This window comes from Rana temporaria, chromosome 4, assembly GCF_905171775.1.
Source record: "Rana temporaria chromosome 4, aRanTem1.1, whole genome shotgun sequence".
In the NCBI taxonomy this organism is placed as follows: Eukaryota; Metazoa; Chordata; class Amphibia; order Anura; family Ranidae; genus Rana; species Rana temporaria.
The window spans coordinates 290,843,381-290,915,469 of record NC_053492.1 but is presented as its reverse complement, the minus strand read 5'-3'; the positions used below and the strand labels follow the sequence as shown (position 1 = coordinate 290,915,469).

General features: G+C 43.6%; 1 protein-coding gene across 1 annotated transcript; it reads right to left on the bottom strand.

Annotated features, from left to right (window-relative positions):
- Window positions 1–13,915: 13,915 nt before the first annotated feature.
- ARG1 (arginase 1) lies at window positions 13,916–41,417 on the bottom strand. The gene is made up of 8 exons (XM_040350436.1): window positions 41,307–41,417; window positions 32,701–32,773; window positions 28,312–28,486; window positions 26,173–26,332; window positions 24,262–24,356; window positions 22,211–22,315; window positions 19,046–19,182; window positions 13,916–14,785 (listed from the first exon to the last, which is right to left on the bottom strand). The coding sequence occupies exons 1-8, from the start codon at window positions 41,364–41,366 to the stop codon at window positions 14,619–14,621; spliced, it is 972 nt and encodes a 323-aa protein (XP_040206370.1). The 5' UTR covers window positions 41,367–41,417; the 3' UTR covers window positions 13,916–14,618.
- Window positions 41,418–72,089: the final 30,672 nt, after the last annotated feature.

Below are 72,089 nucleotides of genomic sequence, written 5' to 3'. Positions count from 1 at the left end.
TTGCACGCCGTCGCTCCCCGTCCCTGTGGGCATCCCTTTTCACATAAGAGGTTCTTTTTCCGTGTGTGCAAGCGGCAATCCACTCGGATCTTGGGGGGGACACCAGGTATGCTACTTCACCCCCTCTAGTGATAGGAGAGAATACAGACAAGACATCAACTATTGATTAAAAAGAAGCCCACAAAGGAACTTCTTAACTTGCCATTCCCACTGCAGGGTACTACTGGAATTAACACAGTGACCCAATCTTCACCCATCACTGCGGGCTTGGAGTCATGCCAGACCTTCAAGGACGGGGTCCCCTTTAATTTATAGGGTCCACTGCCTTGGACCTTTAGAGCGCTCTGCCAGAGCAACCTGTGGTATAGCAATGTAACCAAGGTGCTGGATCCCAGGGCCCAGCTCTCCTGGGAGAAGCGTTGCAGGCAAAACCTTGCTCTTCGGTATCGAGACTCGGGTACCATCCACTTTTGCCTTTGTTTTTGGCTTTTTGAATGGATCCGATTGTACAGCTCCCTGGCCCTGGGTAGGGCCCTTCTGGAGAGCATGTTAACCGTGACCAACACCTTAGACACTGGCAAACAAACTGAGGTACTCCCCATGTGGGAGTGGTTATATAGAGGGGGACTTCCGGTCTTGATTATGCCAGTGTCCATCACCTGAAGGTGGCCCGTGTAGTAATTACTGGCTCTGTGTCCCATGATGTACTGTAAAGAAAAGATTGCCAAGACCCTGAAACTGAGCTGCAGCACGGTGGCCATGGTTGACCAAAAAAGTTGAGTGCACATGCTCAGCGTCATATCCAGAGATTGTCTTTGGGAAATGTACACATGAGTGCTGTCAGCATTGCTGCAGAAGTGGTCTTTGGGAAATGGCATTGCTGCAGAGGTTGAAGGGGTGGGGGGTCAGCCTGTCAGTGCTCAGACCATACGCGGCACACTGCATCAAATTAGTCTGCATGGCTGTCGTCCCAGAAATAAGCCTCTTCTAAAGATGATGCTCAAGAAAGCCCACTAACAGTTTGCTGAAGACAAGCAGACTAAGGACATGGATTACTGGAACCATGTCCTGTGGTCTGATGAGACCAAGATAAACTTATTTGGTTCATATGGTGTTAGGCGTGTGATGCGGAAACTAGGTGAGGAGTACAAAGACAAGTGTGTCTTGCCTACAGTTAGGCATGGTGGTGGGAGTGTCATGGTCTGGCTAGCTACAGTTCATTGAGGGATTCATGAATGTCAACATGTACTGTGACATACTGAAGCACAGCATGATCTCCTTCCTTCGGAGACTGGGCCACAGGGCAGTATTCCAACATAACGACCCCTAACACACCTCCAAGAAGACCGCTGCCTTTTTAAAGAAGCCGTGAGTAAAGGTGATGGACTGGCCAAGCATGTCCCCAGACCTAAACCTTATTGAGCATCTGTGGGGTGATGTCGTCATGGAGAAGTAGAAGAGGACTCCAGTGACAACCCGTGAAGCTGTGGTGAACTCCATGCCCAAGAGGATTAAGGCAGCGCTGGAAAATTAATGGTGACCACCCAAAATATTGACACTTTGGGCCCAATGTGTACTCACTTTTGTTGCCAGTGGTTTAATCTTAATGGCTGTGTGTTGAGTTATTTTGAGGGGACAGCAAATTTACACTGTTATACAAGCTGTACACTCACTACTTTACATTGTAGCAAAGTGTTATTTCTTCAGTGTTGTCACATGAAAAGATATAATAAAATATTTACATCTATATATAAAATGGCTGTACTTTTTTTCCTTCAAGCGAACAAACTCTACATTGTGTCAATGTGTATGGCAATTGCTCTCTTTTTTTTTTTTCACAAGAATAAGAAACAGCAGTGCACCTTAAAGGTGAAGACAAAACTGCATGTTTTGCAGGTCAACAACACAGTGTGTGGGAGTCTAGGTTAGAGTTTTTCACAGCTGAATATGTGGATCTATGTACCTCCTTGATATTTAACCTTGTTCCTGACATCTGAACCTCCTCTGGACCACTGTCACTAATCTCCAACACTGAACTATATACCGTCATTCCTTTGGGTTGTCCCTCTGTCAATCTTGCATGTGCATTTGAAACCTGGGACTTGGTTCTTGACCATTATGTATTCAGAATCCTTTATATCTTGTCCTTCTTGCTGGAAACGATGCCATTTAACCTTGGTGCCAATCTTGTATATACCATTTCCCTTACAGGAGTCTTGTGGAGTTATAGGGAATCTATGCATACTTAGATTATTCCATGGTCTGATCAATACAACTATAGAGGTCATGACTTTTAACATTGTATATGTGTTTTTACATTGTTTTCTTTTGCTTCATTTGATACAATACATTTTTCTATTTTGATATGTATGGTGAGCTGTGTAGATTCATTAACACATTTTGGAGACGGTTGAGCTATATCAGGTTTTTTATTTCTGAGTTACACACATATGATTTTTGCTGATAACTCCCACCCCACCCTAACCAGTGATGCTTGAACTACAAATTTAATTGTCCCATACTAGCCTTCATCCTACCCACAGAGACAGTCTTTGGCCTACATAGCATACTGTGACTTCTAGTTACCCAACAGCTTGTAAGCCCCCCAATTAATAAACTTGCTACATGTGCTTTTGTATCCATCATGTTCAGAAATAAATTTATTTGACATTTACATGCTTAAAGTGGAGCTCCACCCAAGAGGGGAAGTTCTGCTTTAAGCACTCCTCGTCCCCAAATATGCCACATTTGGCATGTCATTTTTGGGTGCAGGGGGGTGGGGGCAGGTACCTGGTTTTGACAGGTACCTCCTCCCACTTCAGCTCAAGCCGAAGTTCTCCTCTCCCCCTCCCTCCTTGCAATCTTCTGGGACACATCACAGGTCCCAGAAGATTGCCCGACCAATGGGAAGGCACAGCGTGACTCGCACACGTGCCGTGTGCACCCAGCTGTAAAGCCACAAGCTGCCACAGCTGGAAGCCCACACTTGCAATGCCGGCTCCGTAGAGTGGTGAGGTGCATCACTGGACCCTGGGACAGGTGAGTGTGTTTTTAATAAAAAATCAGCAGCTACCCTTTTTGTAGCTGTTGACTATGAGTGGAACTTTGCTTTAAAGAGGAACTACAGTCTGCTCACATAATTTGTAATAAAAACATCTTTGCCATTCTGAAGCTTCTCTCCAACCACTTTGCATATTATTTTATATACAGTTCTGCTCATAAGTTTACACACCACGGCAGAATTTATGATTTTTTTTGGCCATTTTTTACAAACATTTCTTTCACTCATGGTTAGTGTTTGGCTGAAGCCATTTATTATCAATCAACTGTGTTTACTCTTTTTAAATCCTAATGAAAACAGAAACTACCCAAATGACCCTGATCACAAGTTTACATACCCTGGTGATTTTGGCCTGATAACATGCACACAAGTTGACACAAAGGGGTTTGAATGGCTATTAAAGGTAACCATCTCCACCTGTGATCTGTTTGCTTGTAATTAGTGTGTCTAAAAGGTCAATGAGTTTCTGGACCCCTGACAGACCCTTGTATCTTCCATCCAGTGCTGCACTGATATTTCTGGATTCTGAGTCATGGGGAAAGCAAAAGAATTGTCAAAGGATCTGCGGGAAAAAGTAGTTGAACTGTATAAAACAGGAAAGGGATATATAAGATATCCAAGGAATTGAGAATGTAAATCAGGAGTGTTCAAACTCTAATCAAGAAGTGGAAAATGAGGGGTTCTGTTGAAACCAAACCACAGTCAGGTAGACCAACTACAATTTCAGCCACAACTGCCAGGAAAATTGTTCGGGATGCAAAGAAAAACACACAAATAACTTCAGGTGAAATACAGGACTCTCTGAAAACATGTGGTGTGGCTGTTTCAAGATGCAGAAAAAGGACACACTTGAAGAAAGATGGGCTGCATAGTCGAGTCTCCAGAAGAAAGCCATTACTACGCAAATGCTACAAAGTATCCCACTTACAATACACCTTCTGGCACAAATTCATTTGGAGTGATGAGATCAAAATTTAGCATTTTGGCCACAACCATAAACACTACATTTGGAGAGGAGTCAACAAGGCCTATGATGAACGGTACACCATTCCTACTGCAAAACACGGAGGTGGATGATATTTTGGGAATGTGTGGGCTACAAAAGCACATGAAATTTGGTAAAAATTGATGCAAGATGAATTCAGTATGTTATCAAAAATACTGGAGGAAAATTTGCATTGATCAGCCAGGAAGCTGCACATGGGACATGCTTCGACATTCCAACATGACAATGATCCAAAACACAAGGCCACATCGACCTGTCATTGGCTACAGCAGAATAAAGTGAAGGTTCTCCTGACCTCAATATCATTAAGCCACTCTGAGGAGATCTCAAACATGCAGTTTATGCAAGACAGTCCAAGAATTTACAGGAACTGAAGGCTTTTTGCCAAGAGTAATGGGCAGCTTTACCATCTGAGAAGATAAAGAGCCTCATCCACAAATACCACAAAAGAGCAAAACAAAGTTGATTGAAAATAAATGGTTTCAGTCAAACACTAACCATTAGTAAAAGAAAAGTTTTTGTGTTATCTTTCGTATTGTTTGAAAAATGGCCAAGAAATCCTAAATTCTGCCAGGGTATGTAAACTTATGAGCACAACTGTGATTCTGTACTTGCCAAATATGCTGCAGAAATCGCTCTCCACCAAGTCTGGCTGCAGCCATTTTAACTGTGTGCAGCTGAAGTTGCTGCCTGTTCACTTCCTGGATTTACAAAGACACAAACACTTCTGCTTGCCTGCACATTTCTCCTCTCTCTCTCTCGGAATACACATGGATCTCTGAGGTCTCCTGTTATCTCTGCCCTCATGCAGCCCTGCATCTCTTATATGGCTTTCCCCCTCCAGCTCTGCAGTTCTTATATGGCTCACCCCCTCCAGCTCTGCAGCTCTTATATGGCTCACCCCCTCCAGCTCCGCAGCTCTTATATGGCTCGCCCCCTCCAGCTCTGCAGCTCTTATATGGCTTGCCCCCTCCCTTCCTGGCAAACTCTTACAAGAGTGTGAGAGCTGTGCATGTCCTAAGCCTAGGCAAATTCCCAGACAAGAAACAGAAAGTGGGCTGCATAAGATATCTACCGTTAGAAAAAAATAAATGTACTATACAAAGTTAAAACAACAAGGGCAGAAGATTTAATAGATGGAAAGCTGAAAAAAAAGGCTGAAGCTCTGTTTAAGTACTAAAATGTCTGTGGATGCTTTATTAATCTCATTGCAAGTTTGCAAATTATATCAGAAGTGGCCAAACAGGGGGGCGTGGCCTGGAGCGGCATGGGATAGGACGCTAGCTAGCTGAGCTCCGCCAGCCGTTCATCCTATTTACCCTATCCTGCGGATACATCCGTGACTTTTCTCGCCAGAACGGTCCAGCAGACCCCAGACTATCCAGCGGTCATGGCCCCACCTAAAACGAACAAGTCGACAGGCCCGAAAATCGATCAATAGCTCCGTCAGGAGAAGGACCCCCCGGCGCAAGATGGCGGCGCCACGAGGACGGAGGAAGCAGCGGACGGCGCGGACATAGCCAAGGTGCTACTGGCTATCACCTCATGCCGTGAAGCTGTGGCAGCCTGTCAGACTACCCTCACAGCGAAAATAGAGGAGGTGAAGGTGGGCATCTCACTGGTGTGCACCAAGACATGCAGAAACTGCGGGAACGGGTGTCCGAAGCAGAGGTGAGGCTGGGCGCCGTGGAGGACTCCCTCCCCCCTATTCAACAATCCACCGAGGCCATGCAGCTACAGATCGACCAGCTTATGCAAAAGCAAGACGACCTCGAGAACAGAAGCCGCAGATGTAACTTAAGGTTTGTCGGCCTGCCCGAGGGGGTGGAAGGGAGAGATCCACAGGACTTTTTGGAAAAGCTGCTCCGGGACACCTATGGCAGAGAGGCCTTCTCCCCCATGTTCGCGGTGGAGCGCGCTCATCGCATGTCAGGCAGGCCGCCCGGAGCACCCCCCCGCACGTTCATAGCCAAATTCCTCAACTATAGAGACAGAGACGCTATCCTACGGCTGAGCAGGGAGAGGGGAAATATCCCGTATAATAACAAGATGGTGGCGGCCTTTCCTGACTTCTCGGCCGAGGTGCAGCGCAGAAGGAAGAACTTCATGGAGGCCAAGCGGCGCCTACGGGTCAAGAACATAAAATACGCCATGCTGTTCCCGGCCCGTCTGCGCGTGGAGGGTGAGGACAGGGCTCACTTCTTTGAAGACCCGGAGGAGGTGCTGGCCTGGCTGGAGCGCCAAGAAAGAAGCAGATAAGTACCATGTCTCCTCCAGTTATGTTACTGTCCCTGGTGCCCCAGCCCCAATGTTTACTTTGATTCTCCCTGCAGGGGTCCTGGGCCCCGGCCGCCTCCTTACCCTGGGAGTCTCCCCTCATTTCTCCTCCTGCTGCACCCATGTGGGGTGCTTCCATCTGACAGCCCGTGTCCCCCCCGATTTCCCCTAGCCGGATGCTCACCCCCCTCTCTGTGCGGTGTCGAGGGCTCCGGACTGCATCCTGGACATTGCTCTCTGACACCCGGAGCCCCGAGGCACCCAGAACGCCTCTGCAGGGAGTGACCCCCCCCCTCGGGGGGCTACAGTATGCGGGGAACTGAGACTCTTTACCCCTCACATAGACAGATCCTCTCCTGGGGCTGCGGGCTGCTCATTGGTACGTCTGGGGGGGACGAATACCTGGGGGGGTGGCTCCCCCTCTGGGTTTTATTTTCTATTTGATTTCTGCTCGCATTATTCTTTTTTGGGGGGTGTTGTCCTTTTTAATTTTTTTAATTTTTTTGTTCTAACCCTTTTGAATGCTGGACCCTTTTTTATTATTTACTGACCTGACTGATGTATAGTCGCTTTTAATTTGTAATTTCTCCTCCGGCGGAGGGAGGAACGCTACTCAGGGGCTCGCAACGGACAGCGGGCAGAGTCCTACACTGTGCGTATGCACGCAGCGGAATTCCGCCCTACCGGCAGCAACCCACTCTCGAGCCTGGGAGGCCACTGCCACATGGTCGCACCCTGAGCAACCTGGCTGGACGCTATCCGGAACTGTGCTGGTGGTCTCCCTATGTGTATCCTTGGTATTTGTATTTTTTCCCACTATACATAGGGTGCTGCTCTTGCCTCGTTGGCAGTTAAGGGTTCAGGCCCGCACCAGTTGGGGACAGTGCAGGGCAGGGTGGGGGGAGGGAGGGATGCACAGGTTGTGGGTTACTGTTCTTTTTCATCTATTTTCTGTTCTATTTGAGCAAATCGTGTCTGAAGGGTATTTCAAGGAGTCACTATTAGGGTATAGGGCTATGTTTCTGTATGGTCATGGGGGAATGTGGTATGCAACTGCAAATAGTCTGAATCCTGGGGTTCTGTACCGTCCCTGGTTCGTCCCATGGCCACGCTAAAGCTATTGACTTGGAATGTCCGTGGGATGAGGGACCCTATTAAGCGTTCTGCAATATTTGCAATACTTAAAAAATTGAGAGCGGACGTCGTGGTCCTGGTGGAGACGCACGCGGAGGGCTTGGCCCAGCGGGCGCTTGTGCGATCGTGGGTGGGCTGGAGCTTTCACTCAGTTCACACCTCTCATTCCAGGGGTGTCTCTATATTAATAGCCAAAACGGCGCATTTTGAACTCCAGGATTCAGTGATAGATCCACAGGGCAGGTATGTCTTTTTGAAAGCTAAGCTATACGGGGACCTGATCCTCCTTATGGCATTTTACGTCCCACCTCCGTTCCAGTCTACTATACGGATTGCAGGATTTGACTTTATGGCCCTGCACCCTGACGCGCCGGCGGTTTGGCTGGGTGACTTTAACAATGTATTGGACCCCTCCCTGGATAGGATGGGCGGGGATCAGCCACCATCGGTAGAGTCACACCCCACAAGATTCGCAAGATTACTCACTGATTTCAATCTTGCGGATACCTGGAGATATAGCCACCCCATAGACAAGGCATACTCATGTTTCTCGGCCTCGCACCGCTCAATGTCCCGCATAGACCTCATATTGGTGTCCACAGCCCTTCTCCTTAGAGTGAAAGACGCGGGTTTTTCCCCTCGGTCCCTCTCTGACCACTGTCCATGCTGGACGACACTGTCCCTGCCCCGGGCCCGTCCGCCCCCATCGTGGCGGTTGAATCCGTTCTGGCTGACCCTGCTCCCAGAGGATGCGGATCTGGCAGGAGAATGGGAGCGATATTTCGCGGATAACTCCGTCTCCTCGTCTCCCCGGGCTGTTTGGGAAGCCTTCAAGCTACATGCACGCATGACACTCTCGTCCCGTATAAACTCTATTAAGGCCACGTCTGCGGAGGCACTAGATAGGGCTATGGAACTTGCCGCGGTAAAGGAGAGGGAGTACGCAGCCAACCCGTCGGCTGACCTGGCTGCCGAGCTCAGGCTCTGCGCCAGGGCGGCCGATCAGCTACACTATGAGAAATCGAAGCGAAAACTCTTTTTTCTCAGGCAGCGGACGTTTGAACATGGAGAGAGGGCGGGGAAGTTACTAGCCTATTTGGTACACTGTGAAGAGAGACCCCCAGTGGTGATATCCCTGCGCTCTCCAACTGGGGATTTGGTAACTGACCCGGAGAAGGTGACCACTATGTTTCATGACTTTTTCTCTTCCCTATATGACACGGTGGCCCCTGACTCTGACTCCCTGACAGAGGACTTCTTAGCAGACCTACTGATCCCCCGACTGACTGCACAGCAGACCCAAACACTTGAGGAACCACTGACGGCGGAGGAAATTTCCGCCGCTCTGGCTGGTCTCCCGAAGTCCAAGGCACCGGGGTCGGATGGCTTACCAGCCGAGTTCTACTCCACCTACGCTGCAGCATTGGTTCCCAGGCTCCTCGCCCTCTATAATTCCATTCTTGATGGCTCAGAGCTCCCGCCCTCGATGAGGGAAGCCACCATAGTACTAATCCCCAAGCCAGGAAAGGACCCTCATCTGCCGGAGTCGTATCGCCCTATTTCCCTTTTACAAGTAGACATCAAGATTCTAGCCAAAGTGCTATCGGCCCGCCTTAATACCGTGATCCTTTCTCTAGTACATACAGACCAGGCAGGCTTTATGCCCGGCCGGAACACCTCCTTCAACCTCAGGAGGCTGTTCATTAACCTGCAGGCCAATCACGACAACCCAGGGTCCAGAATAATAGTCGCCTTGGATACTGCCAAGGCGTTCGACTCGGTGGAATGGCGGTACCTATGGACATGCCTTGCCAAATTCGGGATAGGTCCCAAATTCATACAATGGGTGAAGCTCCTCTATCAGGCCCCTGTGGCTAGAGTTCTGGCCAACGGGTGGCCCTCGGATCAGTTTCCTCTGCGGCGTGGCACAAGGCAGGGCTGCCCCCTGTCGCCGCTGCTGTATGCTCTGGTGGCAGAACCGTTGGCAATTGCCATACGCACGCACCCAGGGATAACGGGCCTCTGGAGGGGGGGACGTCGAGGAGAGGATAAGCACATATGCGGACGACACACTTCTTTACCTGGACGACTCCACTGACTCTCTCTCCCTGGCACTGGCCCTGATAGAGCGTTTCGGCGCTTTCTCGGGACTCAGGATCAACTGGGACAAGTCCCAAATACTCTCTCTAGATAGCTATCCAATGACCAGGGATGGGGCCCTTCTCCCATTACAGAGAGTGGCCGAGATCAAGTATTTGGGGATCCGGACCACTAGAGACCCGGCGGACTACGTCTCATTGAATGTCACACCACTGTACGATATGCTGAAGTCCAGGACTCAGGTATGGGCCAGACTCCCAGTAGGGGTCACGGGCCGCGTAAATTTAATAAAGATGGTCCTGCTCCCTAAGATTCTCTACATGGTGTGGCATTCACCGGTGTATCTGGTGCTCAGGTGCTTCAGACTACTGGAAACCCTTCTTAAGCCATTTGTGTGGGGCTCCGCGAGACATAAACTTCCCTGGCATAGACTAAAAAACCCGACCGACCTAGCAGGACTGGCGCTACCCGACTTTAATGCGTATTATCTGGCCGCCCAACTGTCACAGCTCTTCCACGTGGACAAGGTAGATAGGACTAGGTTCCTCCGTCTCCTTTGCCCTGCGTGGACTCAGTCAATAGGCGACCCTATGGTAGCAATAGCAGGGGGGGGAAGTCGGTGGGAGGCCGCCACTCACTGCTGCACCATTACAGGAAGGTGTGGAGCGTGGTTTCGGATAGGCTGGGCATCTCGCCCTTACACGGATACACCTCCCTGTGGCACAATTCTGCCCTGCCGGAGCTGGAGCACATTAGAGACACAGAGGTGTGGAGTTCCAGGGGAATCTACTACTTATCTCATGTCACCAGAAACGGAAAACTCAAACCCTTCACCGCGTTGCAGACTGAATATAACTTGCCCGACCACATGCTATTCCGCTACGCCCAACTACTACACGCCTTTCAGGCTCAATTCCCCCAAGATGACTTGGCCCTAGCTGACAATCCCCTCATGGCTGCAGTTAAATGCCCGGACCCCAAAAAACTGATCACTCAATTTCACGCTATTATCACACTCCTGAGTGCAACGGTGTCTGCCTATGCCCTAAAGTCCAGGTGGGAGGGGGAGGTGGGCCCACTGGAAGACGACGAATGGAGCGACGCTCTAGACGCTTGCAAACTTGTATCCCCGAAATTGTCAGATCGCCTTACGCAAACCTTTATCGTGAATAAAGCATACCTTACACCTCTAAGGATCTCCAGGTACAAGAGGGACTCCCCTGCTACATGTCCGATGTGTACTTAGGACACGGGCACCTTCTTCCACTTAATTTGGCAGTGCACTAAGGTCCAGGCCTTCTGGGAACAGGTGGTAAAATTCCTCCATGACAAAATGGGGTCCCCTATCACTCTACAGCCCAAACCATGCCTGCTGGGAATTTTCCCGGATGTCGGCATAAATAAATCCCTTACAGTGTTCCTACATGAGACGCTTTTTATAGCCCGAAAGGTCATAGCACGGGTGTGGATGAGGCCGGAACCCCCAGAACTGTCCCATTGGCTGGCAGAGGTCTACAGTGTACTGCCGTACAAGAAACTGGTCTACTCACATAGGGGCTGTCCGGCCAAGTATGAAAAAATCTGGGGGAAGTGGCTGAACTCCTCTGCAACCTGCACTCAGGAGAGATAAAAAATAAAAAAAACGTTCGGGGAGTCTCCGGTCGTATGGAGGGGAGTGGGAGACTGGGAGGGGCGCGGGTGGCCTGACAGTTAACTCTGCTGCAATGTATCTACATTCCGGGGCAATTGGGTTTAAAATGTTGTTGCGTTCCATGTCACCTATGTTCAGTGTACCTATCGTTGACACAGGTGATACAGGTACTGTATTCTATCTGTAACCACCGGACATGTACTGTACCCGTATGCTATCTGTATGCCCTGTACGTTGTTATTTTGCTCAAATAAAAGCTCTTTGATTCAAAAAAAGAAGTGGCCAAACACCCACAATAAGAAATCACTTTCATTTCATAATGCCTATGCATAAAATACAGGCCTGGCATGACCAAATCCTCACGCATAGGTAGTCATGTACTTAAAAATCAGAACTGGTTCCTAAGTTCTGCTCACTGGTTCTAATGCCGCGTACACACAACCGTTTTTTGCGATGTAAAAAATGTTTTTTTTTTTTAATGTCATTAAAAACGATCGTGTGTGGGCTCCAGAGCATTTTTCACGGCGTAAAAAATGGGCATTAAAAATTTAGAACATGCTCTAAATTTTCACGTAGTTTTTAAAGTCGTAAAAAATGGTCGTGTGTGGGCTTTAACAACGTGAAAAAAACACGCATATTTAGAAGCAAGTCATGAGACGGGAGCGCTCGTTCTGGTAAAACTACCGTTCGTAATGGAGATAGCACGTTCATCAAGGTGTAACAGATTGAAAAGCGCAAATCGTTTCTCACCAAAGTTTTACTAACACAAAATCAGCAAAAGCAGCCCCAAGGATGGCGCCATCCGAATGGAACTTCCCCTTTATAGTGCCGTCGTACGTCACCGCGCTTTGCTAGAGCATTTTTTCACGATTGTGTGTAGGCAAGGCCGACATAACAATAATCGGGTTGAAAAAAACATGTTTTTTTTCTAGACCATTAAAAACGGTCGTGTGTACGCGGCCTAAGTCTTCTCACTCAGTGTAAACATATGTTGGCTACATTTCAAGTGCACATTGGCTCTTAGATTGGACAAATTGGCTTCTGAACACAGGACGAATATCTTATGAGACGAAACGGCGTAGGGTGGTGGCGTGCTGACATCTACAAACCGCATACTGTGTCCCGGAGTGAACGGGTTGTGCTAGCCGGCCGGCTATAATTTCACAAAGCAAATTTTATCTACATTCTTGTAAGTGTGATTTTAATCTACACTGATTACCGGTCCACTGTGGGAGAAGTCTTGGCTCTTGGATATCCTGCCACGCAACCCCCTGGCTGTAGTAAGCCATCTGCTGTCAGAAGATCTCTAGTTGGGATCTTCCCTTCTGGTAAGGGCTTCTGGTAAGGGACAGTGTGATTGAAAGGTGGAGGTGTCCTGTCTATCCATGCACTTTTCTGAGGTTCTTGCATTTTTGATGTCACTATCTGCTTGAATGGGAAAAGGAATTTTTCTACTATCAAATTACCATCAGATGCATATTTTTTTGTTTGAACAGATTTAGCATTCTCCAGTTTTAGTAATAGATATAGCCCTTGCTACCCTACATTGAGGCTGCTTCCATAAACCATTCTGCCGGTATTAACCCTTTTTTTTTCTTTATTACATGCAGACTTGTGGATCCATGTATTCAACCCCATTTATCATTTGCATTTAGTAAAAGCCATTCTAAGTTACCCCACAATAGTAGATACAATTTTAATTTTAATTTTACAGCAGGTTTGAATGTGTTTTGAAGGATATGAAGCAAGACAGAATATTTCTTGCATAAAGTGAACCTGTCATGGCCTGGTCTACATCAGTAGCTGTGCATGAGTGTTTTATATCCATTTGTCTTGATATTTATTCTGACCTTGTGGCACCTCATTGGATTCCAGGCTGGCACTAAGACAATACACTCTAATGCCGCGTACACACAACCGTTTTTCATGAAGAGAAAAATTACATTTTTTAAATTGGTTGTAAAAAACGGTCGTGTGTAGGCTCCAGAGCATTTTTCTCAACGATAAAAATTTAGAACCTACTCTATTTTTTCACGTTGTGAAAAACAGTGTGTACGCTTTAACGAGGAAAAAAAAGTGCATGCTCAGAAGCAAGTCATGAGACCGGGAAATTAGCAAACGCAGCCCAAAGGGTGGCGCCATTCGAATGGAACTTCTCCTTTATAGTGCCGTTGTACGTCACCGCGCTTTGCTCGAGCATTTTTGTTTCCCACGACTGTGTGTATGCAAGGCAGGCTTGAGAGGAATCACGTCAAGAAAAACTTTTTTTCATGATATGAATAACGGTCGTGTGTACACGGCATTAGGTCTGGTTCACACCTATGCATTTTTTAGTGCATTTTCAGTTTTGCAGAAACACACTACAGTTCATTTAACATGGCTTCCTATAGGTCACATTCACATCTTTACATTTTATGGAAAGGGCCACGGACTTTGATGGATCGAAAATGTGTATTGAAAAACGGAATATGCAAACTGCAACCTGCATTAGGTGTGAACCATGCCTAAAAGTGAAGAGCCTCAGTAGTCTGTAGAAGTATTTTGACTTGACAGCTGATTGGCATGGGAGTCACCCTGGGCAAAAAAAAATTAGGGCTCTGAAATCCAAGGGGTCTCCACAGGCGGGCAATAATTAATTTGAAGGTATTACAGATACATGTAGGTATTACAAAGTAGTGATAAGCAATTTTTTCAGGTCAGAACAAAATTTATTTTAGGATAAATTAGACCCAGCTATCACTACTTCTACATTTTATTTAAGTACTCTGAATAGTTAAGTTTTTTGATGCACATTCCTATGTACAAGAACACACTATATCAAAAGTACTTCCTGAACACATAAATATGTGCAAAACGTGTTTCCAAACGTAATATTGCTTAGACATTTAATAGATGCAATTTGAAAGCAGTCAACTGGCAAAGGATATGCTATACATGAATTGCACTGCAGCAGAAGTGTGCAACCCCCCCCATCAGACAAAAATGGAAGCATTGTAAAACCGTTTCATTTATATCAATAAATTATGACTGGTAACATCAAAACAGCAAGCTATTCCTCTCTCTAAAATATATATAAGATAAATCTACATTAACAAGCATACAAAAACAAGTCACAGAGATCAAAGACCTCAAATTCTAAATGCTTACATTTTAAAGAAAAGAAGTTAATATAACTTAAATATTATTTGTGCTATGATTCCCTATCTTGTGCAGTTATATTTTGTCAACATGAGAATGAAAGAAATTCTCAACTCTACTGTATAATGTAACAAACTTGCTGAGAAATGATAATATATGCATTTTGATATGAGCATTCTGTCCATTAAAATATACTGTTTTAATAATTAAAATTGAAGTATGCAAGGTGGACATAGCAGAGGACTTGGCATTCAAATCAGATCAGGAACATGCATGGAGGATGCATGAAAGCCTTCTCGTGCCTTCCCGAAGCAGGACAGGATCATATCGATGGAGGTGTTTACAGTCAGCTTGGCTTCCCGTTCTGTTTCTCCACGCGATGGGTTGACCTCCATCATATCCACTGCAGAAAGTAAGCCTAAACCAGGAAAAAAAGTTGGCTTGTTTAAATGTGTTCAGAAAAATATACGAAACCACCACAAAAATATAAGATTTGCTGCTTTGTTATACATGTTTTTACAGATTTAAAAAGGTCTCACAAAGCATTGAGAAATTGATCTATTACCCAAACTAAACAGCCAGAATCCAATTGTTTTCTGCAAGGTATATGAGAGAAGGTTTGAGATCTCCTGCTGACATTACATGTGGTGTTGACTTTTTTTTTTTTTTTTTTTAAAGTCAACACAACCGCTGCTGGGAACACACAAATGGGTCATAGTTTGCCACCTACACATTTACCGTTTGCTGGCTGAATTTAACAAAAAGGGAAAAAAAAGAAAAAAACATATTCAACAGATTGGGTACAATAGCAGTTAATCTTTAAGATCTAAAAACCTAAAATGACTCGGTAGGCCTTTATCTAAATTTGGGTAAAAACATCTTAATGTGACTAAAGTTGAAAAAAATGGCTTAAGTTTACTTACCTGTAATGAATTATTTCCTATATTGTGCAGGCAGCTGGATCTTGTAGAATCCCTCAGTTCAAGGATGCCCTTTCCTCTTCATATCTCCTGCAATGCCAGTGGCTTTCGGGAGCCCTGAGTGGGCCCAAAAAAGCCGAGTCTCGGGCATGCACAATTTTGTTATTAGCCCCAAGCGGGGACCGATCTGGTCCTGAGCGTGGCCGAGTGACATAGCAGGTCCCGCATTCTGGAGCCTGCAGTGCCTATGATGGACATCCCACTGGTCCAATGCCGGGACCGCAGGACGTGCGATGTCCATCGTAGGCGCTGCAGGCTTCAGAAGCTGGGAATTACAATGTGGCTGCCATGCCACTATGAGAAGATTCTCGCTCTCCTCTCACTGCGGCTGCCTGAAGTGCCCTCTCAGCAGGCCCTGCTGTCTACTGTGATGGGCGCGCTGCACACTACAGCTAAGCTGCCGGAGGAGGGCACGTCACCTGAAGTCTGTGTGTCAGTGTAGGTCAGTGCGCGTCAGGTAGGTAACAATCGTCCCCCCCCCCCCGATGCCAGACTTGGACTTCAGGCTGAAGCCCCTGATCTTTTTGCCACCTTGCAACACCCATGAGCAATGCAATGATTTTCCAGCAATGAGAAAGTAATCTTCCAGTTCTGAGCTGCTGTGAAGAACTTGGGCCGCATCGCCTGCGCCACACACACACACACACACACACACACACACACACACACACACACACACACACACACACACACACACACACACACACACACACACACACACACACACACACACACACACACACACACACACACACACACACACACACACACACACACACACACACACACACACACACACACACATATATTTTCTGAATGTGGGGGAGCCTAATGAGCCACAGGATCTTCTCCCCCTTTCACAGATTGTGTTACATGCAGCGGTAATGAAAGATTTTTCTTAGTGGAGGAGCAGGGAGCGAGTCTTTGGCTTAACTTTTACAGAAGCCCAGCCCATCCTGGAGCCATTAGCCATTGTAATGCTTGAAGACCGGAAGAGGACGGGGCATCCCTGCAAAGAAGAATTCTTCAGGATCCAGCTGCCTGCATTACAGTATATAAAGTCACCAAGGCTGGTCATAGGTCTCTTTTTTTTTAATCAGCTAGCTGGGACTGATTGAAAAGAAATGCATGGATTCCCCCTATCACACAAGTTTTATATATATATATATATATATATATATATATATATATATATAAAGAGATAAAGAGAGAGAGAGAAAGCCCATGGTGTGTGTAACACACTCAAAAAAATTTCACCCGGTGCAAAAAAAATAAAAAAATGTGCACAACATAAAGGAGTGACACAAACGTGCAGCAGGTACACTTGGCCCTCTAAAAGAGGGCCCTGCCCTGAATCCACGGGACATTAGGCTCCTGACAGGGAACAAGGTACTTACTCTATGGTCTGTACAGCCGAACCCAGACAGACCCCATTCTCTGGAGGGTCTGCCGAAATAGACCCGTCCAAGTACTCAGTGAGGCTCCCCCGAAGGGAGACCCCATGAGAGAGGGCGAACTAAGCCAGAAGGCCATGTCCACCCCCTCCCAGGACTTTCAGGACAGGCCCGAGGACCAGTACCCTACTCATCACACCGTGCAAAAACGTGTACCAAACATAAAAAGCCCAGGAGGCAGGTGCTTTAAAAAAAAAAAAAAAAAAAAAAAAAAAACACAAACGAATGTATTGGTGCAGTGACCGTGGTACCGTCAAATCAAAGTGACCCTCACTCACAGTGATTATTCCGGTACCTGGCAGTCCAGGGGCACATGCACCATAGGCTTTCAAAGTCCCAAATCCAACCCCCCGACCGGCCAGTGCAGCCCTCCACCCCTGCCAGATCGAGAGCCCTTCAAGGTTTTCTTAGGGAGAGCTGTGGCTAGCAGCCTCCACCAATACTAGCCCTTCCAGGTCGGTCCGCCCCCCCCGCCCCATCAACACGGCAGATTTGCATGGTCTTACCCCGTCCCGCCTTCCAGGGAAGTACCAGCTCCTCCTACCAGATCGCTGACAGGGACATCACTTACACCGGCCAGCCAGAAGGCCAGACTAAGACTCAGCAAAAAGACCAGGCCCTATCACACAAGTAAGGTAGATGAAGGAATCCTCCTCACTCTTCCTTTGTATTCTAAAAGTTGCGACTGTCCTCTACCAGAATACACTGATCGGTGGCTGCAGCTAGCTGATGGAGAAAAGTTTTTCAACAAAGCCATTTGACAGAGGTCAAATGTTAGATTGACTTGTGTTGAGCACACATGGATCGAAATTTGGCTGGTTCCTGTTGAACCGGATGCTTTTCAATCCATACATGGCCAACTTCAAGCTGTGCAGAAAAATGAATGAGCTAAACATAAGTATTGTTCCAGAAACTCAGGTGACAGCTAATATACAGATGAAATACATAAAAATGGGAGCTGCAACTGGCAGGGGAAGTTACTAAATTTCTCTCCTGCCGTTTAACACCACTTAAGCCAGCCATAGACATTTCCAACTCTCAGCCAGTTCAGCAGGTACCAGCTGAGATTTGAACCATGTATGGGCAGGCTGAATGTACCAAAGTTGAGCGATCAACTGGGGTACAAGCAGCCGGTCGGTTTTTCCACGCTATTATATCCGCTAGAAGTAATCATTTTGTTCTCCCGGCAGGGACAGCTCCCCAACTGGGAGAACACAATGGCCCTGCGGGTGGGATTCTCCATCAGGGCGAACCCCCAATGTTGATAAGGAAATGGAGCAATTTTCTAAATTGCTCTGTCTATGACCAGCTTTAGAGGTCTTGTCTCTCTGTGACAGGACAGTGAAGCAGACTTAGAACAAAAGGCTCATCTCTCAGTAATTCTGCTCCATCAGCATGATCCTTATTGCACATGAATAAAAGGCATTGCTTGCATTTAAATAAAACACATTTAATTGCACAGTATACTTTATATTCATAAATACAGAGCTGTATTAATTGTCTCTACCTGCCTGGAGTTTAGCTTTTAAAAAACTTGTGAGGTGATCAAACTAACAATGGTGTCGAAACTAGGGTGACCACATTTCCAAACTACCATTCAGGGACACCCTCCTTTCCCAAAAATCAGCTTGTGCTGTAACGAATCACAGCACAGTGATTGGACACAAGAGGTGGGATTTATGATTTCTCCAATCACAAGCAGGGGGTGGGGATTGTGCTCATCCAGGCATTTCTGGCCAGGACAAGTACTGTCAGTGAGTAAAGCAGTGATGTGGTGGCCTTTTTTGGGGGCATCAGATTGGCCTGGGGGTGGCAGTGTCAGTTTCATTCCGGGACACTATTGTCCTGCAATGAATGTGCCCTGGACAGACCTGCAAAATGCGGGACTGTCTCGGGCAATCCGGGACACATGGTCACCCTAGTCGAAACCTGTGGTTATCTAGATTTGTGGTGTATCCAATGTTCAATAAGCCCTTATACCCTATACTTGAGGAATGTACTGTACATAGAACTATGAGTTCTAGAAAACTTGGAGCTATGCCCATGCCCTGCATTTGATCTCAACAGCTAATAGGGACTTTCACAGCTGACCATGTGAATAAGAATGGACTTGGCTTAGTTTTGCAAAGATGATTGGAAACAAATGCAAAGCAAAACCTGAAGGACTGCTGGCTGGATTAGTGGCAACACTTTCATAGTGAGGTGTGCCTGCGTATGCAGACTATTGGCAGAATAGTAAGTTACCTGTATTGTAAAGCTGCTCTGTGATGTACATGCCCTCTCTGTAGGTGAGACCTCCAGCGACGGGTGTGCCAGTAGCAGGTGCAACACTAGGATCCAAACCATCTATGTCAAAGCTTAAGTGGATGGGTCTTTTCTTCCTGCAGATAGTGAAAAATATAAAAACATCATACATAGGCAGACACATTAAAAAGTCATAATTAAAACAGTTCTCGAAGTATGACAAATACTAATACAGAATATGTCTTTCCTCCATGGCAAAATATTCCTTAGAGGACATCATAAGCATTATGCAGGCTGCCATTGCTGACCTTGCTTTAAAGAGGTTGTAAAGGTTTGTTTTTTATTTTCTAAATTGAGCTAGTGCATTGTTGGTTCACTTACCTTTTCCTTCGATTTCCCTTCTAAATGTTTTTTTTCCCCTTTGTCTGAATTTCTCACTTCCTGTTCCTCCTCAGTAAGCTGTTCTGGCTGACTAACCCCCAGTCAGATAATGGGGGCAAGCTTACTGAGGAGAAACAGGAAATGAGAAATGTAGACAAAGAAATAAAATAAATTAGAATAAAAAAAAATAAAAAAAAGTAAGTGAACCAACAATGCACTAGCTTAGAGGAACCCATTTAGAAAAAAAAAAACCTTTATAACTCCTTTAAGAGAATGACAGTTCCCTGGCTGTCATACTGATGGAATAATGCGGAGGTCCGCCTGAAAAAAAAAAAAAAAAAAAAAAAAATTTTTTAAAAGCCAGCAGCTACAAATACTGCAGCTGCCGACTTTTAATATATGGACACTTACCTGTCCAGAGTGCCCACGATGTCGGCAGTCAAAGTCGATCAGTCGCTCAGCTCTTGGCTGCCCCCACCGCCATCCTCTGTGAGGGAATCATGAAGTGAAGCCTTTCAGCTTCACTTCTTGGTTCCCTACAGCGCATGCGCGAGTCACGCTACGCATCCTCACTTGTTCCTGCTGTCTTCTGGGACCTCTGTGTCTCCCAGAAGACAACGGGGGAGGACAGTGTAGGCACAGGAAGTGGCTTAGGTCACCCCGATCACCGAGGTGAGCCATGCCCCGAAGTGGGAGCAAATACCTGTATTACACAGGTATCTTCTCCCTCCTCCCCCCTGAAAAGGTACCAAATGTGACACTGGAGGGGGGAGGATTTCAAAAAGTGGAAGTTGGGTGGAAATCCACTTTAACGTCAATGCTGTCTGAGTAACTGAGCTACAAACAGGAATGAGGTAAGACATTTTGTGATTCTTGTTTACAACATGTTGGCTGCAGGTCGGTGAATTAAAAGTATTAAGCAAGATACAGCCATGCATCTAATGTATTTAGGAGAAGGTCAGCTATAACAGCTCCCATACTTATCTATTCTAATGACATCCATAGTTGCACCAAGTTTACATCAGCTGAACATATACTGTATATGTCAGTGATCCTGTAAATCACTGACATAGGAACATTCTTACAGAGGGAATTTTCATCAATATGACCTGTTCAAATCAATATGAAATGCCAGAACAGTACTAATGTCCCTTTCCATGTGAAACAAGCAAATGTGCCACGATTCAGGGCTTTTACCAGCTAAAGCAATTACTATCAGGTGAAAAGACTACAAAAATATAAAGGCTTCAGAAATCCTATAATTATGACCATTTTACTGTTAGTGTATCCTTCTGCATCCGCTTGGTTTAAAAAAACAATTAGTTACAATAGATGATGTTTAATTACAGGTTTATAACTCCAAATTGGGAAAGAAGTGAAATGTTTCTATTGTCCCTCCCTGTATTCGCACTTATACTACAATGTCCACATAGTCACTAGCTACTAAAAAAGATATACAATACCGTGTAAACAAATGTATGTCTAATCTGGGTGAGCATGTTGCAATGACACAAGCACAAGAAGAATATTTGGATATGCGCTACTATTGAGGTTACATATATTTTTAGTTTCTTTGACAAAGCAAACTTAAAGCAGACCTTCAGTAATTTTTTCATCTTTCCATCAATTAAATCTTCTGCCCTTGCCTTTAACTTTGGATAGCAAAACATTTTGTGTTCTGCCAGTGAATATCTTATACAGCCCCTTCCAATTTGTCTGATCATTAGCCTAGGCTCGTGACATAATGCACAGCTCTCCGTTTTGCCAGAAAGGGAGGGGGGATGAGTCATAAGAGGACCAATGAGAACTGGAGGTGTGTCTGTAAATCCAGGAAGTGAACAGGCAGCAGCTTCAGCTGCCCACATTTAAAATGGATGCAGCCAGACTCGGTGGAGGAAGATTTCTGCAGCATATTTGGAAAGTACAGAATCACAGTATATAATAAAATATGCAAAGTGGTTGGAGGGAAGCGTCAGAATGGCAAAGATGTTTTTATTACAAATTATGTGAGCAGACTGCAGTTCCTCTGACCTTATTTCTCAGTTGGTTGTTTTATGGAGGCATCGTAAATCTCTATTTGAGTCAGAATGATAGCATCATATTAAATTACATGAAAAACCTCATACATCTGACTTTTGTCTAAAATAGAACAAGGACTGTATCACATGGTGGAGATTTTTGATTGCGTCAATCTCTGAGAGATCACATCACCAAACAAATGTACTCGATACTATAAGGTCCTTTTGGTGCTCCAGGTGATGACATCTGTGGCTCCTGCAGCTCCCCTTGGATCAGGGGTGATCCAAACTGGTGCCAAGAAATCAAAAACAAGGAGGGCACTGCAATGTATTAGAACTGCATATTTAAAGTATAACTATAGGCAAAACATTTTTTTTCTTATGGGATAGAGAAAACAGGGGGGGGTTTATAACCTCTGTTGGTTTATTTTTTGCCATCTGTGCCCCGTTTGGAGATACCCATGCTTCTCAGGTGCAAAAAAAATTACTGCTGAAACCCAACCTGGCCAATGGACTTTTCTCTCTTAAGACCCATTGACAGAAGGTGTTCACTGAGATCCATAGCCCCCGTGTAAAGTATAACCTTGATGATCTTCCGATCAGATCAGCAAGGTTGGGTTATCAAATGTATCATGTTAGAGTGGCTCAGGAGTCACATGTGAACTTTAGCTACCCTTGGCAGTTATTTGAGGTTGAATTTCAGCATTTGTTTAGTCCCACATGTACAATGCAAACATTTTGTGCAGTTTATATAATTTATACATACTTTCCAACCAAATATTCAATAGTTTCTTCCATCACTTTATTTATTGTAAGCCTGTCCACATCTGACATTGAGTAGCTTTTAATCCCAAGAGTCTTCAGAATATAACTGCAAAAAAAAGCATAATAGCATTTCAGAAGTGTATTTTTCAAGGACAATGTAAATACAAATGAAATGGCAATATATTGTTTGGGGGGGGGGGGGGGATTCTCTTGTCTGGTGTTCCTAGCCTTTTTAATTTCCACAAATAACACATTATAAAAACTCAACCCCAGGAGAAAAATGGGCAGTGAATTGAAAAAAAAAATAAATAAATAAATAAAAAACACCTGCAGAAGTAAATCACACTGGGGCTAGCAAGAATTGCGTTTGAGCTAGAATTAATCTAGAATCAGATTGTGTGCATCATACTCCATGTTCATTCTATATTTAGCCCTTATTGACAGCAGTTTTGCAAAATTCTGCATATCGTTTTGAAATGTATTTAAAATATTTTTGTTTTTAAATGGCTTTGTAGTCTAAATTAGGTACCCACTTGAAGATCTTTTTTTCCCTTACGGTTTACATAATTCGTTGTTTCCATCGTACATTATTGGAGTTATGATGAATTTACCAGTTATGAAACCTACCGGGAGGGGGTTTGGCTATTCCTCTCCCCAACTTCTCCCCCCCATTTCCTTGTGAGTGTTCTTGTCCAAGCAAACCATCCTTATATTATATTATATTTACTAGTGTTTTTTTGCATTCATTATATATGTTGTTTCTATGATATTTTTTTTTTTGTAATATATTTGTAGTTAGAGCTATAAATATCATATGATTTCTGTGGTCCTGAAGAAGCGGGTGCTCCCACGAAACACGTAGACCATCCCAATATTATCGTCAAACTTTATACTGTATGGTATATACTAGGGTTGTCCCGATACTAGTATCGGTATTGATACAGATCATTTGTGCGAGTACTTGTACTCACACAAATGCTCCCGATGCCAGATCTGATACCTGGAACCGGAAGTCGGCAGACGGAGAGGAGATCGGTCTGGCAGCAGCTGAACAAGGGAGTAAGCTGGCCGAGGCAGGAGTGCAGGGCGCCGCCACATATTCCTTTCAAAATGGTGACCGGAGCAGTCACATTCGGTACAGGAAGTGACGTTCCGTGTTTCCGTCGGAAGGTAAACATCACAACGCCCATCTTGGTACACCCTGCACTCGGCTGCAGTAAGCCAGCAGTGGACATCTTGTTACACCCAGCTCATATAGTTCAGACTGGGTGTAACAAGATGTCCACTGCTGGCTTACTGCAGCCAAGTGCAAGGTGTACCAATATGGGCATTGGTATACTTACTAGAAGTTAAATTACATGAATGATGAGAGGAAAGGAAGAATTCTGCAATACTATATAGCATTGCAAAATCCTTCCTCTCCTTATTCATGTATTGTATTATGCAATTGCCAATCAGTGCCATCCATCTGTCAGTGCCAATCAGTCAAATTGTCACATGACAAAAAACAAACTAAGTGTACTCTGTCCTAAAAAAAGTGGCATCAGGACAACCCTAGTATATACACAACGTTTTTTATGTCTTTTTAACATGCAATTCAATAAACAATTTTGTACAAGTTTTTATACAAATTTAGTGTGGTCTCAGTTCTCAGGGGCATATTTAAAGTCCTGCTCTGTGTCACTATTTGGTTTATCCTTATATTTATTTTGGAATGATGCCAATGAGAACTTAAATAACATATACAAATGGCATCCCAACCCAGGTTTTTCAACATAGTGTAGTTTAAATAGGTACTCTTGGCATTATACTAATGTTCACTAGTAGATGATACTACAGGTTTAATTATGTATTCAGTCTGTCACACATTTATATATGCATTGATCTAAAGAGTTTGATACTTCAGGATGGGATGTTACACTTTAAAAAAACAAAAAAACCTGTACTGTATATAGATTCTAAAATGTTACGCAAGACAAGCTTGTCCCAAAGCATCTACAAATTTACAGGAGTTCATCTGCTACTCAACAGAGAGCTTGAGAATGGACTTACTGCTCTCCAGGGTCTACATCTCTCAGTCCAATGTATACTATATCTTTGGCAGACAGACTTGGCTGCACCCAAGAGAATCCTGGGATGGCTGGCACCTAAGAAACAAAAACGAATTAGCAGCTTTACCATTTTAGTATTCAAACTTTTGTTTATTCAGGTAGTATACAGGGCAATGATGGCCAAAATGCTGAAACCCATCTGAACCGGCAGACTGATACAGTTACATTCTGATTAGTTGCCATGGGTTACTTGACTTTACATAATGCCCTTTGGCCAATTATATAAATCCATATTTATTTTTTAGAGCTGCGTGCAGCATTGGAACATGGCAAATTGGCAGAAGTCTTCAGCAAAGGTAAATTACAGAACGTTCAGCAAGACACACCTTAATAAGAGCACAAGATAATAAGTGTATTACAGAACACAGAGCTCATAACCTCTCCATTGTCTTTGAATACTAAGAAGTATCATCGGAACGTGTTGCTCCAAGGTGGGGCTCAAGAAGAGGGGAAACCATGAGTAGTTAGGGATAGTTTGAATGGTTCTAGGGTATCCCATACTCAGTTGGAAAGTACCGGGACTGAGCAGGTGCCTAGCTCAGCAAAAAAAAAAAAAAAAGGAGGGTAGATAAGATGAAGAGTAGGGAAAAAAGGAGTAAACTTTTTTTTTTTTTTTTTTTTTTTTTTAAAGAGGTGGGCACTGAAGATTACATTACTTAATACACATAATTTAGTCAATTTTCATTATGGCTGTTAAGATTAATGACATTTTAATCCACACAAAATTGGTTTCCCCATAACTGACAGAACCAGTTTGACTAATTGATCCCTGCCACATTTGTCTGTCTGTTTATCTGCACCTGAATACATTGGAAATAATTACAGGAGTATTGCCAAACATGATATGTTACCATAGCATCCAATTAGCCATTTCTATTAACCAGATACATTTTCACATTTTCACTGTTCAGCTGTTAACATATTAGTTTCAATTAAAAGTTAACTAGACATTATGGGCCAGATTCACAAAACACTTACGCTGGCGTATCTACAGATACGCAGCTTAAGTGTAGAGATGCGCCGTCGTATCTACACGCCTTATTCACAATACTAGATACGCCTGAAATATGGCTTCTTCCGACCGGCGTAAGTCTTAGTACGCCGTTGTATCTTGGGTGCATATTTACGTGTCGAATACGCAAATGACCTAGATACGCCGATTCACGAACGTACTTGCGCCCGTCGTATTAAGCTACGCCGTTTACCTAAGGCTTACGTCCGGCGTAAGTTTACCCCTCATAAAGCAGGGGTAAGTCATGTTAAGGTACGGACGTCGGAACAGCCGTCGATTTTTACGTTGTTTACGCAAGTCGTACATGAATGGGGCTGGGCGTAAGTTAAGTTCACATCACAGGCATTAAGCCAGCGTATGTTAGGGAGTAAATTCGTTGTGATACCGCGCATGCGCCGTTCGGCACTTCATTTACATGGGGTCACGATTGATTTAAATACATCACGCCCACCTTCCACCTACTTTGAATTACGCGGGCTTACCCTGGCCTATTTACGTTACGCCGCCGCAACTTTGTCGGCGAGTGCTTTGTGAAAAGTGATCTTCCCTCTCTATGTTACATCGGCGTAGCACATATCAGATGCGCTACGCCGCACTAAAGATACGCCAATGTATCTGAATCTGGCCCTATATGTGGGTTGTTGTGTTTATACTGTATACAGAGATTATCGCAAAAAAAAAAAAAAAAAAGCTTGATGGTTTGTTTCCCAGATCAGACCCCTTTACGTTGAATTAACTGGTAGAAACATGCATTCATTTTCATCATTCAATACGTTCAACAACTAATACACAAGTGATTACGAAGGAAAGTAGCAATGTGTACTGGAAGCCTTGGCTTACCTTGGTTTGTAGCTCTCTGATTAGGAAAGAGACAGGTTGTCCATGTAGATTGCCACTGGGTGATGTCAATGGAGTGTTAATATCTGCATGGGCATCCACCCAAACAACACAAAGATCAGGGTGAACCTTAGCATGTCCTGTGATGGTCCCAACTGCCAAGCTGCATCAGCACAAAGAGGAGGGGTAAACAAAAAAAAAATATATGTCACAACAGATTGTTTGGGGACATCTGGTTCATAGGCCATTATAATTCTTCTCTTGGAACAATGTGTTACAATTTTAATGTGTCATTAGCACGCAGTATGAGGCAAACCAAATGGAATGTCTCTCCGCCACTGCCCTACCAAGCCTCGGTCAAAGAACAGAAATGTGGGCACCAGCCTACTGCTTATACATCTTTCAAGTTAATCTGGGGAGAAAACTAAAAGGGATGGGCAAAAATATTTAAAAAAATGTATTTGCTTTTTCTGCAGAGATCACGAATTGATGGAATCTAGATATGAGGTTTGTCATTTAGAAACAATCCATAGTCAGGTTGAAAAAAAGTCCATCTAGTTCAAACATAAAATAAATAATATCATACAATCCCATATACACAATCCTATACCCACAGTTGATCCATAAGTAGGCAAAAAAAAAAAAAACCCACTGCAAAGCATGATCCAATTTGCTACAGCAGGGGAAAAAATTCCTTCCTGATCCTCAGAGAGGCAATCGGATTCCATATGTTCGTGCCATTTTTTATTTATTTATATATCTCCATACAATAAGGATTCCCTGGCACACTTTCGAACTAACCAAAATACTAACTAATCTGTTTCAGCAACTCAGGATTATAAACCGTTTTTTTTTTTTACAAATATATGCGTGGAAGACATCGTGTCACATCAAGACATCTCCGATAACTGTGGTGCCTAACTGAACTACCCGGATTCCTAGCTATGGAAAAAATATATAGCAATGCACAACATACAGCAGGCTCGCCTTTTCTCTTTTAGGGTACAGCAACACATCAGAAGCCCAGACATCGACATCTGTCTACAAGGCAGCTGGAACACTCCAATGTGTATCTTCACCCAGGGATGGACTGGCAATTGGGACTACAGGGAGTTTCCCGGTGGGCCGATGGCTCAGTGGGCCGGCTTCAGTGACAGCAGACCGCCGCCCCCCCTCCGCTCTTCTGTCTCTCCCTTCCCGCACCGCTTACCTCCTCTCCCTCTTTGCAGCGCTCATCTGGGGGGAACAGAGAAGCAGGGGGAGGACCAGAGGAGCAGGGGGGGGGGACAGAGGAGCATGGGGAAGGGGACAGACAACTGACTCAACAGCATGGCCTGGGAGTTTTTCACTTCTGCCTAATCTTATCCCAAAAGGGGGGGCACCGAACTGATTCTTTTCCATGGGTGAAATAATGTGTAGCTTTCCCACTGGTACTGCCTATAAAAAGTACCAGTACCAGCCGCTCTACTCTAATAAAGTAGAATGGCTAGTGAAGGGGGAGAAGGGGCTTGGGTGGCCTGGGGGGGGGGGGGGGGGTGCGGGAGTTGTCTGGCCGCCATGGGAGAGACCTGTCAAAGTGGGCCAGTCTGGATGAAGTCCAGGGGCAAACTTTTTTCCCAGTCCAGCCCTGTCTGCACCTAATCCAGTCAATGTCTGCACCAGAGCAACAATGACAACTACTCTGGCCTGTTTGACATTAGCAAAAAGGAGAGGTGTACATAGGCAGGCCAATTCTTTTTTACAAGACCAGGATGTGTAATTGGCTTACAGATTTTTTTTTTTTTAATTTTTTTTTTTTAACATTGCTATGGCAGAAGAGTAAGAGTGGAAAGGGACTGCAGTATTTCGTATTACTCCACTTGAATTTTATTTAAGTCAAACTTGCTACTCATTTTCAACAGGTGCCCCCCCCCCCCCCAAATCAGATTTTATGATGCGTGTAGCCCCATCAGAGTTTTTTCATTGAAAATTCCGATGAATTCCATTGGACTTACACACACACATATATATATATATATATATATATATATATATATATATATATATATATATATATATATATATATATATATATATTTGTCTGAAGTTGAACAGTAAGGTTTTTATTGCAGATTTTTTTTTTTACAAAAAATATATAATCACCTGTGATCTCCACCAAGGGTTAAGCAAACTCTTCCACTTCTCGTAACTTCTGAAACAGCATTAGCAACTTTTTCTGTAGCTTGCCCAACCGTGCGTGGATTCTTCACATTCTGGAAGGGTTCGTCACAGGCCAGCTCAGGAAAATGCAGATCGCCATAATCCCTCACATCATATTCTGCAAAAAAAAAAAAAAAAGTGTAGCATAACACAGAATTTTATGCAAAACGTAATCATCAGTAATATGTGGAATGTTGTGTTGTGTACCCTTGGCATTTCTGTTTGAAATACAAGCTTGGGAATTCTATAATATTGAAAATTATAAAACAGATTGACCTTTAATGGAGTTTTTCATAAAATTTTCCCTCCACCTCTTTAAATTGGAATTCCAGCTATACACCTAACACCTATGCAAACTAACCTGTGTAAGAAAGATGGATTTATTTACCCATTTTCAGGTTTTCGGCAGCTGCAGGGAAGGAAAAAAGCATTCTGACAATGGCTAATAAAGCCTATAGCAGTGATATCACCCATAGACTTTAATGGTCCATCCATAATCAACACTCCCTTCTCTCCCCCGCAGCTGCACTGGCTGGATTTTGCATGCTTATTTACATGTAGTGAGCACCAAGGAATTTACCTGTGTGCATATTTGTGTGTATGCCGCAGCAATCCGAGTGAAAGTTTAATCTCCCCCTCCTTGTCCACAGGGGACTGTGGGAACATTCAAAGTGCAGCTCAGGTCATGCATGTGCAGTGGGAAGCTCTGCCGGTTACCCTTAGTAATGGCCCGTACACACGATCCGAATATCGGACGAAAACGATCGTCCGCTGAAGAATCGTACGATTTTCGGATTGTGTGTACACTACTTGCGAGAGCCGATCACGACAGTTCATCTGATATTATTCGATCGGACATGCACGAAAATTTTCCTCGTACGATGTCAGATCGTACGATTTTCATTTAGTCAGTATAGTTGTCGTCCGAAAATACAATACAAATACATTACAACACATGACATCACTTCTGATTATTTTTTTTCGGTCGTACGAGAATTTGTGACTTTAATAACCTATTTCATTTTACTTGTGACTATTAAGCGAAAAAAGTCATACGATCTGTCGTACGATATTCGGATCGTGTGTACTGGCCATTAAGATGCCGTCTCCTGAACCCAAAGCTCATTGATTGGGGGGAGGACGGTGCTGGATCCCCGGCCTTATATTAAAAGTTAGCAGCTCGAGTATTTTCAGCTGCTAACTTTTGGGGGGGACGGAAGACCTACTCCTCTTTAATTGTCACGTGTCTAAAGGTCACAGATGCTGTTCCTACTATTTTTGCAAGCAAAGAAGACCATTTATTTTTAAATACATTATCTCAGACTAGTAGTAACTAAACAACACACTCAGACATCTTCATAAAAGTGGCCACAAACCATTAGTAGACCCCAAGCAGGGTCCTGATGTTTTTGACTGGTTGGTGCAACTTAAAAAAAAAAAAAAGTTTACAAAGATCCTTGTCCCATGAAGGGGTATTACAGCCCTCTATTCAACTCTGCACTTGGTTTAAAGTGTAGACCACAGCTAGTCCTCAAGGATTAGCCGTAGCTTAGGAAAGACAGCCACCACTTACCATCAGGTATACACAGTGGAACAAATGGGGGCATTTTATTTATCCCAAGTGGTAAGATATTTACACCTTAGTCCTGTTTGCCTATAGGTCTACTACAGTATCAGTCACAGTCTAGGTTTTTTCTCAACTAAGCACACCCTCCTCCCTGCATGCCTGAGCTAAGGGCAGATGAATCGGGTTGCTCTTAATAAAATTACATTGATACTGGGAAATTTTGTTTAAAATAAAGAATGTTGACAGTCACGTCAAGTTATATGCGTCATACAAATCTTGACAAACCTTGGTAACTTTCACAGTTCCAGAGCCTAAAAGGATTACTACATGTCTGCTCAAACTATAAATGCGTCATAGATAGGGGTACACAGTATAGCAGTGAATAACGACTGGCTTTTACAGGCAGTGACCTAAGGTTCTTTCCAGTAGGAAATTTACAGTACATGTTAACACAGTTTTCTCAGCACAGTATAGTAATGCAATAGTCATGACCAATATTGTTGGAGCAAGACTCAAAATATTGCATACACTGTGGTCAAGACAAGTGTGTTGCAAGATCCACAACATTTACTCACAATTGTACAATGTAAAATGTATTTACACTTTAGCAGCCATATTGGGATAACACCTACATTTACTACGTTCCCCCTTCACATGGCAGAAAGCTTTAAAAAGGAGTTCCACCCAAAAATGAAACTATCACCCAAGTACTGGTGACCCCCTGACATTACTTTTTTTTTGGGGGGGGGGGTACCGAGTTTTGACAGGCACCCAGCTCCCACTTCCTCCCCTGGCGCTGGAAGTTCACCTTTCTCCCCTCCAATCTTCTGGGACACGTCACGGGTCCCAGAAGATTGTCTGGCCATTCACAACGCGCGGCTCGCACATGCACAGTGCCTGCCCGGCTGTGAAGCCACAGCTACAATGCTGGCATCGCAGAGATGAGCGGGACTTTGTGCACCTGCATCGCTGGACCGTGGGACAGATGAGTGTGTTAATTAAAAGGCTGACTTTTAAATGGGTGGAACGCGGCTTTAATTACTCCAGCACTGAAAATGTATAAATTAGTTGTCTTTGTATCTGCTGGAGCTGTGCTTGTCATAATTAATGAGATCTACCAGCACAGTACAAACCCGATTATCAATTGTAAACTGGATTTGGCCTGTCTATCCAAACAAAGTGTTAAAGATTTAGAAGCCAATCCTGTCCTAAACTTTTAGGAAAGACTTCCACTGAACATGTTCAGAAATGTTTGCAGTCAGCCATGACACCTTCTTCTAAGAAACATCTATATAAAAAAAAAAAAAAAAAAAAACCCACACACAAACTGCAGCTTGCCAATCCTTAGATGTGGTAGTTTGGTTTTCCTTTTATCTTAACTTGATGAGCCTGCCAAAAACATACTTCCTAGCATTACAATGCTATCACTATACTATATCTATGGAGGAGAGGCCTGCAAGTGTTTACATCCGGCGCCATTTATCCCATGTGTGTGGCTACGCTCATGGGCTGTCTCCGGGTATGTCGGAGGCAGTGTGGTTTCCTCCTTAGCGGGTGTTCTACTGCTACCAGTTCTGGGCCTTTCCCAACCTGCTCTCTGGCCAAGAGTTGGATCAGTGACCATCTGTTGCGTTTTCTTCACATGGTAACAAGTCACATCCTTCTGATATTTTGCAGGTTCATTTTTGGGTTCTTTATTGTGCAGTCCATTGGTTGTTTATGGAGGAGTGGCATTGTTACCCTAGGTTGCTCGACTGATTTGGACTACAAAAATGTCCCCCTCTCCTCATCTAAATACATGTTGGGCACATAGTGTGAAATTTATGGTAGATAGCGAGGGAAGCTGACAAAATAGTTTGCAACTTTCTGTGCACTGAATTGAAATCTTAAAGACACAATATTATTAACTGGATCAACAGGTATTTCCTGTACTTTCAGAAAATTCTATTTTTGTTCTTCGATTTTAGATATAATTTAAGGTAATTTTTGTGTGCGTGCATACCACAAAGTGGCAATTAGTAAGCAGCTCATACAGTTAAAGTGTTACTAAACCCACAACAGTAAAATCAGTCTGTATATGCCAGAAAACATGCTTGTTATGCTCACTCTGGAACCCTAAGGTGTGAATTCTCTGCATTGTATAAAAATGCTGTTTGATCCCGTCTCCTCTGATCCTCCCCTTCTTCCACAGTCCCCAAACCATCTCCTCAATGTACAGTGCCTCGGGGGCATGCTGCAAATGCTCAGTTTGGTGTGTATTGCTAGAGATTTTTTTTTTTCTTGCTAGAGTGCATGTAATCAGCACTGTCCAGAGGGTCAGGGGTCATGCAGCCTCATAGGCCAGTCACAGGAGAATGAAAACTCATCCTACAAGCTTTAACCAGACCCTGATAGAAGTCACAAGACTGCTCTAACTGCTGACGAGAAAAGATATTTAGCAATTTATAGTTACTAAAATATTTGCATTTCCATGTTCTGTGTACTGTGGGAGACCAGATATAGTGAATGCAGGGTCCTGGGTTTAGTAACAATGTAATATTGCAAGGGAGATGCCTAGGGTACCACAAACTTTAATTGAAAATAAAAATTTGAAAAAATATTTTGTATCAAATGATATGCAAAACATCTTTCTTGTGTAAAAAAGGAACAAACAAGCTGTTTGTATTGGCATCTGCAGGTTTTACCTATGCATAGGTTAACATTGAATGATATACAGATGGATAGAAAGGCAGACACATGCTTACAATCACTGTAAAATGTCTTACCGAGTTCCTCTAGTTTTTCGATTAAACCTGCTCTCCTTATGTAAATTGGTCCTTCTTCCACTCCACCTCTGGCCTGTGGTAAAAAAATATAGATGTTTTGAATGATAGATATAATCTTATCAGACATATACAATTGACCTTTATATTCACATATTGTTACACCACAATAACATACAGATTTACTTTGGTTAAAAAATTTTTTTTAACACAATGCACATTACTAATTTAAAAAATGCAAACATCTTATTATGAGATTACATTCCAAGGGTAGATGACAATAATGACGCAAATATAGTAGACAGAACATTCTGGCCTTCAGGTTACAATAGAACCCTACGGCACATCTGGGGGAAGGACACATTGGGAGGAGATCAGGACAAATCACAGACACTGTGAGCCTTGGGGTTTTTAATATTGCTTTGTCTTAATGCATGCTCAGGCAGGGCCGCTGATAGGCCAGTACAACTGGCTGTTGTACTGGGCCCAGCCAGCAGGGGGGCCTGGGCAACCTGAACAGAGAACAAATGTTAAAACAAATTGCTATTCTGAAGAAATCCCTGTGTGTTTGTCTGTGTCCATGTGGAAAGTAAGTCTAATGTGAGTGGCTTCATAATCAGCTGCTGCACTTGCAGGGCTCTAATGAGGAAAGCTGCTGGGCCTGCATTCTTTTATATGCAATTTCCTGTTGGGAGTATCTCACCAATAATGACAATTTTGTCGCAGGGATGCCTGACATCCAATTTGTATCTTAGTGCAGACTTCTAGGAAAATCAGTGAGCCATTCACACAAGCAGGAAATTATGTTTCTGGGGGTGTTCTGTACACAGTCTGTGTACAGAACCCCTCCAGGTAGCCATATTGCATTGTGTTTTACAGAAATGTATGAGAAGGAAGTGTCACCAGCACACTAGGGTCTCCAAAATTGGGTCCAAAACTTTAATCACATAGTATCAAAAAACAAAGCGATGATTTTGGTATTATGGTCTGGTTTAACCACTTAAGCCCCAGGCCATATTGCTGGTCAATGACCGGGCCACTTTTTGCGATTCGGCACTGCGTCGATTTAACTGACAATTGTCGTGCGACGTGGCTCCCAAACAAAATTGGCGTCCTTTTTTTCCCCCCACAAATGGAGCTTTTTGGTGGTATTTGATCACCTCTGCGGTTTTTATTTTTTGCGCTATAAACAAAAATAGAGCGACAATTTTGAAAAAAAAAATTAATATTTTTTACTTTTTGCTGTAATAAATATCCCCAAAAATATATAAAAAAAAACGATTTGTTTCCTCAGTTTAGGCCGATACGTATTCTTCTATATATATTTTTTTTTTTAACGCAAAAAAATTGCAATAAGCGTTTATTGATTGCTTTGCGCAAAAGTTATAGCGTCTACAAAATAGGGCATAGTTTTATGGCATTTTTATTAATATTTTTTTTTTTTTTTTTTTACTAGTAATGGCGGTGATCAGCAAATTATTAATCGGTACTGCGACCTTATGGCGGACACTTCTGACACATTTTTGGGACCATTGGCATTTTCATAGCGATCAGTGCTATAAAAATGCATTGATTACTATAAAAATACCACTGGCAGGGAAGGGGTTAACACAAGGGGGTGAGGTAGGGTTTAATTATGTTCCCTGTGTGTGTTCTAACCGAAGGGGGGGTGACTGACTTGGGGAAATGACTGATCGCTGTTCATACATTGTATGAACAGACAATCAGGCATTTCTCCCCCTGACAGGACCGGGAGCTGTGTGTTTACACGCACAGCTCCCGGTTCCGGCTTTGTAACGAGCGATCGCGGGTGCCCGGCGGTGAACGCGCCCGCCGGGCACGCACCCCTATTGGCTGATTCGCGAGATGACGTATAGCTACGCGATCTCGCACAGCTGTGCCGACCTGCCGCCATATAACTGCGGCGGCTGGTCAGAAGGCAGTTAAGGTTGGAGATGGCTTTAAAGTTATTTCTAAGGCCCCGTACACACGACCGAACATGTCTGCTGAAACTGGTCCACGGACCAGTTTCAGCAGACATGTTCGGTCGTGTGTATGGCTGACCGGACAGGTTTCCAGTGGACATTTGTCCAGCCGACCGTTTTGCAGCGGACAAATGTTTCTTAGCATGCTAAGAAACATGTCCGCTGGAAGCCTGTCCGTCGGACATGTTCGGTCGTCTGTACAGACTCACCGTACATGTCCGATCGGCCGCCATCCCTCGCATGCGTCGAATCACTTTGACGCATGCGTGGAAGCATTGAACTTCCAGGGCCGCGCATGTCATCGCGGCCTCGTCACCGCGTACGCGCAAATTTCTGTCTGATGGTGTGTACAACCATCAGACAGAAATCTCCGGGCGGACTTGTCCGATGAAAACGGTCCGGTGGACCGTTTTCAGCGAACAGTCCGTCCGTCTGTACGAGGCCTTAGTGTCTATGGTCAAAGTGTATTTCCACATTGTATTTCAATTATTTCTAGTCTTCTCTTAATCTGAATGATTTTGAAGGTTGTAAGCTTACTTTTCGGCGACCCCTACACAATCACTTCTTTGTATTCTGCTACATAGAGTCACTATGCCTTGTGATTAGGCAATGCTGTGTCACACATTTCACAGAGCCTGCCTAAAAGAACTACAGAGGTGCTAAGGGGTGGAGTCAGTTCAGGAATCGCAGCTTGCAGGCAGCAAGGTACCATGGGACATGTAGTCCTCAGAATTTGAAACAGCAGAAGAGAAGGTGCAAAGCATGCAGGAATCCGGGAGGTCGTGGAAAGAGATGGCCATTAGACAGGTAGAACTCACAGTAAGTAAGCTTATATTGGGTTGACAAAAATAACTATGGTCTGTGTTATTATTACAATGCTGATGCTATAAAGTGTATGCTTGTTTTGGGGACTGAAAGCGCCATGAGAACTAAGACAAGCACAAAAAATAAATGCACTTTTTTTCTTTTAAAGTTTTATCTGTGTACAGTATAATGTCACAAGAATGTGATAATGCATAAATGTGTATTCCTAATATTGGCTATCATATACTTTTAATAAATCACAAATGTTTTACCTTAACTGTGTTATGATGCAATGAACTGATGTCAATATTGATTATCACTCTCATTATTATATATATATATATATATATATATATATATATATATCTCTTTATCATTGCAGGGATGAATGTTTAAGATAAGGGACTTATTCAATGGCATATAAATATACCTTATTTTTTTTGGTTGATTTTTTTCTATGCCACACACAGCGTGAAGGGACAATTAATAGGTAATTAATTCTGCATTTACTTGGAATATCTTTCTGACCTCCAGTCCCCTGGCTTTGTGAAAACAGCTTTCAAAGCCAAAAGGTGTCTGTATCATCATTTTCCAGACTTACGCCCTCTGATTAAGTAGAAATTAAATAAATGCTACTTATAATTGAACATGCATAGCGATTTTGCTTTTTTTTGCATTACAGGCTAAGTTATGGTATCAAAGCTGACTAATTTTACATATTTGGGGCCAGATTCAGGTACATTTGCGGCGGCGCAACGTAACCCATTTACGTTACACCGCTGCAAGTTTTCAGTGTAAGTGCCTGATCCACAAAGCACTTACACCGCCGCAAGTTTACAGGAAAGTGCTTTGTGGATCAGGCACTTACACTGAAAACTTGCGGCGGTGTATCGTAAACACGTCCGGCGCAAGCCCGCCCAATTCAAATGGGGCGTGTACCATTTAAATTAGGCGCGCTCCCGCGCCGGACATACTGCGCATGCTCAGTTTAGAAATTCCCACCGTGCTTTGCGCGATGTGATGTCATTTTTTAGAACGGCGACGTGCGTAGCGTCCATTCGTATTCCCGGACGTCTTACGCCAAAACAAAAAAAAAAAATTGAAATTCGACCCGGGAACGACGGCCATACTTTAACATGGCTCGACTAAAGTTAAGCCATGTTAAAGCAGGTGTAACTTTGCGACGGGAAAAAATTACTAGCGACGACGTAACGAACGCGAAAACCTTTGTGGATCGTCGTAAATCCTCATTTGCATACCCGACGCTGGAATACGACGCAAAATACCCCCAGCGGCGGCCGAAGTATTGCATTCTAAGATCCGACGGTGTAAGTCAATTACACCTGTCGGATCTTAGGTCTATCTATGCGGAACTGATTCTATGAATCAGCCGCATAGATAGGACAAGAGATACAACGGTGTATCAGGAGATACACCGTCGTATCTATTCTGTGAATCTGGCCCATGGTGCTTACTTCCAATTGTCTCCTAATGAAGCAACCCTCTGAAGCCAACATGAACTAGCTCTTTCATACAGTAACTGGTTTCAGCTGACATGTTTTCTTAGTAAAACAGGCAAAGTTTCAGACATGCCCTTAGGCAAAGTGAGCGTTATCAACACATCTTGATTGATGGATGCCGAATTATGCAATCTGATCAGAATGATTAATGACATTTGTGTCACAAAAACTGACTGAAATGATTTACCAGAAAATTAGATTTTTTTTTTTTTACTTCTCATATTTTATGCTGCCTTGCAACTTCAGAATGCCCCAATTTTTGATTAAGGTAAATGATAATTGTGTGGGAAGGTTGCAGCATAATAACAGACTTCATCGCCCCATCCTTTTGAGTTTATCAAATTAGTGAAAAAAGCCAACTTGGTATCAAAGCACAGTAGCCCCTATAAAACAATCAAATAACTGATTACTGGTATCAGATCACTGAGAGAATAGCTGATTCTGATGCTTTGGGTTACCCATTCTAATCTTTGCTGAAATGTATCAGGTCCAGGAAACACTGGAGGCACCATCAGCACCAGAGAGGTAGCTTGCCGTGCAGGATGCAGCATTTGCATCCGGCCATGTGCAGGGAAGTTAATATGTAGAATGTGGGTGCGAAGATGAGTGTAATTAATATGTAACACTTACCTTAACCAGTCCACAGATTAGACTTTACTCTATTTACTATGATCTTTTATCTAGCTCATGTTAATAGGTTAATCTTTGTAACATTTGCACAGTAGAACTGGTATAAAATTGGGTCAGGGAAAATACAATTGCAGCCAATAAAAAACAAACATTAATTTTCTAACTCTAAAGCTCTACTCAAAGAAGCCTAAAATGTAACCCTTGCATTGCAGCTGCACTGAAATTGCAAAGTTTAGTGGCTTGTTTATTCTAGGGGAGATTAAAAATGCTTTTACTTACCTGATCTTCCCCTCCCCTGGAAGGCAGCGCTACTCAATGCTCTGGCGGTGGATTGTCCTTTGACGTCATCACGTCTTGATGATATCAGGACCTTAGACCCCTGGAACATGGAGGAGAAGATGCTGCTGGAACCTAGCTATGTCCCCTAGAACTAAACAAGCAATTAAACCAGAGCTCCATCCAAAAAGGCAAGCTCTGTTTGTTCGCACCCTACCCCCTCCATGCCACATATGGCACTTTTTGAGAGGGAGAAGGTACCAGATTTTGACAGGCACCTGCTCCCACTTCTGGGTAAGATCGACGTGGCGATCTCAAAGTCTGTCTGGCTCCTTCTCCTTCCCTCGCTGCCTTATGGGACACACACACACATACATACAGGTCCCAGAAGACAGCAGGACCATTCAGAAAGGGCAGCGCAACTCGTGCATGTGCAGTAGGAAACCGTCAGTGAGCCCTGGTTCACACTGGGTACGATTTGGAACGATTTGAGATGCGATTTGACATGTCAAATCGCATCTCAAATCGGCAGCAATTGCACTGCCTAATCAGTGCGACACCTCATCTGCGATTTCAAAAAGTAGTTCCTGTACTACTTTTTGCGATTTCGGGCCGCGATTTACATTAAATTGCGACCGAAATCGCGGCAAAAATCGCATTTTACCGCGATTTTGAATTCGCAGCAGTGTGAACCTAGGCTGAAGCACGAAGGCTTTATGAAGCCGAGATGAGAACATGTTTTTCACTTCTCATTACTGGACACACCCTTCTGTCAGTCACTTTTACACAGATAACCAGTTTATGAAGGTGAAATCTGAAGATCTCTGTAAAATATCTCCTCCCAGATTCTCCAGCTCAGAGGTGGAGAATATGGGTGAGAAGCTGATGTGAAAGAGGCTTCTTTCTTCCGAATATCAGCAATAGCAAGCTTAAAGATTGATATAAATAAGTGTGTGTGAAAAAAAAAAAAAAGAAGAAGGTAGGACCCATTCACATCTGAGAAATTAAGAATTGCGCAATTCTTGCCACAATTACAAATTGCTGTAAAATTCTGTCAAAATACGCAATGCGTTTTTGGGCGTCATTCATTGTTAATGGCATTTGGGGAATGCAGTTAGCAGACATGCACTGTGCCACACATTTGACAAATACACTACCAACTTGCCAAAATGCGCAATGAAAAATAAAATAAAAAAAAATGCACAATGCTCCATTCCCCCCAAAAAATAGATTTGCCTTTTTGTATTTTGATGCACTTTTTGCTGCTTTTCTTAAACATTTTGGCTTGTTTTTTTTTTTTTTTTTTAATGCATTTTAGTAATTTTTTATGTGCATTTTGGTGCTTGTATTGTATTTTTGCTCATTTTTTTTAACTGCATTTTGGTGTGCATTCCAGAAACACATGCATGATATGTTTGCAGAAAGGGAATAGCCGCTCCAGGTGGGAACCCAGATGAATATCCTCTGCTGCAGACAACTCAGGCGCAGGCAATGCACTTAGCAAAGCAGGAACAAAGATTGTCTCTGGACAGCCGCACTCTGAACAAATTGTAGCCTTTTATTAAAAGAAGGACAGCACTACAAGTCACAGCAAATTAAAACCTGACTGTTTTTATTTTATTTTGCTGTGACTTGTAGTGCTGTCCTTTTAATAAAAGGCTACAATTTGTTCAGAGACAATCTTTGTTCCTGCCATGATATGTTTGCGGTGCCATGAATTATTGATGGCATCTCAAAAGGGGCCAGCAAATGTGCCGTTTGCCAAAATATGCATAGAAAGCAAATCAAAATGCATGTTAAACAAAGTGTCAAACTATATGCTAAAAGAAGCACCACAGTGTGCGTTACAAACCACACCGAAATGCATCTTAAAATAACCTGTGCCAAAATGCGCGTTTAAAAAGCGCCAAAATGCACAAAAAAAAAAAAAACACACAACGGGCAGATGCATTTTAAAAATATACGGCATGTTAGAGAAAAAAAAAATGCAAATTGCGCATAAATAATGCCAAAATTAGCAATTAAAAAAAAAAAGGGCCAAAACACACATTTAAGCGAAGGTGTCACAATGTGTGTAAAAAAACAGCCCTTATTATTTTCATGTAATAACACGCTCTTTATAACTTTGGTTTCACTTTTAAAACTCAGCTGCTCTGTAATCACACAGGTGTCTGAGGAGATCACAGGCAGCCCCTCCCCCTTCTCCTCAGATCTCAGGGGAAAAACTTCAACGAGAAAAAAAAAAATCTCCTCTGGCACCTTGTTTATGAAGCGGAGAACATTTGTTCTCAGAAGGCGATGAGAAGATTTTTCTCTGGGGAACTGAAATAAATTATTAATGTTTGATAAACGTACACCTTAGTGAAGATGCTGGCGTCTGCACCCAAAGCCGATTGGGGGGGCTGACATCACTGGATCCCTGGACAGGTAAGTGTCCTTATGCCCCATACACACGAGCCGAATATCGTACAACTTTTTTCGCTTACTAGTCGCAATTAGGTTATTAAAGTCACAAATTCTCGTACGACAGAAAAAAAATAATCAGAAGTGTTGTCGTGTTTAATGTATTTGTATTGTACGACAACTGTACTGACTAAACCAAAAAATCATACCATCTGGCATCGTACGAGGAAAAGTTTTGCGCTTATCGGATGAACCGCCGTGATCGGCTCTCAAAAAACGATCATCCGATATTCGGATTGTGTGTACAGGCCATCATATTAAAATTCAGCAGCTACAGAATTACTAGCAGATACATTTACATAAAAACCTTTCCTGAATTAGTTGAGCTTGTTTGCCTGTCAGGCTTCTCTAAAGCATGTGATGGGCATTTTTTACATCAATTGGCTGGAGGCAGCAGAGTCAAATTTCCATCAACTGATGGTTTTGACATGTTTTAGCTGAAGGCAATTTTTTTTTTTTTTTTTTTTAAATGGTAACCTGATCAGTTTAAAATGCCCAGCTTTGGACAGATTTTCTTTAAGCCTATGTATCACTTATTTTCTAATGCATTAAAGTTAATGAGATAAGTTCATTCAGGGGGTAAAGATGCTGCAACAAAAATCATGCAAACAACATAGATACACATTATAGACAATGGCAAGGGCACTACCAAGAAAACAAAAGTGTTAGTAAAAAAAAAAAAAGTTTTGATCAGATACTATATGTCCGCTTTCTATACAATTTCACAGTAATTGTGCATTTTATGATGTTAGAAAAAAAGACAAAAAAATAAATAAAAAGACAAAAAATAAATAAAAATAAAATATACATACAGGAAATTTGTTCCAATGTTTCAGTTAATTAGTAATATACGTCTGGCTTCTGTTTTCAGATAAGGACTGCTGTAGCATAATTTACAAACAACAAGCATTCTTTATGGGAAATATCTCACCTGCCCTTTAGAAAAGGGTGCTCCAAGAACTCCTACTGATCTCTTAGTTCTTTCACTCATTGTGGCTGTCTCTGCTTGTGTGTGGGTCAGCTTGTTAACACTCTCCTTTTGTACTGTTCTGCTTTCCCTTACGGTGAGGTAAAGAGGTGTAACATCTCCACCCAACAAAGGTTATGCAATTTGTTCCTTTTAAAAAGCATCATCATCTGCTGCTGCAATGCAATGTATTTGTTTGGTGATGTAGTTATGAAAAAAAACTGGCTGTTACTGGACCATGTGTACTTACAAATATGTTACATCACAAATGATATATATATAACCGAAATAACAATGTGAAATGGTTAGCAGGGTTAATGCACTATATATATATATATATATAATCAGTGCATTAACCCTGCTAACCATTTCACATTGTTATTTCAGTTATATATATATATATATATATATATATATATATATATATATATATATATATATATATATATACTGAAATAACAATGTGAAATGGTTAGCAGCGTTAATGCAGTGAACTATGCATTAGCTATTTAGCATTCATTTTAATGTCTATAATATAATAATAAAAAATAAAAATAAAAAAAAAAATCCCCAAAATGATAAGCAGTCATATTTGTGTTTTTGATTTGGACTGGTTGAGGCTGATTCACACTTGTGCGGTGCGAATTCCAGCTCTTTTTTTTTTGTTCTCTGCGAATTTTTAGCTGCAAATTTGCTGACCTGGGAGTGGGGGGGGGGGGGGGATTCCTGTTCAGAACGGAACACATCTGCGAATCAGATGCGTTCCCATAGAAGATAATGTGCAAACAATTCGCACCGCAATGCCTAGAAAACGCACACGAATGCATCGCACATATGTGAACCAGCCTCATTAAAATCAATGTATTTTAAAATGTTATGCGTGTAAGCCGCAACCAATTTGCATAGGTGTGAACGGGGCCTGACTATTGCTTTATATGTCTGTTGCTGTTTTTTTTTTTTTATCTATCCTTTGTTTGACATGCTTTACTTGCTGTGATTCTAATGCTTTATACAGTATATGAGTTTTAAATAATATAATATTAATTTTGCTTTTCAATTGTGTGCTTATTGGTTACAGTTTATTGATACTCAATAAATATGGATATAGCAATTTCAATGACCAGCCTGTGTAGTTCTATTGATGTGTATGTTCTGTAACACATTTTTACTATCTTATAAAATGTATACGTATATAAAGGTATTTTGATAACATTTCAACATTAGGACTTATTTAATAAAAAAATGTTTTATGTTTAACAAAAATAACAACTTATTCGTTTTAGTTGGTTCCTACTGTCAACCACATTGGTTGATTCTTATATAGAAAAAAGGTTTTAATCACTTATTTTAAGTATTATTAGGTGTATAAGTGAGGTAATTAAACATTGCCATAACAAACCTAAGGGGTTAATCCTCTGCATTCTGTAAAAAGGCTGTTTGATCCTGTCTTCTCTAATCCTCCCCTTCTTCCACAGTCCCCAAACCATCTGCTGATAGACCAGAGGCATATGCTCAGTTTGGTGTGTATTGCTAGAGTTACTTTTTCTTGGGAGAGTAAATGTGATCAGCACAGGGCTAATCGGCGCTGTCCAGGCAGAGGGTCAGGGGTCCTGCAGTCTCATAGGACAGTCAGAGCAGAATGAAAACTCCTTCTACAAGCTTTAACCAGATAGAAGTCACAAGACTGCTCTAACTGCCGATGAATGAAATATATTTAGCAGGTTATATTTACTAAAACAATTGCATTTCCATGTTCTGTGTAGGAGACCAGATATAGTGAATGTAGGGTCCTGGGGTTAATTTCAAAATAATTTTCTTTCTAAAATCTTATCTAAGAATTTTGGTTTGAATTTCGCACCATTAGTGGGCTGCGGCAACAGCCGATTTTCGTGCGGCAATCAAATTTGAGTAATCAGGCATGTTGGACATTTTTTGAAAAACAAACGATTTTCTAATCAATGATGGTAGAATCATGCGAGAAATGTAATGGAAAAAGGAATGCACATTAGTGCAAGAAAAGAAGATTCCTGGCGACAATTTTTTTTTCTGTAGCAACATGAGGTGAAAGTGACGGCTTGGTTGGTTGAATTTCGAAAATCAATGGTGGCACCATCGGATCAAAAAACACACAAAATTTCTGATTTTGAAATGAAAATTTGTTTGGAATTCGACCATGTATGGCCTGCCTAAGTTGGATGTAAGTGAGGAGAACCAGTGAACACAACAGTGGACCATGGAGATAGACACTCCTGACAGTGTTGGTTTCACAGCATATTTTATACTTAGTGCGATTCTATACCCTCTTTATGACAATAAACCCATTTAGTCACTATATATGTATTGCCTTTTATAACTGCTATTTTCTTCACACAAAGTCCCAACTTCCTTTTATGTTTCAACACTCCATTAGTGCATAAATCCAAAGAGAGAGGCTGGAACACTCGACATAGTGTAAAACCTTGGCTTCACATTTGCGGTGACATGACAGACGACAAATACGATGCACACTCCTCTCCCTAGTAATCGCCTGCTTGTACACACTACATGACTTCACCATCCTAAAGTTCTTTATCTTGAATGTGTGACAGTTCTGTCCCTCCAGGTCTTCAGGCATGAATGGCCATGTTGGCAACAGTGGGTGTGAAAACTGTCAGATTTGAGTAGCCTTCTAACAGCCACATGATCACTCCACCCGGTTTTTGGGTGGAGTGGCCATGTTCTCCCATTAGACGGTTACTCAAATCTGACAGTTGGCAGCTGTTTTATAATTGTTATTTTGAACAATAGCATGGTTTAATACTATATTTTTACTATTTAACCACTTAACCCCCAGACCATATTGCTGGTCAAAGACCAGAGCACTTTTTGCGATTTGGCACTGCGTCGCTTTAACTGACAATTGCGCGGTCGTGCGACGTGGCTCCCAAACAAAATTGGCGTCCTTTTTTCCCCACAAATTTTGGTGGTATTTGATCACCTCTGCGGTTTTTAGTTTTTGCACTATAAACAAAAATACAGCGACAATTTTGAAAAATGTATGTTTTACTTTTTGCTATAATAAATATCCCCCAAAAATATATAAAAAAAACGCATCAAACGTTTGATTGGTTTGCGCAAAAGTTATAGCGTTTACAAAATAGGGGGTAGTTTTATGGCATTTTTATTAATATTTTTTTATTTACTAGTAATGGCGGCGATCAGCGTTTTTTTTTTCCGGTACTGCGACATTATGGTGGACACTTTTGACACATTTTTGGGACCATTGGCATTTTTATAGCGATCAGTGCTATACAAATGCATTGGATTACTATCAAAATGCCACTGGCAGGGAAGGGGTTAACACTAGGGGGCGGGGAAGGGGTTAAGTATGTTCCCTGGGTGTGTTCTAACTGAGGGGGGGGTGGCCTCACTAGGGGAAATGACTGATCGCTGTTCATACATTGTATGAACCGACGGTCAGGCATTTCTCCCCTGACACGACCGTGAGTAGGGTTGCCACCTCATCCCTTTAAAACAGAACACATATCAATTGCACAGGTTCTGAGGCTAATTTAATGCAGGTGGTAAGGTGGTAATTAGACTCATTTGGTGCCTTACCTGCATTAAATTAGCCTCAGAACCTGTGTAATTCATATGTGTTCTGTTTTAAAGGGATGAGGTGGCAACCCTAACCGTGAGCTGTGTGTTTACACACACAGCTCCCGGTCCTCGCTCTGTAACGAGCAATCGCAAGTCTTGGACGAGTGGGGGGCGCGCGCCCCTAGTGGCCGATGCGAGAGCCGACGTATAGCTACGGGCTCTCGCGCGTATAACTGCGGCAGCTGGTTGGCAAGTAGTTAAAGGTACATATTTACTTTCTTCCTGAAGGCATACCTGTTTGACATTTTTATTTTTATTGACTGGGTAGCTTTAAAGTTACATAGCAGTTAAACTAAAAAAAACCTTGAGATGCATACAGCGAACAGGTCTCCTGATCCCCATCTAGCATTACAGTAGTGCACCAGGTCTACTCATTGGCCCAGATTCAGGTAGAGCCGCGCAATATTTGAGTGGGCAAAGGGCAACGATTTTTGCTCTGCGCCCACGCAAATATTTCGATTTGCCCGCGATTCACGGAGTAGTAGCTACGTAAATTGCGCGGGCGCTATGCTAATTTGCCCTGCGTAAGGGCGCCTAATGTAAATGATCCCGCCGGGGGCGGGAATCATTTAAATTAGGCGCGCTCCCGCGCCGAGCGAACAGCGCATGCTCCGTTGGGAAACTTTCCCGACGTGCATTGCGGCAAATGACGTCGGCTTCTAAGTGAACGTGAATGGCGTCCAGCGCCATTCACGAATCACTTACGTAAACGACGTGAAATTCAAATTTCACGAGCGGGAAGGGTGGCTATACTTTAGCATTGGCTGCGCCTACTATGAGTAGGAGCAGCCTTATGCTAAAGTCGCCGTACGGAAACTCCGTACCTTGCGTGCGCAGGGCCCGCGCAACTTTTGTGAATCGGTGTTAGTATGCAATTTGCATACTATACACAGATCACAATGGCCGCGCCCCCTAGCGGCCAACGCAAGAATGCAGCCTAAGATATGAAGGCATAAGGAGGCTTATGCCTGTCATATCCTAGGCTGCAGTCCGCGTAGCGATGTTCCTGAATCAGGGGCATTCGCTACGCGGGAGCAAAACAGCTATTGCGCCGCGCAACCTATGGTTTGCGCGGGCGCAATAGCTTCTTGAATCTGGGCCATTCTCTTTACTTCAATCTGGTGATCTTGGAAAAATGTATATTTGTGCAGGAGAGCTACTCGCTAACACGCCCTCTGATGTACCTTGTTATTTATATTATAGGTGTGTGCAGCCTATTGCATTAGGGTGTGCATCCTACATTTAAGACACAGAGAAACAGAGGCAGTGGTTAAGGGTATGCACATACCATGGCTGTGATGCTATGCCATGGCAGAAATTAGATGGCAAAGCAATATTTTGGCTTTGGTGAAATATCAGGGGTCTAAACCTAATGTCTCACATTTAAGACTGCACAGATGAATGCATAGGAAGCACTTGCAGCTCGAGGGAGGAAGATTAGGAGAAGCTGGCAATGCTGCAGGGAGAGGAACAAGGGGATCGGTGTCTGCAATAAGGCAGTACAGCCGGTTTTCCTGCTCAGCAAGTGCCCGGACCTCTCTTTTGAGCTGATAGGACCCAGGCATGGTACAGTAGGGCCGGCTGTGCTGCCTTATCAGTGGCCCTGGCGCAGGGGGCTGATTTGGCACACCCCCTGCACACGCATCATGCATGGAGAAGTCAGCTGAATTATTTGCACACAGCATCAGCCACTTGCTTCTTGTGATGTACAGAACTGTTCGGCGGCGATTTTCGCTTGTTCGCATTCGTTGCGGCGGGCGAACATATGTGATGTTCGATCTGCCTCTTGTTAATTAACATTGAGCAAATTTTGACCCTTTTACCTCATAGTCAGCAGACACATTCCAGCCAATCAGCAGCATACCCTCCCTCCCTAACCTTCCCACCTCCTGGACAGCATCCATTTTAGAATCATTCGGAACCTACAGTCTTAGTGAGAGGAGGGACAGTGTAGCTGCTTCTGTTTGAATAGGGAAATCTATAGCTAGGCTAGTGTTTTCAGTGTCCACTCCAGTCCTGAAAGACTCATCTGATCTCTGCTGTAAGGACAGCACCCCAAAAAGCCCTTTTTAGGGCTAGTATATCAGTCTGCTTTTTTTTCTCTGTAATCTAATTGCAGTTGCCTGCTAGGCAGCGTGTGTGTGTCAGGATCACAGCGTACACTGTGCCCAGTGCCGCACCCACCACTCATCTATCTTGGTGGCACAGTAGATAACATTTAAAAAAAATATATATATATTTGACTGCAATAGAATAGTAGTCAGTTGCCTGGCTGCCAGCTTGTGTCAGGGGCACAGCGTACACTGTGCCCAGTGCCACCCACCACTCATCTATCTTGGTGGCACAGTAGATAACATTTAAAAAAAAAAAAAAATTTGACTGCAATAGAATAGTAGTCAGTTGCCTGGCTGCCAGCGTGTGTCAGGCTCATAGCATATACTGTGCCCACTTGCCCAGTGCCACCACTCATATATCTGGTGGCATAGTAGATTAAATAAAAGAAAAAACACAATTTTGACTGCAATAGAATAGCAGTTAGTTGTCTGCAGGCGTGTGTCAGGCCTACAGCGTCTACTCTGCCAACTTCTGCCAGTGCACAGTGCCACTCATATCTGGTGTCACAGTAGCTTGCACGCATAGTACAACTAAACAAATACAAAAAAATGACTGGCAGAGGCAGGCCACCCCGCAGGGGCCGTCGTGGTCGTGGTGCTGTGATTCCCTTTGGCCCTAGAATAATGCCCAGTGTTCAGAGGCCACGTACCCTGAACTCGAAAAGTTCTGAGGACATAGTTGACTGGCTAACACAGGACACCCAATCTTCTACAGCTTGCGCTCGAAACTTTGACGCACCATCCTCCTCCCACTCAGCTTCGGGCACCTCTCAAGTTACCACTCGCCCGCCTGCCGCCACCACCAACACTAGCATCACAGCTGCTTCACTTGATCTGTCAGAGGAGTTATTTACACATGAATTGGAAGAAATGAGTGATGCGCAACCATTATTGCCAGAGGTTGTAGATAAGAGATATGACTCAGTCAGGCAGCATTACACACATGGATGTATGGTGTGATGATGATGTACCCACTGCTGCTTCCTTTGCTGAGTTTTCAGATACAAGTGAAGCGGTTGATGATGACGATGTGTCCAGGGATGTCACGTGGGTGCCCGCTCGAAGAGAAAAAGAACAGTTGGAAAGTTCAGATGGGGAGACAGAGAGGAGGAGGAGACTAGTTGGAAGCAGGGGGAGGTCGTCGCAAGGAGCTAGTGGCACAGTCAGACAGCATGTATCGGCACCCGGGGTCAGCCAGACAGCACGCTAATCAACGCATGCTGTTGCCACCACCAGAATGCCGTCATTGCAAAGCTCAGCAGTGTGGCATTTTTTTGTGTGTCTGCCTCTGATAACAGTGATGCCATTTGCAACCTGTGCCAAAAGAAACTGAGTCGTGGGAAATCCAACACCCACCTAGGTACAACTGCTTTGCGAAGGCACATGATCGCACATCACAAACGCCTATGCGATCAACACATGATGACAAATACAAGCAGCACACAAGCTCAAAGCCACCATCCTCCTCCTGGTGCAGCATCTTCAGTCACGTCAACCACTGTTGTCCTCCTTGCCCCCTCTCAACCATCTGCCACTCCGTCTCTCACCTTGAGCAGTTCCTGCTCATCTGCCCACAGTCAGGTGTCTGTCAAGGACATGTTTGAGCATAAGAAGCCAATGTCACAGAGTCACCCCCTTGCCCGGCGTCTGACAGCTGGCTTGTCGGAACTCTTAGCCTGCCAGCTTTTACCATACAAGCTGGTGGAGTCTGAGGCCTTCAAAAAATTTGTAGCTATTGGGACACCGCAGTGGAAGGAACCCGGCCGAAATTTCTTTTCACAAAAGGCAATCCCCAACCTGTACTCTATTGTGCAAAAGGAAGTCATGGCCTCACTGGCACACAGTGTTGGGGCAAGGGTCCATCTGACCACTGATACCTGGTCTGCAAAGCACGGTCAGGGCAGGTATATCACCTACACATGCGCATTGGGTAAACCTGCTGACGGCTGCCAAGCATGTAATGCGTGGCTCTGCAGAGGAGTTTTTGACACCGCCACGACTTGCAGGCAGGTCTGCTGCCACCTCCTCGGCTGAGTCCTCTTCTGCTGCGTCTTGCTCCACATCAACTGCACCCCCCCAGCTCCCCAGGGGCTATTCCACATCACGGATACGACAGTGTCACGCCGTCTTGGGGTTGACTTGCCTGAAAGCAGAGTGTCACACCGGACCAGCACTCCTGTCCACCCTGAACGCACAATTGGATCAGTGGCTGACTCTGCACCAACTGGAGATCGGCAAAGTGGTGTGTGACAACGGAAGCAATTTGTTGGCGGCATTGAATTTGGGCAAGTTGACACATGTCCCGTTCATGGCACATGTGTTGAATCTGATTGTACAACGCTTTGTGCATAAGTACCCAGATTTACAGGACGTCCTCAAGCAAGCCAGGAAGGTGTGTGGCCATTTCAGTTGTTCCTACACGGCCATGGCGCACTTTTCAGATATTCAGCGGCGAAACAACATGCCAGTGAGGCGCTTGATTTGCGACAGCCCGACACGTTAGAATTCAACACTCCTAATGTTCGACCGCCTGCTCCAAGAAGAAAAAGCCGTCAACGAGTATTTGTATGACCGGGGTGCTAGGACAGCCTCTGCGCAGCTGGGAATTTTTTTGCCACGTTACTGGATGCTCATGCGCCCTTGTAGGCTCATGCGTCCTTTTGAGGAGGTGACAAACCTAGTCAGTCGCACTGAAGGCAGCATCAGCTACATAATCCCATTTGTTTTCTTCTTGGAATGTGCCCTGCGAAGATTGCTGGATCAGGCCGTAGATGAGCGTGAAGAGGAAGAGGAAGAGTTGTGGTCACCATCACCACCAGAAACAGCCTTATCAGCATCACTTGCTGGACCTGCAGAAACGCTGGAAGAAGAGTGTGAGGAAGAGGTGTCAGAGGAGGAATGTGGCTTTTTAGGAGGAGGAAGACCAACCACAGCAGGCATCCCAGGGTGCTCGTTGTCACCTATCTGGTACCCGTGGTGTTGTACGTGGCTGGGAGGAAGAACAGACCTTCAGTGAGATCAGTGAGGACGAGGAATGGGACATGAGTAGCTCGGCATCCAACCTTGTGCAAATGGGGTCTTTCATGCTGTCGTGCCTGTTGAGGGACCCTCGTATAAAAAGGCTGAAAGAGAACGACCTGTACTGGGTGGCCACGCTACTAGACCCCCGGTATAATCAGAAAGTGCCTGAAATGCTACCAAATTAACAGAAGTCGGAAAGGATGCAGTGGTTCCAAAATAAATTGAAACGTATGCTTTACACAGCATACAAGGGTGATGTCACAGCACAATGGAAATCTAACAGTGGAAGAGGTGAAAGTAATCCTCCTCCTACCATGATCACGCCGGCAAGGACAGGACGCTTTACAGACGTGTTGTTGATGGAGGACATGCAGAGCTTTTTCAGTCCTACGCATCGCCACAGCCCTTCGGGGTCCACCCTCAGAGAACGACTCGACCCATAAGTAGCAGACTACCTCGCCTTAACTGCAGATATCGACACTCTGAGGAGCGATGAACCCCTTGACTACTGGGTGTGCAGGCTTGACCTGTGGCCTGAGCTATCCCAATTTGCGATAGAACTTCTGGCCTGCTCCGCTTCAAGTGTCCTTTCAGAAAGGACCTTCAGTGCAGCAGGAGGTATTGTCACTGAGAAGAGAAGTCGCCTAGGTCAAAAAAGTCTAGATTGCCTCACCTTTATTAAGATGAATGAGGCATGGATCCCGAAGGGACTGACAGTGGGTGATACATTTGACTAAAGGACTGATGAGATGAGCTTCCTTGGGCTACAAATGGTCCACACGCTGCTGTATTTTATCTTTGCATGCCGGATGACTTGTGTGACTTATCCGCCACCAAATAGGGTTCAAGCCGCAATGTTTTAGTGCACTTTCTGCCTGGAAAACATTAATTCTTCTGTCCGCTGCTACAGCAGCAGCTGCAACAATACCTACTTTTTCAGGCATGTGTACACTGGTGGTGGTGCTGCACTGTGGCTGCAAAAAAAGGCACATACATGTGTCAATTCCCCTTCGTGATCGTTACCTTGTTGTGGTGAAGGGGCTTGCGTATCACAATGAAGCGACCACCTCTATGAGTGTGTTGGCAATGTTGGCACAGCCCAGATAAGGTCATTGCTTCATTGTGAACAGACCAAAAGTGATCGGCTGGATAATTTTGCATAGAAAAAACATTAATTTTCTTTGTGATCATCTAAGGTGATCATTAAAGCCTACTAGGCCAACAATGGGCCCACACTGCAGAATCATTGTTTTCTGGGTCACCTAACTGTCACTGAACTACTTCAGCACGACCATAGGCTTTGAAAAACACCCATCGCCTGCAATCTCCAAAACGTTCATTGACGTCAGTGAGGACAAGGAACGGGACATGGCTAGCTTGGTATCCAACCTTGTGTAAATGGGGAGTTTGCGGTTGTCACTGTGAACCCTGACCCTGTTACAGACAGGGTTAGGGTTACAGACAGGGTTAGGGTTACAGACAGGGTTAGGGTTACAGACATGGATAGGGTTAGGGTTACAGATAGGGTTAGGGTTACAGACAGGGTTAGGGTTACAGACAGGGTTAGGGTTACAGATAGGGTTAGGGTTACAGACATGGTTAGGGTTACAGACATGGATAGGGTTAGGGTTACAGACAGCTTTAGGGTTACAGATAGGGTTAGGGTTATGGTTACACATAGGGTTAGGGTTACAGATAGGGTTAGGGTTAGGGTTACATACAGGGTTAGGGTTACAGACAGCTTTAGGGTTACAGATAGGGTTAGGGTTATGGTTACACATAGGGTTAGGGTTACAGATAGGGTTAGGGTTACATACAGGGTTAGGGTTACAGACTGTAACCCTATCTGTTACCCTAACCCTAACCCTTACACTACCTGATCGATACAACATCATACCTGATGTTTTAAGCACGTTATTCCAAACAATTTATGAATGTTAGGTGATTTATGCCCTTTATGGATTAAAAACACACTCTGTGACAACTAAGTAATTTTCCATGGGAGTTTTGCCATGGATCCCCCTCCGGTATGCCACAGTCCAGGTGTTGGTCCCCTTGAAACAACTTTTCCATCACTATTGTGGCCAGAAAGAGTCCCTGTGGGTTTTAAAATTCGCCTGCCCATTGAAGTCTATGGCGGTTCGCAAACATTTGCGGAAGTTCGCTTTCGCCGTTTGTGAACCAAAACTTTTAGGTTCGCGACATCACTACTTGCTTCTTGAGGATGCACAGGCATTATTTGATTCTGATGTTGGTTCTGAGGTAGAGGAAGGGAGTGACATGAGCCTACATAGAGGGGAGAACACTGATCAACAAATTGTCTGTCAGTCATGTTCCCCCAGCCGCAGCGTATTGCCAAGTTGGCTCCAGTGATGATGAGGATGGAGAGGATGATGATGATGAGGTCACTGATGTGACTTGGGTGGCAGATAGAGCAGAGGAGGAAAGTGAGGCGGAGAAACAACCCCAACGAGGCATTTCTGGCTTTACAACTCCTGCCTTTTCCATCTGGCGAATTCTACCCCCTTCTGTGAATTTGCAGAATGTGCGGCACAATGGCAGGTTCCCAGTCAATCTTTCTTTGCACATAAAAAAGCCATTTCAGCTCTGTGCCATCACGTGAAAAGCAATGTTTTGGCTTTGTCAGGCAAGGCAGTCAGCCGCAAGGTCCACATTACTACTGACACATGGTCCAGCAAGCATGGCCAGGGACGATATATTTTGTTCACAGCACACTGGGTAACTGCTTGCAACTAGGAAGGATGCAGGACAGGGCTCAGTGCTGTAGCTTGTTTTTTGCCCCTATGTCTCGGTACAGCTGGTGGTGATTCTTGCAACATGCCACAAAACACACAAGAGGAGGAGTAGGAGGATTCTGGCAGTTTTGGAGGCATAGAAGCAGAGGAAGACCTACATCAAATCTTAAGAGATTGTTTTCCATTCCAGAAACGTTGGGAGTAGTACGTGGCTGGGAAGAGGCAATTCCAGATACTGTAATCCTCAGTGACCCTGAGGACTCTGCTTCTCATGCCAACGCAAACTTGCGGTGAAAGGGCTCCCTTATTCTTCAAAGCCTGTGAAAGGACCCAAGAATTTGTGGCATTAAAGCGGGAGTTCACCCAAAAATCAACTTTCTGCAGTTAGATCCAGCATACTGCTGACATCTGCAGTATGCTGGTCTTTTTTTTTTTTTTTTGGTACTTATAGTTATAGCAGTATCTCTTCTATGCCTCCGAGCGGGGATGACTTCCTGGTATAGGCGTTCCCTTCAAGACAAGCAAGTTGATTGACAGCCTTCGATAGCGCATCACGGCTTCCGAAGATACACGAGTGACGCTTGGCAATTTACGGCGCCTGCGCAGTCAGCTCTACACGGCAGGCGCCGTAAACCTTTCTCCTGAGGAAGTCACATGATAGTGACGAATGCGCATGAGTCCACTGAGAGGTACCGGAGGTGACGTTGGCGACAGACTGCTCCTCTTTTTACATGCCTAATTGTATTTTAAAATATGTGAGTACCCTCGTCTATTTCTTATGAGAATTAAAGTTTTATAAAACGGTATCACACTATCGATGCTTTATTTCTCTGGGGCGAGATACTGACCAACCTGGGACGAGACTTCCAAGGAGGACCTGTCTTTTCTGGATCAGAGCCCATTCGGATAACCATTTAATGTGGTTGGATTTATATGCTGTTACCTTACAGCAGTAAGGTAAGGGGACATCCTCATTCATCTTAAAAGGATCACTGGATATCCATCCCCTCTTTACTTCATATTCGGACCTACACTAGCACTTTTCCTATTTTTGGACTTTTAAAATATCATTTACCGTATATTTTTGCTGACATTGTTTAAGTCCTGTTTTATGGACCTTTATCACCAGCTTACTATTGTTACCCATCACAGTTATTTGGGTGTTGTGTTACACATAATATCTATTTTGCACCACCTATCACTTTATTTATTGTGTATTTCATCACATTAAGAGGAACTTGTGGAGTTATGTGATTTGCATTAGTATTGTTATTGTTCACTGATTACTTTTACTTTTATGCCATTTTGTTTACACTGTTCCCAATCACAGTTATACCACCCTCCACTCCCTCTCCCCACTTGTCCATCCACCACTTATTAGCGCAGCACTACCTCCCCCACTATCACTACGTATGGTTTGATACACCTTTCAGTGCCGCAGCTGTACCCCCCCCCCCCCCGATAAGCGCGGTAATATCCACTTTTTCAATATTTTCATCTTCCTTTTTAAGTTACAGACGGCTAAGGACTTATCCATTTTCAATAAATATAATATAACTATACCATTATTGCTCATACGAGTATGTAACTATTTTTACATTTCTGATTTATAGACATGACCTCACAATTCTTGAGTAAAAAACATATTCATAATTCTTATTAAAAAATGACAGCATCTTACCTAAGCATAACATGAAATAAGCACAACTACTTAAAGCAGAAGTGGAACTTCTGCTTTAAAGCGGAGGTTCACCCAAAAATCCACTTTCTGCAATTAGATCCAGCATACTGCTGACATCTGCAGTATGCTGGACTGACTGTATGTAATGGCAAGGGGTGCTGGGGTGTGCTGCAGGGTATTGATGCTCACTGCTGGGGATATTTTTGCAGGGGGGGTCTATTGTTGCTGAGGAGGTCTATTGTTGCCGGGGGGTCTTATGTTGCTGGGGGGCCAGTTGTTGCTGAAAGAGATCTATGGTTGGCGGAGGGGTCTATTGTTGATGGCAGTCAGAGAGTCTATTAATGCTGGCTGTGCGGAGATCTGTTGATGCTGCCGGGAGTCTATTGTTGCCGGCGGGGGGAATTTTGTTGTGGGAGGTCCATTGTTATTTGGGGATCTATTGTTGCTGGCTGCAGGGGATTTATTTTACTGCTTTTCTTGATATCATTACCAAATTCCATACAAATTACTTAGCTCCACAAAATGATGCTTGGTTCTATATTGTCTAAAAGGGACGGTACTGGGAGGTGGGTTGGGGTGGAGAAAAGGGGTTACTCGGAAAGGGGGAGTTCCTGCACCTATTGTCTGAGAAAAAAAGCCCTGGGCGTTCCTATGCCAAGCGGAGTTGATTGACGGGCTGCTAAAGCGCGTCACGCCTTCCGAAAATACCCGAAGTTACACTCGGTTGTTTACGGCGCCTGCGCAGTCAGCTCTACACGGCAGGTGCAGGCGCCATATAGCGCCGTAAACACCCAAATGTGTCACTGTGGTATTTTCGGAAGGTGTGACGCGCTTTAGCAGCCCGTCAATCAAATCCGCTTGGCTTAGGAACGCCTATTCCCCGCAGAAATCCCAGCTCGGAGCCGGATAACAACCCACTGGCATGTAATTTTTTTTTTTTTTTTGGGGGGGGGGGTGAGCTTGTACCTGGTTTGACATTCTGGGCCGCCTAGGGGGAGATGAGGAGTCGCCTTGGCCCCTCCCTGCAATCTTCTGGGACACATTACAGGACCCAGAATTCACAGCCAGGGGTGGTAGGGGTATTAGACACAGGCAGGGGTGGTGGAGTTGGATTAGTGGTGCTGACACTTTACTTTCTTTCAGTGTCAGCCACGCCTATAGCAATCCCTCTTTCATCATGGGGTCTCTGCTCAGCAGAAAGCTCCTCCCCCTTTACGCTGTTGGTCATCTGCCTGTCAGCTGACTTTCTCGTCAGCAGCAATGGAGGGGAGCCACGGAGAGGATGGGCGGCCAGTCAGCTGTGCGGGTATGGCAGCGAGTGCTCTGCCATTACCTCTGATAGCAGCGACGCCGAGCAATCCACATAGTGTGATGAGGAGCGGAGCCTGAGCTGGCGGGACCATTGTCTTCTTGGGCGTCAATGTGCCACCCCTCCGAACCTGGAGGGTCTCTTCATCACTGCAGATCTTGTCCTCAATTCTGTGACGCAAAGACAAATGCTGCATCATCCTTAGGATTCCTATTGGGCCCTTTGCTAATAATATCTGTTTGTAGATACGAATAAAGAGTCTTGCGCGTTGCCAAACCCAACACAATAATAAAATAGAAATGATGATATCACATGTATAAATGATCAGCTGCTGACACTGTTCACAGTCCCATAATGTGACAAACAATCAAAATAAATATAAAGTGTCGTGCTAAATAATGAACAAACACTAATTTAAATAAATCAGAAGGTTACATATAGAAAAACCATTTGTGCATGACTCATTTGTAACCAATATGAATATATTCCTTGTAAACATATATACAATAAAGCGCTGTTGTGCTTATAAACAATTCATTACATCCCATGTGAAAAAACATGCTCAATAGTGAAAGTCCATAAATAATGATCTATTTGAAAGTTCCCGATAAATCTTTTGTGAAAAGTGCTCCAAACTTGATAATAAATGCTAACACTCTCGTGCCCCCCCCTTTGTAGTTTTCCTCACCTCAGGACGTGTGACCACACAATTAAGTTTGGTCTAAACACGCAGTTGAACCACCCCTGGGCTCTATATGAATAAGGTTGTTCAGATGTCCTGGATCATCCAGAGTTATGGCCTCATTGAATATAGGAAGAAACAAGCTGGATAGTATAATACCGTTTAAAAAAAACAAAAACACTTATTTAAAAACCCCCAGATTGGGTACTCACACAATACAGGTGCTGAAGCGCACCAATCAATGTGTATAAATTTATGTGTATAAACCAGTGGCAGTGCATCCATAAAGGGCACAGGAGCGCCGCCCCTACTCTCCTGCATCCGTCAATCAACAACAGATAGATTCATGCATTGCATGAATCTATCTATTGTCGCCACTGCCGCCCCCTATTCAGGTGTCCAGCCCCTTGTCAGGCGCCGGGCATTTGAATTACAGTGGCATGGGTGTATTTAGAAGTGCCTGATTAGAGCTGTCGGCTCTAATAGGCATCCTGATTAGAGCCGTGGGCTCTAATAGGCTTCCAAATTGTTAAATAGCGGGCGCACTGCTGTGTGTTCGCTGTTTACATAGTGCTATGTTAGGGAATCTAATAAATCGCTTCCCTTACACTGAACCACCTCTCAGCAAATCAGGTGCACCGGTCCTGGTTACCTGTCACCTGATTGGCTAAAGCGACAGACGCTGTGATTGGACACCTATCAGGCATCCAATCATAGCAGAAGAGGCCGGGAGAAGACATCAAGGACTCTAAGAGAGCGTGGAGGACAGCACTGACCCGAGACAGGTCAGTGCCGGGTGGGGGAGCACACTGGCAGCATTTGGGGCAAACTGGCAGCATTTGATGGGGCACATTGGTGGCAATTGATGGGACAAACTGGCGGAAATTGATGGGGCACACTGGCAGCAATTGATGGTTACAGTAGCTGCGTTTGATAGCACAGTGGTGGCAATTTATGGGCACAGTGGCTGTTTGATGGGCACAGTGGCTGTGTTTGATGGGCACAGTGGCTGCAATTGATGTGTTTTTTTTTTTTGTTGTTGTTTGTTTAAACCCCCCAAAATTTTTGAGCACCATCCGCTACTGGTATAAACCAGTGGAAATATTGGTCTGTGTTCATCATTTAGCGCTACACTTTATATATTTATGCGGGACGTTCTAAGAAGTCCTGCAAGCAGCATCTTTGAGCCGCTTTAAGAGCAGTGTATACACCGCTCGTGAAATCAATGGGCAGCGCTTTTAACCTTTTATTCGGCCGCTAGCGTGGGTTAAAAGCGCCACGCTATCAGCTGAAAATCGATGCCCCCGCACCTCAATGTGAAAGTGCCCTAACTGTAATGGAATAGGCGTTTGTGGAACAGGTTTAACTTGCCTTAACACTCATCAAACGTTTCAAAACTGCCCATAGGGCGTTAGGCGAGCATTTTTAACTCTTGTAAAACACCAGTCTAACGCCCATACTAAAGCTCATTAACGTGCGTACTATAGGAGCATTTGTAAAGCGTTAGAAATGTAGTCGTGTGAACAGGCCTTTACATTGGTGTCAATGGGAAAGCGGGAGGGGAGTGTGGAATCAAATGGTCCCTTACATTTGTGTCAGACTGATCAATATTCCAATCGCACACGTTCCTGGTAAAATGGCTCATACAAAAGTCAGTCAAGAGCAAACAATCTTTTGGATTGGTGTCAGCTGTGGGCATACTGTCCTTTACATTGGTGTCATTTGGGGGTCAATTGTCCCTTTCACTGGTGTTTAGTGTTTACCTACCAAAAAATGGTTCCTCTTCCTACCAGCCTCTTTTAGGTGACGTCACTGCAGGAGCTTTGCACTATGCTTGCTTAGTTTTATTGCCAGCGGCTGGAAAACCCTGCATTGCAACTTATGGTACCTCCTATCATGCTACAGATAGGGGCTCCTCACATGGTGGGGGTCATGGGCAGTTGCTCAGTTTACCCCGTCTATATTGACAACTCTGCTGGCAGGCTGCAGTAGTGACAGCAGAGGACAGTGGTGTGACAGATGATCTGAGTATCTTGGTACTCTCCTATACTTTCAATGCATGTCAAATTGGTAGTAGCAGAAGGCAGTAATGGTATAGAAGAGAGGTATGCTGTGGCTGTACTGTAAGTCACTGGATCTAGGGCCGATCATAAGCTGCAGCCTGGGTTTTCCCCTCTTTTATTGCTTTTACTGTCGGACCTTCTACCATTTTATCACACATCCTAAAACCTACATAGAGTTGAAAGTTTATTATAGCCCCCGAAAACTATACATTTTCTGAAAACAGAAGGCCTGTCGGGAACAAAGATGCTAGTCCTTATTTTGTAGGTTGCACAATATTTGCACAAATGTTTATGAAATCTGTATTTTCAGTAAAAACAAAGAATACATAAAAATGTTGGTTCAAAGAAAACCTTTATCTTCAAGTTTTCTATTAAATGTAAAAGTTTAGACCGTGTCAAGTTAATAAATGCCAACTATATCTAGTGCGAAAATTGCGGTGGCTTGCATAACAGGAGAAAACTATGAATGGCCAAAATTGTAAATAGGTGATACATTAAAACCTTTACAGCTCATTAGCTTATCGGTGTGTCCTAACTTAATTTATGTATATGTGCGTATGTGTGTGTGGAAAGAGGGAGAATAAATGTTTTTTATTATCATTTTGCTGAAATACATCCTATGTGCCAGTATAAAAGGTAGAGATAGGTTCTCTTTATGGAGACATCGGGAGCTGTGTTTTCTCTGGCTGGAGTGGGATCTGAGGACCAAGAGCCCCCAATCTGCATGTTATGTGGCTGCTACACCAGCAATTGAACAGACTTGAAGCAGAAGTACTTTAGTATTTCTGGGTCCAGTCTAGGTAGTTTCCAGAGCTTCTCCCACTTTCCACCCCGAAGTGTTCTTGATAAGTGCTCCAATACCCTGATAAGGGATCCTGGGCTTACCAGGGTATTGGATGTAAACAGGGCTTTTTTTCAGCGGGAACGCGGGGGAATGCAGTTCCGGCACCTTCTGGACTGACTGTATGTAATGGCAAGGGGTGCTGGGGTGTGCTGTAAACCTACTGGTGCTGTTAGAAAAATCCAGGACAACTGATTATATGTGTGGCTCAGGCTCCAGATTTTCCTCCTCTAGCTTATCTGATTTGGAATTCCTGCCTCCTGGGCAACTGGACAATGTGAAGAAGAAAAATAAGTAAACAAAGCCCTTGGGGCCTGACAGGAAGCCTTTGTGCCGTCTCTAGATGTTGGAAGTTCTTATGATCCCTGTAGATGGGTAATAGGTAAAAGTACTCTCTTTAGTAGATGTTGCTACTCTTTAAGAGACAGTTTTATGGATAGTAACTCTAGGTCTAATGTGGAGCAATTTCTTATAGTAGGCGATAAACGTTTTGTTAAAGAAACCATAGGACCTAAGTTTACCAGCAGCATTTGTTGTGAATGGTCTGTTCCTTCTTCCACTAAAGATGCAACCAACCGTTTTCCTTCTTGGTTAGGACAGTAATTGGAGACAAATGCACTCAGCGTAACTCACCATAAACTCCCGTGAACCTTGTCCTCCATGCCATTGCTTCTCATCAGGGGAGGGCTGGCAGCCTTAGGCCTGGGGGGCAAGTCCAGTCAAGTGGCCCATAGAGCATGGAAAAGTGATGAATCGAGGAAAACAGTCTAAGATTTTTCATGATCACAAGAGTCCGCACAGAGGCCCCCCTTACATCAGAGTCCGCACAGAGGCCCCCCTTACATCAGGGTCCGCACAGAGGCCCCCCTTACATCAGGGTCCGCACAGAGGCCCCCCTTACATCAGGGTCCGCACAGAGGCCCCCCTTACATCAGGGTCCGCACAGAGGCCCCCCTTACATCAGGGTCCGCACAGAGGCCCCCCTTACATCAGGGTCCGCACAGAGGCCCCCCTTACATCAGGGTCCGCACAGAGGCCCCCCCTACATCAGAGTCCGCACAGAGGCCCCCCCTACATCAGAGTCCGCACAGAGGCCCCCCCTACATCAGAGTCCGCACAGAGGCTCCTCTTACATCATATCTGATGTAAGGGGTGTTCTGGGAAACTTGATTTAAGGGTGCATGCTGTGGACTAATGTGTAAAAAGGGTCTCAGCTCACCAAAGCCTGCCCCCCCTCCCCTTTAACAAAGTCCACAGAGCACCCCTTTTTATACACTGGGAGGCAGGAGAGACTAGAGTGGGTGAGCTTACCAGGATGGAGGCTGAGGCGCAGGCAAGCTGTCTGATGCCTTTTTGGGTTCAAACTTCCTGTCCAGTGCCCACACATGCCGGGGAGTGTGGGCAGGGCAGACTCAGAAGGAGGAGGAGCAGATGAGCTCTATCTCTCCTTGTGTCTGTGCAGAGAGAAAAGGGGATGTCAGCGCTGGTGTGCGCTGGGGCTGAGCTATGTGTGAGACGAGACATAGCTCAGCTCTGCAGCCATCTACCTCAGAGCTGACACAGGCACGGCTGCCCAGTGGGAGGTGAGCAGCGGCCGTAACCTGGCATATTCCTGCTCTGCAAAAACAGCATTGGTAGTGGCGGCCGGTAGCTGTGCATAGTGTCACCAGCCCGGGGGGGAGATTTCCACCCTGCCCCCCCTGCCAGCCCTCCCCTGCTTCTCATACAAACCCCAGAGTGCCTTCTGTGAATTTGTAGGTTTGGCTAGCAGAGGTCTAGAGAAATTTAATTTGCTCAGTTGAAGTGGTCTCACACTGTTTATAACTCTATGTAGTACAGGTTTAAAACAGATTGTTTACCGATCTTAATAATTAATAGATGAAAAATATTAAGTATAACAAATTTATACAGATAAATCAGTGCTCTAGCCATACATTCACACATAAAGTCAGACCGAACTATAAATACCATCTTTTAGGATAAATCAAAATCCCCACTCTGCTGGCATAAAGTGATAATAATAAATGAAAGCAGTATTAAACCGAAAACCAAAAATGTAATCTATAGCAGCTTACCAATAATTAGATGCGGTGGCTTTATTAGTTGTCATTTCTTAGTTTTTTCACCTGGTGATCTGGCCAGTAACATACCTCCTTTATTAGCGTGCCACCACTCTGGATGAATAAGCGCAGGGGGCACATTTGGACAGCAGCATTGACAGTCTTGGGGGAGGGAGTGTTAGTTGTACTAGCAGATTTAAATACACTAACAAATTGAAGCCAAACACCGACTAATACTTTATATGCAATTATAGCAAACTGTTGTTTTTTCTTTTCTTTTTTGGATATTAGTTTTACATAAAAAACAAAAGCTGATCATTGTAAGCACCCCAAATGTTAAAAGGCTTGTTCTATTTCTGCAACTGATACATAATGCTGGAGAGGTTGTTCTTTTGAAAAACAGGCTTACTGGCTGGATCACCAGGTAAAAATATAGGAAAGAAAGTGTAAAAAAGAAAATGAATGCAGCCATCACATCTAAGAAATGGTAAGCTGCAATATAATAAATCTTTGCTTTTGGGTTTAATACCGCTCCAAATTCCTAAAATAAATATACAACTATATCTACAAAGCTGCTGCATTCAAATACCCATCATACATAACTGAAATTAAAGCATATACAAAAGTAATAGTATACCCTTAATGCTGCACTTTCCACATCAGGGCGGAAGCAACCTGCATCAAAACTAGCAATAGAGGCCACCTGGGATGTACCTTGTCCCACTGGTTGCTGAATACTGTAAAAAAAGTGATACTTCTTCTTTAAGTCTTTTTTTACATTGTGTGGATAGAATGAAAAGGACTTTTTTGGTTCTTAAAAGAGGGTATCAATAATTCTGCTTGACTTTGTGTGTGTGTGTACATCACTGTTTCTTCTTCTGCAAATATTTACACTATTTTTCATCTTTTTACTCCTAAAATCAGTAAACAGATTACACATCTCGTTTAGGGACTTCTAGCACTGCATTGTTGGACATTTTTTTTTTTTTTTTTAACAGAATGGTTAAACTGGAAATAAAGTACTCTTGTAGCAATAAGAGAGTTTAGCTAGAAATAGTCCTAAGCAGACTTATATGATGAAGATAAGCTAATTTGGGAGCATTTACATCCAACATGCATGCATTTTTGAATCTTTAGAGGGAAAAACATACGTGTATTGATTTTGAATTGTAATGAATTACTTTTTAGTTTAATAATTTATGTTTAATTTAATGATACATTTGATATTGTAAATATTTTTAAGATCACATATGTTGATAAGCATAATTGAATTTCACTACAGTAGAAAAGGTTGACTTACTGTAGCATTTGTAAATCCTATAATTACTGTACACACTATATATAATATATACAGTAATATATATATATACACCGGGAATTTTTTCAGCTGGAACTTGGTTTCACTACCTCTGGCCCTCTGCTTCCTGTTCACCTCTATCGCTCGTAAACACAGAAGTCTGGCTTCTGTGTTTACAAGTGACAGTTTGTCCCTCAATGGCTCCCATTGAGTGCAAGATGGGTACAAGGGAGATGCAGGTGCCCAGGTTACAGTGTAGATGCCGACACCCCCACTGGATGATCTCCCCACATCTTGCCCCTTTAAGACCCTCCCACTGTTAGTGGAATTCTACCACACCCACACTTTGATGCAGTTTGGAGTGTGTATGTGTGGGGGGGGGGGTGAGAGGGGGTTTTGGGGGGTTGTGGTTGAGTTCCTGTACCTATATTCTGTGAAAAAAAAAAGCTGTGTGTGTGTGTAATATATATAATTTAGGATAATGCACCATGTCACAAAAATCAAATAATCTCAAACCGGTTTCTTGAACAACACAATGACTTCACTGTACTCCAATTGCCTCCACAGTCACCAGATCTCAATCCAGTAGAGCACAGTGGTGGAACGGGAGATTAGCATCATGGATGTGCAGCCAACAAATCTGCAGTAACTGCGTGATGCTATGTCAATATGGATCAAAATCTCTATGGAATGTTTCCAATACTTTGTTGAATTTATGCCAAGAAGAATTAAGTCGGTTCTAAAGGCAAAGGAGGGCCAATCCAGTACTAGCAAGGTGTACCTAATAAAGTGGCCGGTGAGTGTACACAGTATATATACAAAAGTGCTAATAGAAACATTACCACAAATACATCTTTCCCATCAGCATTAATTGGATAAAAGAGAAAGGAAAACAAAAAAGGTTAAAAAAAAAAACCTAAGAAGGAGGCAAGTACCTTTTTAACCATTAATTATCTTGAACAAAGCCTCAGGCTTCTATTAAAGTAGTTGAACTTTTCAAGTATCATCAAAGTTGTTTTTCACCATTATTTGTTTCAGCTTGCTGAGAGACCGCATTCCATGAGCACATAAACAGGATACTACGCTACACCCCTATAACACGTCACCAGCTATGCATCCACAATGTAAGTACAAGATGTTAAATAACATAACTAGATGAAAGACACCTAAAGCCCAGTGCAGTGCAAAAATAAAATATATTTGGTATTTTCCTTAAAAAAGAAGCAATTCCTTTGCAGTTTTAAGGCACACAGTATCAAAAGTGAGTACACCCCTCAAGTTTTTGAAAATATTTTATTATATCTTTTCATGTGACCACACTGAAGAAATTACACTTTGCTGATCTAAGAAATAGATCTGGATGTATTCTATATTATAGTCCCAGTGAATATCTTCAGTGCAATTCAACTGCAGATTTGTGAAATCAACCATTAATCCGTGACTCGACACAATCCGTGACTCCACCAATGTGTGACAGCACCACCACCTTTATAGTTGGCCACTCACCAGAAGTAAACTATATGTAAGCCTTTGGTTCATCTATGGGATAACCACTCCACTCTCAAGGATCAGCCTGAAGCCTTCCCCAGTCAGTGTATTAGCAATGTCAGCGTGTCATCAATTAGCTTCTTATATATTATTATCAGGAGCTCATGGAGAAATGAATAGCCATCATTGTGCAGTATGTCTGCTACTTTATTAAAAAAAAGTTAAAAACTCATGAGGATGACGCAAATTTGATTGCGAAACGCGTAGAGGCTGCTGGGGAAACTACGTCACCACTTCCTGCTAGTACCTGAGTGAGAGTGAGGCTTGGACCGCATGCTACCACAGGGGAACACAGGGCTCCATTACACTGCTGGAAAGGCTTGGTGCCGGCTTATGGGCACTGAAAATTGTAAGTGCAAAAGTGCTGTGATCACTGTTGTCTCACACAGCCCAACCCCCTCTACAGTTAGAAGCACTTCCTAGGGCACACTTAACCCCTTCAGCGAAACCTTGTGGTTAACCCCTTTACTGACAGAATCACTTTCAAGGCACTCTGTCTAATACATAAGTGTATTCAAGGCAACGCCCCCCAATATCTATGCGAAAAAATAAAAGCCCATAACCCCAATCGCATTCTGCGATCCACCAATCAAAACCTCCTCCAGATACCCAAAGCCAGATACAAGTCCAAAGGAGATCGAAGATTTGCAGTCCAGGGACCTCGCCTGTGGAATGCACTACCAACCACCATCCGACTGGAGTCGGACCACTTGGCCTTCAGGAGAAAGATTAAAACCCATCTCTTCTGAGGTCAAGGGGTTCCTTACCCATGAAATGGATACAGCGCCCAGAGGCGATTAAGTTCGCATGTGTTGCGCTTTACAAGTCTCTCTCTCTCTCTCTCTCTCTACTGCCAGTGTCATTTTTCACAGTTGGCAGTGCATTTTTATAGCACTGATCGCTGTAAAAATTACAATGGTCCCAAAAATGTGTCAAGTGTCCGATTGTGTCTGCCATAATGTCGCAGTCACAATAAAATTAGCTGATCTCCGCCATTACTAGTAAAAAAATAATAATAATAAAAATGCCATAATTCTATCCCCTATTTTGTAGACGCTATAACTTTTGCGCAAACCAATCAATATATGCTTATTGCAATTTTTTTACCAAAAACATGTAGATGAATACATATCTGCCTAAACAGAGGGAAAAAAATGTTTTTTTATATATTTTTTGGGCATATTTATTATAGCAAAAAGTAAAGAATATTGCAATTTTTTCAAAATTGACGCTCTATTTTTGTTTATAGCGCAAAAAATAAAAACCGCAGAGGTGATCAAATGCCACCAAAATAAAGCTCTATTTGTGGAAAAAAAGGACGTCAATTTTGATTGGGAGCCACGTCGCACGACCGCGCAATTGGCCTGGTCTTTGGCCAGCAAAATGGTCCAGGGCTTAAATGGTTAATAATTGCATATTTATTGCTGAATTAGAAATGTTTAATATATATATGAAAGTTAGCACAGTTATCACTTTTTTTTTTCTTTTTACACAACTATTAATTTCTAAACCACTGGCAACAAAAGTGAGTACACCCCTAAGTGATGAAATTACCAAATTGGGCCCAAAGTGTCAATATTTTGTGTGGCTACCATTATTTTCCAGCACTGCCTTAACCCTCTTGGGCATGGAGTTCACCAGAGCTTCACAGGTTGCCACTGCAGTCCTCTTCCACTCCTCCATGCTGACATCACGGAGCTGGTGGATGTTGGGAGACCTTGCTCTCCTCCACCTTCCGTTTTGAGGATGCTCCACATATCAATCAGGGTCAATAGGGTCTGGAGACATGCTTGGCCAGTCCATCACCTTTACCCTCAGATTCTTTAGCAAAGCAGTGGTCATTGTGTTTGGGGTTGTTATCATGTTGGAATGCTGCCCTGCGGCCCAGGCTCCGAAGGGAGGGGATCATGCTCTTCAGTATGTCACAGTACATGTTGGCATTCATGGCTCCCTCGATGAACTGTAGCTCCCAAGTGCCTTGTGTTTGTACTCCTCACCTGGTTGCCGCCACACGCGCTTGACACCATCTGAACCAAATAAGTTTATCTTGGTCTCATCAGACCACAGGACATGGTTCCAGTAATCCATGTCCTTGGTCTACTTGTATTCAGCAAACTGTTTGCGGGTTTTCTTGTGCATCATCTTTAGAAGAGGCTTCCTTCTGGGACGTACAGACCAATTTGATGCAGTGTGTGGTGTATGGTCTGAACACTGACAGGCTGACTGCCCACGGCTTCAACTTCTGCAGCAATGCCGGCAGCACTCATACGTCTATTTCCAAAGACAACCTCTGGATATGACGCTGAGCACGTGCACTCAACTTTTTTGGTCGGCCATGGCGAGGCCTGTTCTGACTGGAACCTGTCCTGTTAAACCTCTGTATGGTCTTGGCCACTGTGCTGCACCTTAGTTTAAGGGTCTTGGCAATCTTCTTATAGCCTAGACCATCTTTATGTAGAGCAACAATTATTTTTTTCAGATAGTTCTTTGCCATGAGGTGCCATGTTGAACTTCCACTGACCATTATGAGAGCATGAGAGCGATAACACCAAATTTAACACACCTACTCCCCATTCACACCTGAGACCTTGTAACACTAATGTGTCGCATGACACCAGGGAGGGATATGGCTAATTGGGCCCAATTTGGACATTTTCACTTAGGGGTGTACTCACTTTTTTGTTGCCAGCTGTTTAGATGGTTTATTAATGGCTGTGTGTTTAGTCATTTTGAGGGAACAGCAAATTTACAATGTTATACAAGCTGCTATACACTCACTACTTTACATTGTAGCAAGGTGTCATTTCTTCACGTGAATTTTTTTTAATAAAATAATTTAAAAAAATGTCAGGGGTGTACTCACTTTTGTGAGATACTGTATCTATGGAGAAGGCTCAGTATTTTCTCCCTGGGACAAGAAGTGTGTTAGGACTACAGAGTTACTTACAAGAGGTCTTGCAGAAACAGAAGATATTTTTTGTGCACTATTTAACAGATAGCAAAGACTTTAACTATCTGACAGCTGAAAATACTGCTTTTGCTATGCATTGCAAGCTTATATAACTTCTACCCATTGCTGACGGCATTTCAGTTACAGAAATTTTCTTGAACCTGTGTGATTCCCTTTTTTTTACATTTTTTTTTTTACCAAGCCTCGGGCTCAAACTAATCATCAGCAGTGGCTGGGGGATTCCTGAAATAAGTAATTCAAAACTGAACCCAATGACTTTTACAAAATCGAATCAGCAGAAATGGCTGGGAGATTCCTGTAATCAGACATTGAAAAATGAACCCATTGACTTTTACAGTGGTTTATCATATGCCACAAACATCGCATTGCACAATGGTGTGTGTGATCAATTACAATGACAACAGGCAACGGTGTAGTGGTCAGTCAAGGTTTTTACAGAAGAGAAAGCAGAGGAAGTGCTATTTTCTAGCAATAGCAGGCTGTTATATAGAGCGTTACTTAACCACTTCAGCCCCGGAAGGATTTACTCCCTTAATGACCAGTCCATTTTTTTGCTTAACGGTACTGCGTCACTTCAACTGACAATTGCGCAGTTGTGCGACGCTGTACCCAAACAAAATTAATGTCCTTTTTCCCACAAATAGAGCTTTCTTTTGGTGGTATTTGATCACCCCTGCGGTTTTAAAAGACCGACTATTTAAAAAAAAAAAAAACATTATTTTTTACTTTTTGCTATAATAAATATCCACAAAAAACTAAAAAACAAATTCCTTCATCAGTTTAGGCTAATATGTATTCTACTACATATTTTTGGTTAAAAAATCGCAATAGGCGTATATTGATTGGTTTGCGCAAAAGTTATAGTGTCTACAAAATAGGGGATAGTTTTATGGCATTTTTATTATTAATATGTTTAGCATTTTTTTTTTGCAGGACTGCAACATTGCGGCAGTCCGGACACTTTTCACACTTTTTTTTGGGACAGGTGACATTTATACAATGATCGGTGCTATAAAAATGCACTGATTACTGTATAAATGACACTCGCAGGGAAGGGGTTAAGTGTTCCCTAGGGTGGTGTTTCTAACTGTGGGGGGAGTGGACTGACTGGGAGTACAGAGAGATCGCTGTTCCTGATCACTTGGAACAGACCATCTCCTGTAGCATGTCCGCAGTCATTGATCATCTCCTGTAGCATGTCCACAGTCTCTGGTCATGTCCTGTAGTATGTCCGCAGTCTTTGGTCATCTCCTGTAGCATGTATAGGTCTCTGGTCATCTCCTGTAGTATGTCCACAGTTTTTGGTCATGTCCTGTAGTATGTCCGCAGTCTTTGGTCATCTCCTGTAGTATGTCCGCAGTCTTTGGTCATCTCCTGTAGCATGTCCACAGTCTCTGGTCATATCCTGTAGTATGTCCGCAGTCTTTGGTCATCTCCTGTAGCATGTCTGCAGTCTCTGGTCATGTCCTGTAGTATGTCCGCAGTCTTTGGTCATCTCCTGTAGCATGTCTGCAGTCTCTGGTCATGTCCTGTAGTATGTCCGCAGTCTTTGGTCATCTTCTGTAGCATGTCCGCAGTCTCTGGTCATGTCCTGTAGCATGTCTGCAGTCTCTGGTCATCTCCTGTACCATGTCTGCAGTCTGACAGTCTCTCAGGTTTTTTTTTTATGTAATTGGTAATTAGTATGAAAATGTTTAAACATGTATATATTGTATAAACAATATCAGTGTGCTTATTAGAAAGAGGAAAAATGCTTATTTAAATAAGGAAATGCTTATTTAAATACTTGTTTAGATGCTTATTAAAATGCTTATTTAAAAAAGGGGAGGGGACAAAATGGAAATTGGCTGCATGCAAAACAAGACTCTGCTAGTATGAGTCATAAATATATAATAATAATCTTATCAAAGCCCAATATTGGGGAAATTTAAAGTCACATCTGGCTAAAACTTTTATGGGAGTAGTCTCTCACGTTTTTGTGTTGTGAACGAGGACTATCTCTCACACATGCAAATCTTTATCACATATCTCAATGAGCCTTCCATTGTGCTGGAGAAAAGAGAGGAAAAAATTATATAATGGTGTTAATTTCTAATTCTTTATTGAGTCCACCCAGACTAAAATAGCATGGTACACTGTGTTTCGGGCTACCAACTTCAATGAACCTTCTATGTCCACTGAACCTGGTACGCATAGTGCGTATGATGTGACCCACATAATATAAGCCACATGGGCACCTGAGTTCATATACTACAAATTGGGTGCCACATGTAAATAGGGTTGCCACCTCATACCTTTAAAACCGAACACACATGAATACACATTACATTTGGGGGGCGCAAACAAACTGAAAAAAAAAACATCAATTGCAGCCATCAATTGCCGTCACTGTGCCCATCAAACGCAGCCACTGTGCCCATCAGTTGCCCTATCAAATGATGCCAGTTTGCCCCATCAAATGCCGCCAGTTTGCCCCATCAAATGCCGCCAGTTTACTCCATCAAATGCAGCCAGTTTGCCCCCACGCCCGGCACTTACCTTTCTCGGGTCAGCGCCATTCTCCACGCTCCCTCCGAGTCCTTCATGTTTTCTCCTGTCCTCTTCATGTCATCTCTGCTATGATTGGACACCTGATAGGCGTCTAATCACAGCACCTGTCGCTTCAGCCAATCAGTAATTGTACAGGATTTGCATTAATTTATTTCAAATTTCAAGGTACCCATTTTTTACAAAAATCTGGTACAGCCACGGAAGCTCATTTTGCACCTTGTTATGCAAATCTGTTTGTGGGCTATTTGGAAGAAAAATCCTTAATTAGTTCCTCCCCTGTACCCCTTTTCTTTAAACTTATTAGATAAGATTTTACATTGTTCCTCATAGTCTGAAACATTGGTGAACTTCCTGTGAAATTATCTATATGGTATATTATTCTTCCAGGTGGATAGGTGGCAACTCCCATGGTGTAAATAGAAGTTGCCAGCAGTCTCCTTTATAATGAGTTTTAGAGATGTTACCATCAACATCCCACGATAAGCATACAGTAGGTCAAGAAAGACTAATTAGGGTCCGCTACAGAAGTAAACCGAACATTGTATGGATTTTGGGTGCAATAGTCAACAATCTTATGTATTTCTTCTACAGTATGATAATAATATCAAAAATATACCATCCATAGTATACCAGATGTTTACCAAAGGGATTATTCTTCCAAATATATTTTCTTCCCAATAGCCCAGCCCTCAAAATTTCCACTCGCCTACTAGCATTTGGCGAGTGGATTTAAGCTGGTGGCGAGTGATGACAGGGCTGCATGACCAATCTCCCTCCAATCTGTGCCTACACTTAGAGTCCAGATGAGATTGGCGGCCGAAGAGGAAATGTGCATGCTCGGGAAAAGTAGTCTGGTGAGCCGCGCACAGGCAGAGCAGTACACAGGTGCTCTCCTTACAATTCTCATTAAGCCTTGAGACCCAACAATATAACCTCTCTGAGCCTGCCCCCGGGCCGACCAATGTAGCTGGAGAGCAGAAAGTAATGAATGAGGTGGAGGATTGCAAAAATTACCACTCCGGTGCAGCGCTCACTGAAAGTTGCCCTGACATGAGAGCGGCAGCCTTCTAGTTTGTGCAGTTTTCTTCTCCTTGTGCTCTATGTAAGTGTCCAACAGTTTAGCATGAGCACTGTGAACAGACTGGTCTCAATGTGTGCTGTGCGCTGTCAGTGTGCGCTGTGCTACGGTGTCAATGGCTGTGCAGTTGTGTGGATCTCAGCGCTGGATTGTACTCCCTCCCGCTGTGCTGCAGCTCCTCTCCTCTCTGCCAGCCTGAATAAAAGGGGAAAGTGGGGACATGCAAGCGTGGAGCCGCACACACAGGCTCCTGATGATGAGATGAATGGGAGAGAGAGAGAGAGGATGGATGGGAGTTGCAGAGGAGACAGCAAGAGAATGGGGAAGAGACCCAGTTCTAGTGCCCTGTCCCTCTGGTCTGCCCCAGTGCCCTGTCCCTCTGGTCTGCCCCCAGTGCCCTGTCCCTCTGGTCTGCCCACAGTGCCCTGTGCCATTTTGTTGTTGGTAATATTTAATTTTGTAACTTGATTCTGCATAAAACATTGTCATTCCATGAGATAATCTACGAGGGCGTGTTTACGGGTGCAATTAGGCGCAGGGCAGTATATGAATTAGGTGGGGCAACTGGTGGCGAGTAACTCTTGAGGCCTGGCTAGTAGCTCAGGACTTGAAATTTTGAGCCCTGCGAATAGCCCATAAACAGATTTGAATAACAAGGTGCAAAATGAGCTCCTGTGGCTGTACCAGATTTTTGTAGAAAATGGGTACCTTGGAATTTGAAATAATTATTAATTAATGCAAATTCTGTACAATTACTGATAAACTATGCTTGAAGAGGGTTCAAATAGTCAGTATTGGAAAGGAAATAATTTAAAGCCTCAATGCCTGCTGTATGGGGAATGGATGTGTACAGGGAGTGCAGATCCAAAGATAAACACATGTATTGGGGAGAGCATACTTAGGGTTCCAATAAGTCCAACACATGAGTGGACTCTCTGACATAAGCAGGAAGGAATGTGACAATGGTTTGTTAAAAAAAATCAACATATTGGGAAATACAACATGTGAGACTACTCATACTAGCAAACAATGGGGGTCCTAGAGGGGAATTGGCATTCTTATGCACCTTTGGAATATGAAAAAAAAAAAGCGTTAAGTAATGTTCCTTAATCGGGAAACCTTTTTCTACTTTATTTA

Excerpts from the sequence above, each read along its gene's own strand:
- ARG1 (XM_040350436.1), bottom strand. The coding sequence starts at position 41,366 with ATGAGTGAAAGAACTAAGAGATCAGTAGGAGTTCTTGGAGCACCCTTT. Across the intron at positions 26,333-28,311 it reads ACCCTTGGTGGAGATCACAG|CTTGGCAGTTGGGACCATCA; the intron begins GTGATTATATAT and ends GTGCTGATGCAG. Across the intron at positions 24,357-26,172 it reads TCAGAGAGCTACAAACCAAG|GTGCCAGCCATCCCAGGATT; the intron begins GTAAGCCAAGGC and ends TTTGTTTCTTAG.